The sequence below is a fragment of the Cornus florida genome, unplaced genomic scaffold (assembly GCF_030987335.1).
Source record: "Cornus florida cultivar Cherokee Brave unplaced genomic scaffold, ASM3098733v1 CherokeeBrave_3.0.0_Hap2_Chr05, whole genome shotgun sequence".
In the NCBI taxonomy this organism is placed as follows: domain Eukaryota; kingdom Viridiplantae; phylum Streptophyta; class Magnoliopsida; order Cornales; family Cornaceae; genus Cornus; species Cornus florida.
This window is the reverse complement of record NW_026775575.1, coordinates 99410180-99482268: the sequence shown is the minus strand read 5'-3', so window position 1 is coordinate 99482268 and position 72089 is coordinate 99410180. Positions and strand designations below refer to the sequence as shown.

Sequence of the window (72089 nt, the reverse complement as noted above, 5' to 3'; positions counted from 1 at the left end):
CTTAGAATAAGGGAATCTGCATTGAGCCCCTCCATTACTGTGAAGACTGACAGCAAATCTTCAGATTGGCTGGACTTTAGATAGTCATTTAGTAGAAGATTAACCAATACATTGTCTACTCCTCGCTTCCAAAAATAATCATGATGTTGGCCAGGCCATCGAACGATTAGGGCCAAGCGACATGCCTCCACTAACAGATCTTTAGCCACCTTTCCAGATTGGGTACGGCTCATTCCGCGGATTATTGCTTTTATGATGGGCTTGCAGCAAAGCTTCATCAATTGAAAGCAACATTGTTCATCCATCTGAGAAATTGGTAATAATCAATACGTGGAAAAGAGTACAAATATCTAAAAAAGACTGAAATGTACAAGTTTTTACCGATAAAATACGAGCTAACTTAAAGCCCTCAATCTGAACGACTTGAGAATCTGAACAGTTCATGCTATGAACCATCATATTTATTAGCTCTCCATTTTTAAGTAGTTTCTGCCTCCCATTACCACATAAAGCTGCCACAAGTTCAAGAATACAAGCTAATAAACTTAACTTTGAAAAGATTATATATATATGCACACACACACATATGTATTGCTATAAAACAATAATTACCTATAGAAGAATATAACCGCAAAAGTGCAACTTTAACCGGATTAGTTTTCAGACTGATGCCCTTTAAGACTTCCAGAAATTCAACATCATTCCACACACGAAATCTGGAAGGCGGCCACCGCCACAATATATCACTTAAAAGGGAAGCTGTATTTTCGAAATACCGTGCTGGCTTATTCCCACTAGAACAATCTCGAATATTATTGACAAGTTGAACAATTGTGTTTGTTTTGTCCAATATGTTCCATATTTCAGTCTCCTCATCTGTTCTTCCACTCGAAAGTATCATCTTCAACGTATCACTTGCAAGAGAGGCTGCTTCCCATTGAGTATAGGACACTAATGAAGTTAAAGGATGAATAAGTTTCAACGCAAAAGATGGCAATTTTATAGCCATCTTTTGTGCCACTTTTAATGCCGATATCAGCACATTTTCATTCTTCAGTTGAAAAATTATTGTTAGTGCCTCCACCATATCTGAAATCGTACTCTGAAAAAGGAATATGGACATAAGTATGGGATATGTGACCAGCACACAATGTGCACCTAACAAATATTTCCAATAATCCAAGTTTATTATATAATTGTAAATCAAAAATTGTTACTATGTTCTATGAAATATGTACAAGTCGGTATTAACTTGTAGGGTCCGGCGGGTAGCCGGTCAATCCTTATGGTCAAAATGAAGTACTTCAACAACCATAAAGATAATAAAAAGGGAGGTAAAGAGCTAAAGCTCCAAATCGAAACCTAAAGATTACAAAAACTTTCCCATGCCAATCTAAATTCATTTAATTGCTAATACTAAACAATACAAACATGCTTTACAAAATAAATTCATTTTTCTTAAATTGCTTCAAAGAGTTCAATAATTGAGAGTTTTAAATACCTTCAAAAATGTGTTTTTAGATGTGTCGGTATTCAGATAATCGAGATATGCATCAGTTGCGTATACTAATTCCTGTGTCATGATATCTGGAAGATCCCGTATCCTTCCCGAGTCATCACTGCATATGTTATTGGACAAGTAGATTTAGGGAGTACAGTAAAAAGCCAACAATTAACAATCATAAAAGCCGACTTCACAAGATATGCAATACAACAATATCTTCACAAGTTGTATTGTTAGGCTTAATGATAATTGGCATTGAAATTGCAGGGTTGCCAATATCCTCACAGTGTATTACTGCAAACAACAGTCGCATGATCCTAAAACTAGCTTCAAAGCATAAGCATTTTGTATGGACTATATAAACAGTAATATTAAAAATATGCAAGTTAATACTTAAGTGTTTTGCATAAGTGATGCATTATATTCGCTTCTGGGTGTTTCAAGAAATGGGGAAGGGGTGTTGTATCAACTATCAACGCCCAGTGCGGTGAAAAGTGGTAAGGGTTCCTGCATTTTTCTGAAGCAGAATGTGTAAGGAAATTAGTCCAGAATACCAATACTATAGCCAACATTACTTTCTCTCTCTTTATCTCAATCACACACACGCACAGAATTTGTGCATGCACGTATAAGACTGGCACTCAATTTGTTATACACACACAAATGCACAAAACATGCATGTATCCACCTAAAACACCTGCAAACACACCTAACTATCAAACACCCCTTTTCCAAAACAACTGCACACACAAACACTGAGACACGCATCCTTGTGCACGAACGAGATGACCTGAGTGCTTTACCGTACTCCTTCACCTACTCCCAGGATTAATATCCACATTGTCACCATTGATAACCTGAGTGCTTTACCAATGCATTAAGCAATGCTCAACTCAATATAAAGCGTTATTTTTAATTCTTTTTACTCTCCAAGTCAGGCGTATAATTGTTTACCTCCATCTCTATTCTCATTCTCACTGCACTTGCCCCTCTCTCTCTCTGCAACTCCAAACTACAAAATCTACAAGAATCAGAAGTTCAAAACCCATATATTTCAGTATATCTATCTGTCTGCGTCTACAAGAATCAAAAGTTCAAAACCTATTACCTATTACCTATTATCAAAACCCATATCTTTTAGATTGTTCAAAAAATCAAAACCCATATCTTTCAGTTTCCATCGCCCGCTGTCTCTCAACTCTCAAGCTTGCCCCCCTCTCTTTCTTTATACAACTGCTAACTTTTATGTATGGGTTTTGTTTTAAATTTTTTTCTAAATCAACTAATCAAGGTCTGTAATTCTTGTTTTGCAAACTAAATCCTAAAATCAAGTGTAATCTTGATTTTGTGTTAGGGTAAATTTGGCATCAGAAATTATACATCAAGCCTTTCCTTCCATTTCCTTCCATTTTTGAGAGGATAAGAAAGTTACAGTGCAAGTCTTGTGATTTCCTTCAAAACCATCCCTGCCTTTTCCTTTCCTTCCAACCATTTATGCCAAACACAAATTTTTAATCACCCTCCATCACCTTTCCTATCCTTTCCTTTCCTTTTCCACAAATCTAAGTCGCTATTTTTCAACAAAGAAACACGGATATAAAAGTATTCAAGAACACTGACACACACACACACAACAAAAAAAAAAAAATTGTAGATAAGATCAACAATAAACTGTTATACCTGAATGGAAGAAAACGATTGTAGAATTTCCTTCGGAATAAAGCCGCATTGACATTATTGTTATCTGTGCTCTGTTTTGATGATGATCTCATCCTTTCGTTGCTAAATGTTGGGTTTAATTAACAAACAACAAGTAGAAATCAAAATTGATCATCAATTAAAGAGGGGGTTTGATCTCATACCTGATTAGAAAATTAAACTTGAGATACCTTTTTGAGAATTCTTTATCGCCCTTTGAGAGATCTGAAAAATAGAGCGCTTTACCCCCTTCTGAAAGTTGTGATACGATAGAACTGAATAAAGGTTTTAAAAACCCTATATATAACAACAACAGGGGGGGACGGCTTCTTTACAAATAAGCATATCTAAGTCTCCCTTCCTATCATGGAAACTTAGATATTAATGATTAGAATTAAATCACACCAAATAAGTTGGAAAACCACAATCCAACGGTATAAAAACCATACTCCCAATTAGATCACCAAATTGGAAAGTACAACCCAATCCATCAAGTATCAATAATCACATTGCAATCCTAATTTAGAAAACGTAATACGTAGGACCATAAAATAATTTTATAATTTAAATATATATATATAATTCCAATATTCTCCCACTTGGTCCATGGACTCTAAGTTTTATAAAATGACACTATGAATTGCAACACACTTTATAAAAGTCGAGTGGCCACTCATTTTTATTTAGAAAACACAATTATCGAAATTGATGGATTGAAACTTTAGAACACTCTCCTCCATAAACTTCCTCAATAGTGGATCATGAATGTGTAGACAAGTAATATATTAGTCTAAACAGTTCCATGGTCTCAAAACCAATTCCATCTAGGATCAAGCAAATATAGTGGTTTTACTGTATTTCATGAGATATGCAAACTGTATGTGGTCTAAACGCACACCTCACTATCCGTCCTGCTTCATACCATCGTGGTATGTCACCTGAACATATTACAGCAAACTGCCAACCTTCTGTTCAGTGTGAGGGTTTACCGATATGGAGCCAATCTTATATCTAGCCCAAGCTATCCTCATAGAGCGTTAACACTCCCACAGGCAAACTTTAGTAGTTATGTTTGGATTTACCAATGTGGTGCCAATCTCACATCTAGCCTAAACAACTTCATGAGTGCAATATCACTCTCAGGCAACAAGAATAATATGTGCACATATCATATACAATAATGTAATAATAATAATAATGATGATGCATCATAACTTTATTTTCATGCAAACAACTGTCACCATAAGGTGTAAATAAACTGAAAGAAAAACAACTGCAATGTAACATGATGTAATAGAGAAATCAGACATCATAACACAATGACTCTTGAATACCCATCCGAATCACGTGCTCTTTAAATATTTTTGGCTGAAGACCTTTAGTGAGAGGATCTGCAATCATCCTTGTTGTATCTATATGGGGAACCTCAATAATACCTTGTTTAACCTTCTCGCACACGTAAAGGTACTTCACATCTATGTGCATATTACGTTTAGTCAATTTTTCATTATTCACATATTTTGTGACAGCTTCATTATCACAGAAAATTATCAAAGGCTTGTGTATGGAGTCTACAACCTTTAAATCTGCAATAAACTGTTTCAACCACATAGCACGTTTGGTCGCTTCATAACAACTGATCAACTCTGCATACATAGTTGAATCTGCGATAATAGATTGCTTAGAGCTTTTCCATAATACAGCTCCCTGAGCCAACATAAAAATATATCCAGAAGTAGATTTTCTACTAATCGAACAACCTGCATAGTCCGAATCAGAATAACCAACTATCTCCAAACAATCTAATTTTCTGTACACCAAGACAAACTCTTTTGTTCTCTGAAGATACCTCAAAACTTTCTTCACCGCCCTCCAATGAGCAATACCTGGATTTTGCTGAAACCTTCCAAGCATCCCAACCACATAACTAATATCTGGTCTAATGCATGTCATAGCATACATCAGACTTCGAACTGTAAACGCATATGCGTTGACATCAATTTTACTTCTTTCAATCTCATTCTTAGGACATTGTTCTTCTGAAAAAATATCCCCTTTTACAACTGGAACCTCACCAGGTGCATAATTTTTCATCCCAAAAGTTTTTAAAATTTTATTAATATATGCCTTTTGAGATAAACCAAGTGTGCCTGAAGTGCGATCTCCATGGATCCTAATACCCAAGACAAACTCAGCATTACCCATATCCTTCATATCAAAATGACTTGATAAAAAATTCTTCGTATCATGTATCGCATGAATGTCATTGCTAGCTAGTAAGATATCATCAACATATAAAACAAGAATAATAAAACGACTCCCACTGACCTTGAGATATTTGCATTTGTCTCCAACATTCTCCTTAAACCCATAGCTAGTAATCACTTTATCAAATTTCAAGTACCACTGTCGTGAAGCTTGTTTAAGCCCATAAATTGATTTCTTTAACTTACACACTTGATGTTCATGTCCTTTAACCACAAAACCTTCAGGTTGAGACATGTATATCTTTTCTTCAAGGTCTCCATTAAGGAATGCTGTTTTCACATCCATCTGATGTAACTTAAGATCATAATGTGCAACAATAGTAAGAATGACTCTTAAAGAATTCTTTGATGAAACTGGAGAGAAAGTCTCAGAGAAATCAACACATGGCTTCTGCTTAAAACCTTTAGCCACCAATCTACCTTTATATCTATCAACATTTCCAAGTGAATCCCTCTTGGTCTTAAAGACCCATTTGCACTCCACCGCATTGCGATCTGTAAGTAAATCAGCAAGCTCCCACACCCCATTTACATCCATAGAGTGCATTTTATCTTTCATAGCATCTATCCAACTAGAAAATTCATGACTCTCTATGGCTTCATTAAATGAAGTTGGATCCTCATGCTCGCCAATGTCAACCTCACTAACATACACCTCAAAGTCATCAGGTATAGCGGATCTCCGAGTTCTAGAAGATCTTCTAAGTTGATCAGGCTCAGAAAGTGGATTAAAAGGTGAAGTAAGAGGCTGCATATGAGGAATAACTGAATGGGTGGGATTATGAACTTTGAATGGAATCACTGAAGTTGGAATTAAATATGTAGTAAATGGAATAGACATAGAAGATTGCTCCTCTGTAAAAGAGAAAATACGATGATCAAAACTCCCACTGGATTCGTCATTCTCAATAAATTTTGCATGACTGGTCTCAACAATCTCCATAAGTCTAGAGGGACAATAAAATTTGTAACCAAATGATCTCTCAGGATACCCAATGAAATGACAAGTAACAGTGCGAGGATCAAGCTTCTTAATATTAGAATTGTACAACTTTGCCTCTGCAAGACATCCCCACACATGCAAATGTCGAAGACTAGGTCTACGACCAGTCCAAAGCTTATAAGGTATTTCAGGAGCTGCTTTACATGGCACCCTATTAAGAATATAAACTGCCGTTTTAAGAGCTTCTCCCCAAAAATTCTCAGGTAGTGAAGAATGGCTCATCATACTGCGAACAGCATCTTGATAGGTGCGGTTTCTCCTTTCTGCAACTCCATTTTGTTCAGGAGAACCAGGTGTGGTATACTGTGGCACTATACCTTGCTCCTTGAGGTACGTGACGAAAGGACCATGATTCACACCCTCTTGGTCCATTCTCCCATAATACTCACCACCTCGGTCTGATCTTACAATTTTAATCTTTTTGCCTAACTATTTTTCAATTTCAGTCTGATAGATCTTAAACATATTCAGTACATCGGACTTTTGATGTATTAGGTACAAATAAGCATACCTTGAGAAATCATCTATAAAGGTAATAAAATACCTTTGTCCTCCTCGATAAGAAGTAGGAAACGGACCACAAATATCTGTGTGAATAAGGCCTAAAAGACTAGATGACCGACTAGCCTCAAAATTACGTTTCTTCTGCATCTTCCCCTTGACATAGTCAACACATAAATCAAAATCTAAAAAATCTAGTGGTCTTATAATCTCATCCTTGACCAAGCGTTCAAGTCTCTTTCGAGAGACATGCCCCAATCTCCTAAGCCACAACATAGATGAATCCTCTCTAATAAAAGCACGTTTTGATCCGGAAGGTATCGAATCCACAAAAAAACAAGAAGCAGGTATATGAGAATCATCCAACAATAACTGATATAAACCATCAATTAAACAACCATGTCCAACTATATTATTACCATAATGAATAGTAACTGATCCATCACCAAAAGAAAACCGAAAACCCAAAGCATTAAGTCTTGAAACTGAAAGTAAATTACGCCTAATAGTAGGAACATAAAAAACATCCTGAAGTTCTAAGGAAAAACCAGTATGTAACACTAGCAAAATCGTCCCAACAGCTGCAACATGAACTGCATCAGCATTACCCAACACCAATTTCTCCTCAGCCCTAGGTTTTCTCTGGCTTCAAAGTCCCTGTGATGAACAAGAGATATGAACAGATGCACCCATATCAATCCACCATGTATGATTAGGCACATTTACTAAGTTGGATTCAAATATTACCATAGCAATTCCCATACCTGCTTTGTTTTTCTTTAACCAATTTTTGTAGCTGTAGCAGTCTTTCCTTTGATGTCCTTTCTTCTTACAGAACCAACATTCATCATTCGCATTTGCATACTCAATGCCTTTTCCTTTGTTGTCCTGCTTTCCATTTTTTTGAATTGTCTGATTCCCTTTCTTGCTTAATTCCTTTCAACTTGAAGTTATTCCTACTTTTACTGCTTATGGCAAGATGAGCCGACTCAAATTTAGCACCCTTGAGCCGCTCTTCCTCGGTCACACAAAGTGCCAATAGCTGATTAATGTCCCATTTTATCTCTTGTGAATTATAATTTACCCTGAAAGTATCAAAAGATCTAGGCAGAGAATAAATCACCATGTGGACCAATAACTTATCATCAAATGTGATTCCCTGCTCTCTGAGACCATTAACCAGCTTGCATATCTTATAGATATGTTCCCTCACTGAACCACTGCCATCATAACTGGTTGACATAAGTTGTGTCAAATAATAATACTGAAGTTGCTTCTTGATACCTATGAATTGCTTCTTAAGTAAATCAAGAAGCGCCTTGGCAGTATCAAATACAGGAATACCACCACAAATAGTCTCACCAATAGAAGCACGGATCAACCTGATGGCCATGGTATTAGCCTTAGTCCACTTAGCATGCAACAACTTTACTATTTCAGAATCCTCTTCAGTGATTGCAGCGGGTTTCTCCTCATAAAGTACAAACTCATAGTCCAAGAAACCCAACATAATATCAACACTTGTCCTCCAAGTAGTATAGTTCGAACTATTCAATGGTTCAATCCCTGTGAGCTGTCTTTGAATAGCGGAAGCGTCCATAACTTTAATACATGTTATATCAAATAACATAAAAATGAACATATAATATGTTACAGCTTTAGGGATTATTTCTTTAATTCGTGCTTGGGGTTTTAAGCCGAATTATCAGAGTGTTTTACTATATGCAAAATTGTCCACCCTGCAAGAACATATAAAATGCCATCTAAAAAACACCTTTTGGCAGAATTTTAGATTTTATTTTATCCCAAACTTGCGATCAAATCACACATAGACCTATTTGATTATACTTGAATTGTTACTAAACACTTCCACTACCTTTTGGCAAGAAGGTTATTTAGTTATAATCCAAGCACTCTCAAATATTCTACTCACTTATCCCACACTAAGACATTGATCACCTTTTTGCAGAACAAATATCCTCATGTAGGTAAGTTCACTTTGAGACCTCAATAAGACCAATGCCTTAAAATTTAAAAATAATAACCTCCATGAGCGTGTCACTTTTAAGCAGACATCACTCACTTTGACTATTATTTTTAAAACGGTCACTTTACCGGACCTCATAAACGCCAATGAAAGACCTTATCTTTATAAATTCCATTTAATCAAGTATAGCACACTCATGAGGTCATGTAATTTCATCACCATTATATGAGATTAGTCAGTAAGCAATTTAATAAATAATACATGAAATTACTACCTCACATATATAAAATAATTTAAAGAATTAATTAAATATTTAAACATATATCCCTCTCTATATATTATACACAGTATAATTTTTACAGTCAAATTCATTGATTTTATTTCTTGTTTGGCGTGCATACTGATTAACGGAAACAAATTCTAAATCACATAACAAATTAATTCCTTAAAATCATGACAATAATCAATTTATTAAAAACAGACAGTATAAAATCATAACAAATTGATTACTTAAACTTTAACAAAAAAATTAATTCATGCTAACACTCGTCAGGCGTGCATGTAAAACTAATTAAAACAAACTGATTTATACACACATATACAACAAATTCATTAATTTTGGTTTTCGTCTTGTTTGACGTGTACAACAATTTGCATTCCTGGCTACCAAATTGCGTGCATGTAAAACTATTAAAACAAATTGATATATACACACATATACAACAAATTCATTAATCTTGGTTTCTGTCTTATTCGGCGTGTACAACAATACAAAACTCGTACTGTTGCATTCCTAGTTACCAAATTGCTTAAAACTTGTTGATATTTAAAACAATCAAATATTCTCTCGGTCGGCGTGCATTAAATATCAAACAGAAACTTACTGATTATATGAATCAATTACATATCAATACGCAAGTACAAATATCCAGATGATTAAATACCCACAAAATCGAGACACACAAAATTAATAATTTCAAATACATCGATTTAAGTATGTTACATCATAAATTAATCTTCATTATTTTGAGTTCTACAAACCCTAACCTTGCTCTGATACGAATTGTTGGGTTTAATTAACAAACAACAAGTAAAAATCAAAATTGATCATCAATTAAAGAGAGGGTTTGATCTCATACCTGATTAGAAAATTAAACTTGAGATACCTTTTTGAGAATTCTTTATCGCCCTTTGAGAGATCTGAAAAATAGAGCACTTTACCCCCTTCTGAAAGTTGTGATACGATAGGACTGAATAAGGGTTTTAAAACCCCTATATATAACAACAACAGGGGGGACGGCTTCTCTACAAATAAGCATATCTAAGTCTCCCTTCTTATCATGGAAATTTAGATATTAATGGTTAAAATTAAATCACACCAAATAAGTTGAAAAACCACAATCTAAAGGTATAAAAACCATACTCCCAATTATACCACCAAATTGGAAAGTACAACCCAATCCATCAAGTATCAATAATCACATTGCAATCCTAATTTAGAAAACGTAGTACATAGGACCATAAAATAATTTTATAATTTAAATATATATATATAATTCCAACAATAATCTTGAATTTCAAGATTTAAGAGAGCAGTTGAGTGGATTACTGCGACTTAAAGAAAATTATATTAGTGATTGCGTCAAAAAACCCAAAATTATAGAAACCGCCAAAATCACATCCTAGTTTTATAAAATCTCAAATTAAAATCAATCTAAAAACATGAACAAAAAAATTTAGCAATCCAGACCTCTGCAAACCCTAGGATCAAAGGGTTTTGTTGATTTCTGATTCTGTCTTTTTTTCGTCACCTACAAACCCTATGATAAAAGGGTGTTCTGCATTCTTCTGAATAGTCTTGTTTTCGTTACCTACAAACCCTCTGGGATCAAAGGGTGTCTTTGATTCTTCAGACTCCGGTGTTTAGGAGAGAGCGATGATGATAGAGCGGGAAGAAAATAAGCCGTTGGATTTTGCGTTATACCTTTTTTGGTTTAATATAAGTGTTACGTGGCATTAAACCCATAATTTATTTTCTCTTTTTAAAAAACCTCCTTGAGCCCCTGACTTAATATTGCTGCCCCAGCCGGATTCAGTTAAAATGTGTTTGTTTGATAAAATTAAAAATTGATAATTTTAAGCACATAATCTAATTAAACAATTAACACATAGACAAATACAAATAATACATAGACACATAATCAAATAATCAAGTAATACCTAATTCAATTAAACATATAAGCAATTAGTCAAATAATCAATTAAATAATTAAAAAAATATAATTAAAACAAATAAATAAATACCGAGACTATCCTTTTAAAATTAGGGGTATTACACATTTGTATCGAGAAGTTTCTTGGGTAGACTTAGTGACATAATAGGTACCTTCATTGGGAACTCGAGTAAGTTAAAATCAAAACCCTCATTTTTTTTTTTCAAAAATTCATTCTTTATACATTAAAAAGGTCTAGTGATACAATACGTACATTGATTGAGGTAATTTCACTGAAAGATTCAATCTACACTCAATGAAACACGCATCGTGACGTCATCGTCTTTTTTACTTCTTTCATGGGAATGAATGTTCCATTAATTATGGAAAGCCAAATTCTATAGTCTATAGATTAAAGAAAGTCTATCATTATACTTTTGCAATAGCTATAGTTGGTTCTATAAAAAATTGGAGGTTTATCAATACATTGTCCTTCTAGGTGTGTGAATATGCCATTGTTGGCCATGATCGTACTCTAAGACGGTTAAGTCTTTGCGGTAGGAAAAATTTCGTTCAAATGGTCAAAACAAGAGAAAGATCGGTTTTTCTCCCAAGTCAAAAATTTCTTTTGGGAAGATCCAGAATTATTCAAGCATTGCCCAGACCAAATTATCCGGCGGTGCATTCCCGAAACTGAATTCTCAAGTGTCCTAAATTTTTGCCAGACTCTTGCATGTGGAGGACACTTCAGTGCCAAGAAAACTGCTATCATTCAAAGCGGATTTTATTGGCCCTCTTTGTTTCGAGATGCTAACAATTTCTATAAGTCGTGTGAGCATTGCCAAAAGCTCGGATCCATGTCCAGAAGAGACATGATGCCCCTTACCCCCATCTTAATCGTTATAAAGCATACAAAACATTAAAGAACATAACTTAGAACACCCCCTACCTCACAAGAGGATTGTTTCTCTTGAATCCAAAGAAAGCAAAGGAATTTTAAGTTTTCCTTCTAGGGTTATGAAGATGATGATGAGAGGAACAAAAGTGTTTCAAGCTCAAAGGTCTAAGGTGAGAGGAAGGGCCTCAAAATCCATATATGTATCTAAAAAACATATATGTAAAAGTGGCTCATAATCTTTATATAGGTAGCTCAAATGTCATACCCAATGGTCTAGGCTCGTACACAAGGGCTCCTCCAATGATTGCACCATGAGACAACTTTTAATGAGCTGGAAATTGATTAAATTCACACTTGAGAGGGTTCGATCGATTGAACCTATGCTGAGATCGATCAAACTTGGCTGAGAGCTATCAAACTTTGGCTGGATCGATCCTCCCATGGCGGCGCCTTTTTGGACAAAGACAAATCTGAGATATTTTTGAGATATTTTGGGAAAGAGAAAAATGTGGTGGGTGGGGTGGTACATCAGGATAAGATGGAATCTTTTCGATCGATCTGATAAATGTTGGATCGATCGAACATTGTGGGATCTTTAGATAAGGACAAAAGAGCTTGGATCCATCTTGGAGTGCAGAGATCAATCTATGTCAGATCGATCGAAAAAATTATGTGATTGATCAAACTTTGCTAAACTTCCACCACTTGCTTTGTTTTGCTTCCACTTTGCTCCTTTCTTTCATTCATCTCAAGATTGCTTCAATTATGCTCTTATTTGGCTGAATTAGCTTATTTTGGGGATAAGTACCTGAAAATGGAAATAACATGAAATCAATCCAAAGGGAAAAAATAAGATAGATAAAGGTCCTAGAATACCTAAGCTTAACGGGTTTAAATGCGCACTTTTTAGCGCTCATCACACCCCCAAACTTAAATATTATTAGTTCCTAGCAATGAATTAGAAAATAAATAAATGAAAGCAATAAATGGATAACGCCACTTTCGTAGGAAACACGATTGCATTTAGCATATGCAACAAGCCTTTTAAACCACTAGGTTACTCCTAGTGGAAGAGTGAAGTCTCGTGAGGGTTATTGTAATTTTTGAAACTTTAGGGGTATTTCTGTAATTAGGCCTAACCTTAAGGAAGGTAAGTGAAATTATCCCAATAAAAAATTAAGTATCGAAAATTTAAGAGCTGAAATAATTATGGGAAAAAAAAAATTAAAAACTAAATTTTAAGTACTGAAATTTTTAAGTTGTAATAAAAATTTAAAATTTTTAACTTTCACCATTTAGTGATAAATGATGTCCTTATCATTTAAAATTTTAATATATTTTAAGTGGTGCTTACCGTTTTCAATGATATTCAAATTGTGTTATCAAACGCACTTTAAATACTTAATTTGTTCAGAATTAAGCGTTGAATTTGAACTGCTAGTTGATGTCACCCAACAAAAAAGTGACACGTATCTTAAAAAATTCTTTGAAAAAAAATTAATTAGACCCGTTTGTAAATCAAATCGAGTAGACCCATCTAAAAAAAAAAAAAAATCTCTGCATAGTAAACCCTATTCCCGATGCCCCCACACTCTCCATCTCTATCTCCACCATTGCTCCACTCTCTCCTCACCACCCTTTTTTCTTCTCTCTATCTAGATTTCTATTCTTCTTCAAATTCAATCAAAATACAACACAATTGAAACTCTGGTTGGTGATATGGTTTTTCGTCAAAATCAGAAGCAAATGAAATTGGTAGAGGTGCAAGTTAGGCAACCCAACCCAACATCAAACTGAATTGGAATGGGATGGACCGGGCCACGACGACTTAGATTCGGGTTCTATCACTAACCAAAACCCGACCCCCTTTCTAAAAAATAAGAAACATATGTGCAAAATCACATTTTTTTGTTATAAATATAATAATAATTGTATATCGGCATAAACAAAGAGTATCAATGTCCAAAGTAGAGAGAAAGAAAATTGCAAAACGTATAAAGAGAAAGGAAATTTCATTCACTTCTTGTAATACCCCTAATTTTAAAAGGATAGTCTCGGTATTTATTTATTTGTTTTAATTGTATTTTTAATGGATTATTTGACTAATTGCTTATGTGTTTAATTGAATTAGGTATTACTTAATTATTTGATTATGTATCTATGTATTATTTGTATTTGTCTATGTGTTAATTATTTAATTAGATTATGTGATTAAATGGTGTTTTGATTAACTGTAAATTAAATATTTTCTTTTCTTTTATTATTATTATTATTTTTTCTTTAATGGTTATGGTTAGTAGTAATGGGCCAACCAATTGGGTCCCATTGATTATTTGGATAAGAGGTTGGATGTGTATGAATTATTACCCATGGATAGTTGTGTATGTATATATATAAATATATATTATATACATATATAAAAAGGAAAGTAATTTATCAATTATTTTTATGGTAACTTGGGTAGTAATATTTAATCTGATATATATGTTTTATATTTAAATAATAAAAATATACGTAGATTTTATACGTGTTATGTTTTAAGTTACTTTATAATATTATGGTAACTTAAGTATTATTGGATAATCTATTAATAAATAATGGAATGCGTATAATTTATTTATTTAATAAACATATATATAAATTATATACGTAACATATTTTACTTACCTTTCTAATATATATAAAAGGGAAAGTAATTTATTAATTACTTTTATGATAACTTGGTTAGTAATATTTAATCTGATGTATATGTTTTATATTTAAATAATAAACATATACATAATTTTGATACGTGTTATGTTTTAAGTTACTTTATAATATTACGGTAACTTAAGTATTATTAGTTAATCCATTGATAAATAATGGGATATGTATAATTTATTTATTTAATAAATATATACATAAATTATATACGTATCATATTTTACTTACCTTTTTAGTATATATAAAAGGGAAAGTAATTTATTAATTACTTTTATGGTAACTTGGATAGTAATATTTAATTTGATGTATATGTTTTATATTTAAATAATAAAAATATACGTAGATTTGATACGGGTTATGTTTTAAGTTACTTTATAATATTATGGTAACTTAAGTATTATTAGATAATCCATTAATAAATAATGGGATGTGTATAATTTGTTTATTTAATAAAAATATACATAAATTATATACGTAACATATTTTACTTACCTTTTTAATATTTTATATTTTATTTTTTTTAAGTTGACTTGGATTGGGAAAACGGTTAGAGTTATTTTATTTAACCTATAAATATATAGCTATAGGTTGTAAAAGGGGGTGAGAAATATTCACGTGATATATTCTAGAGAGAGAGAGAGAGAGAGTTAGAGAGGGAAAGAGGAAAAACAACCTTGTAGAGAGAAGATCAAGGAAGAAGAAGTTTAACTTTCGATCCGAAAGTTTAAGGCAAGTTCTTCTTCTATCTCTTTCCCTTTGATTCGTGTTTCTGTACATGCCTAGGAAATTCCAGAATTTATTAAACACATAAAATTAAATAATTATGCATGTTTAATTGGATTAGAACATAGGTTTTATGAATTTTGTTCATATCTGTTCTCGTGTTATGAATTGATAAATACATGATTTTGATTTGATTTCCGGTGTAAATTTTTACACGTTTAAATTATGTATTTTTCATATCTGTGGAATGATGGAACGTAGAAACATGCCTAGGATTCCTGAACATTAAATAGAAACTAGGTTTGGGTTTAAATAAATTTAAATAGACTCAATCATAATGATGCTTGCTATTTGAATGTTTTAAACAAACGAATGAATTTAATCTTTTAATATGTTTTAGCAATTGAGATTAAATGTGTAGGATGAATTGGATATGGAGAATGCTTATTTGACTGTATAATAAAATATCATCATGTATATAAGATTCAGTTTATGTAGGACATATGATATAGGAAGCTTAAATAAATAATAAGTCATTTCTATTTTGTGATAACTTGATATCATATTATCATAGTTATTTCTGGATTGTTTGATGTATTTCCTTAATCGTTACATCAATTGTTGGATTTAACTAAAATGTTAAGTCCTACTTATATTCAAGTCAGGTCAGCTGAACAAGTTGAATGACTTATGAAGGATTAATTTATACTGAATAGGATGGTTACTAGATTTTATATATATAAGTATGGTGCCATGATATGAGCTTGAGTCTCAGGATCAGTAGTTAGGGTGTGTATATCGTCGGGGATGTGTAGCTAGATATAGTGTAGTTGTGTACTGTAACGACCCGCTCCACCATATGGTATGATATTGTCTGCTTTGGGCCTCAGCCCGCACGGTTTTGCTCTTGAATTTTACCCCAAAAGGCCTCATACCAATTGGAGATGACACATTTACATATAAGCACTTCATCTTTCCTCTACCCCGGCGATGTGGGACTGTGCACCGGTAGCTCGCCAGTGTGGTAGCCTGTCAGTGTCTCTCGCACCCGCCCACAACACACCCGCCCACAAGGTCATCACAATCCACCCCCCTTGGAGGCCCGACGTCCATGTCGGCACACTTCCGGCTGGGTCAGGCTCTGATACCATTTGTAACGACCCGCTCCACCATATGGTATGATATTGTCCGCTTTGGGCCTCAGCCCGCACGGTTTTGCTCTTGGGTTTTACCCCAAAAGGCCTCATACCAATTAGAGATGACACATTTACATATAAGCACTTCACCTTTCCTCTACCCAGGCGATGTGGGACTGTGCACCGGTAGCTCGTCAGTGTGGTAGCCTGTCAGTGTCCGGAAGTGTGCCGACGGGGACGTCGGGCCTCCAAGGGGGTGGATTGTGATGACCCTGTGGGCGGATACGAGAGATACTGTCAAGCTACCATATTGGCGAGCTACGGGTGCACAAGTCCCACATCGCCTGGGTAGAGAAAATGTGAAGTGCTTATATGTAAGTGCATCATCTCCAATTGATATGAGGCCTTTTGGGGTGAAGCCCAAGAGCAAAACCGTGCAGGCTCAGGCCCAAAGCAGACAATATCATACAATGTGGTGGAGTGGGTCGTTACAAATGGTATCAGAGCCTGACTCAGTCGGAAGTGTGCCGACGGGGACGTCGGGCCTCCAAGGGGGGTGGATTGTGATGACCTTGTGGGCGGATGCGAGAGACACTGTCAGGCTACCACATTGGCGAGCTACGGGTGCACAAGTCCCACATCGTCTGAGTAGAGGAAAGGTGAAGTGCTTATATGTAAGTGTGTCACCTCCAATTGGTATGAGGCCTTTTGGGGTGAAGCCCAAGAGCCAAATCGTGCGGGCTCAGGCCCAAAGCGGACAATATCATACCATGTAGTGGAGTGGGTCGTAATGTAATACCCCTAATTTTAAAAGGATAATCTCGGTATTTATTTATTTATTTTTATTGTATTTTTTTAATTATTTAATTAATTATTTGACTAATTGTTTATGTATTTAATTGAATTAAGTGTTACTTGATTAATTAGCTATTTATCTATGTGTTATTTGTATTTTGTCTAGGTGTTATTTGTATTATTTGTTTAATTAGATTGTGTGCTTAAATAATGTATTTGATTAATTGTAATTAATTGTAAATTAAATGATTAAATATTTTATTTTATTTTATTTTATGGTTATGGTTAGTGGTAATGGGCTAACTAATTGGGTCCCATGGACTACTTGGATAGGAGGTTGGATGGGTATGGATAATTACCCATGGATAGTTGTATATGTATATACATATATATAAAAAGGAAAGTAATTTATTAATATTATAGTAACTTTAGTATTAACAAATAATCTGATGTATATATAGATGTTTTAAGTTACCTTTTTAATATTATGGTAACTTTAGTATAAATAAATAATCTGATGTATATATTTTATTTATTTAATGAGGATACAGATAGATTATATACGTAACATGTTTTAAGTTACTTTTTAATATTATGGTAACTTTAGTATAAATAAATAATCTGATGTATATATTTTATTTATTTAATGAGAATATAGATAGATTATATACGTAACATGTTTTAAGTTACCTTTTAATATTATAGTAACTTTAGTATTACTAAATAATCTAATGCATATATTTTATTTAATTAATAAGGATATAAATAGATTATATACGTAACATATTTTAAGTTACCTTTTTAATATACATATTTTTTTTCTTTATTAAGTTGACTTGGATTAGGAAAAGGAATATGGTTATTATTTAGCCTATATATACACAACTATAGGTTGAAAAAGGAGTGAAAATATATCACGTAATATATTCTAGAGAGAGAGAGAGAAAGAGAAATAGGAAGGAAGGAGGAGAAAACCCTTTAGAGAGAAGATCAAGGAAGAAAAAGTTTAACTTTCAATCCGAAAGTTTAAGGCAAGTTCTTCTTCTATCTCTTTCCCTTTAATTCGTGTTTCTGTACATGCCTAGGAAATTCCAGGATTTATTAAACACATAAAATTAAATAATTATGCATGTTTAATTGGATTAAAATATAGGTTTTTATAAAATTGGTTCATATCTGTTCTTGTGTTATGAATTGATAAAATGCATGATTTTGATTTGATTTCTTATGTGAATTTTTACATATTTAAATTATGTATTTTTCATATTTGTGGAATGATGGAACGTAGAAACATGCCTAAGATTCCTGAACATTAAATAGGGATTAGGTTTGGGTTTTAATAAATTTAAATAGACTCAATCATAATGATGCTTGCTATTTGAATGTTTTAAACAAACGAATGGATTTAATCTTTTAAAATATTTTAGCAATTGAGATTAAATGTATAGGATTAATTAGATATGGAGAATCTTTATTTAACGGTATAATAAAATATCATCATGTATAAGATTCAGTTTGTGTAGGACATATGATATAGGAAGTTTAAAGAAATAATAAGTCATTCCTATTATGTGATAACTTGATATCATATTTATCATAGTTATTTATGGAATGTTTGATGTATTTCCTTAATTGTTACATCAATTGTTGGATTGTGTGGTTTAATGCACCGGTATGGGACGGTGGCATTTTAGGGATGTATTAACTTATTAGTTAAGTCCTACTTATTTTATATAAGGGAATGGATTAACTAAAATGTTAAGTCCTACTCATATTTAAGTCAGGTCAGCTGAACAAGTTGAATGACTTATGGATGATTAATTTATTATATAAGGGAATGGATTAACTAAAATGTTAAGTCCTACTTATATTCAAGTCAGGTCAGCTGAACAAGTTGAATGACTTATGGAGGATTAATTTATACTGGATAGGATGGTTACTAGATTTTATATATATAAGTATGGTGTCATGATATGAGCTTGAGTCTCAGGATCAGTGGTTAGGGCGCGTATATCGCCAGAGATGTGTAGCTAGATACAGTGTAGTTGTGTACCCTGGTAAGTCTAGATACTCATGCCCACTATATGTGCGTTTTGCATGTTGCCTACTATTCAGGTTGAGACAACCCTATAGTCTAGTGAGGTTCCTTTAGTGTGTATATATATATATACGGATTACTATTTACTGTTAGATTGACTAGGATGTAACGTGTATCGGATCTCTGCTTGGACTGTAGTAGAGTAGAACTTGTTTGTGGGCCTGACCCACCATTATTTTTCAGGTGTTCGTTACGAGTAGAGGTTGTTCGTGCTGAGCGAGGATTAGTTTACTTCATTCTTCCGATGCTACATAGGAGTTCCTTTATGATTCAGTTTCCTGTTTTAGATTACTGTCATTTGTTTAGTTTGGATTTTCTAGGGGTCCACATAGTATGGATTCCCAAGTTGTATTTTGGAGGATCAGTTGTATCAGAAGAGTTTATTAATTAATGAAAATATATTATGAGGTTTATTATTATATTATCATTTTAGTTTCTTGTCAGCATTTTATTTATTCTTCTTTATTCTTTTGTACTCTGTGTTCGGTTTTTATCAATTTGTTTTGATATCCTCGGGTATTCGGGCGTGGGCCTGGCCAACCCGCATTCGAAAATTCGGGGGTATCACAGTTGGTATCAGAGCACTCCAGGTTCAAGTGTCCTTAGGAGTGTCTTTCGTTATGTGACTTCCGCGTTGCGTCTCTTAAAACTTAGAGCCCATATTAGGATTCGTTGTACTTTATTTACGGTTTGTTAGGAGGAGCTGATGTCAATTATATTCTGTAGTCATAGAATGGTTGGCACTAAAAAAATGATGGGTTCAAGGCGAAAGCAATAAAGACCCAAAGGAGTAGAGGAATATGTTATCGATTTCGTTGCCAGAAGGCAGAGTTAAGGATTGACGGTTTAGGTTCGTTTGGCGTTACTTTAAAAGTATAAACCAAGGAAGGATTTAGGTGTACGTGATAGGTCACCACATATCGGGACCAACACGACTTCAGTTGATCTCAAAAAGGAGACAAGCAAGGAGTAGGAGCCGAAGATGATCCTAATGAAGGAGATTTATGTGTATCTAATAGAGAGGGTACTAAATCTTGAAGAAGGATGATTGCGCGAGGTGATCTAAATTGCTAGTAGTATAGCGAATGTTATTAGTAGAATTGGGGTTGATCAATCTACAAATAATTAAATCTTTCTTATCATCTCTAAAAGAGGTATATAAGAAGTATTGTTCAGGAGTTTGGGGATCGGATGTATTCTTATCAGAACGAAATACATAATTTTTAAATCATATACAAAAAGGCATTGGTATTATGTTGTGACGTTCTAATTAGATTTATAAAGTCAAGTAAGACAGTTTACATTCCGCATATAAGGAGGATGAGGGTTAAGCCCTTGGTATTTGCTTAGGAAAACATTTGTGTTTTTAAGCGATGTTTTAAAGGATATGTTTCGAGGTTGAATGATTATTTACGAAACTATAAAAGGAAATTTTGAAACAATCTAGTAAGGTTGATTTCAAATGAGACTTTCTTTTCTAGAAAGAACGATGTCCTAAGTAGGAGTATATTTTGTTCTATTGTGTTTATCATACGTGTTTTATTTTTTATTTTTTGTTAATTACTCGGGATTTGGTATGTGGTTTAGTTGGGGACATAAGTGTGTGATCAACCAATTATTGTTTTAATAACATGGAGTCATAGCGCTATTTACGCTAAATTTGTGAGCATACGGTCATAGGATTTGGTAGATACACATAAATCTAACCAATCTATTGGACCTGGACATGTGTCATTATGGTGTATTTTGGGATGGGATAATTAAACCATCACTACGAGTCTAACAATCTAGAACGATTAATTTGATATACTTTACGTTAGGTATGGATTCGTATCATAGTACAACGTCATGATATTGGTGATTGTTAATGTTTCGGTATGCGTGAGGTAGTGGTAAATAAAGATCACTAAAATGCCATGATGATATATCAGAGGTGCTGGATTTGCTGAACATCTTCTTGAAAATTTCAGAAGTTGTTACCAAGTCAGAAGGAGGATTTAGTACTGGATTAAGTACTTATTGGAATGACACCGAGTGAGGATAGGAGACTGAATAAATATTCATCAGTAAATTCTTAATCAAGAATTTATTCAAGAGGTGTCATTGGGAGGAATTTGCCGGTGTTGCACATGGAGGAGGAAACTAAGTCTCTTCATTTCCATAAATAAAATGGAATTATTTTTTTTAGTCACAATTTGCAACAATTAGCTGTTGCAAGGAAATTGATGATTTATGTAGAGGATGGGAAGATTTCATATTCTTTTGAAGTTAGACAAAGAAGTCGAATTGTCATTAACTTACCTTAAAGAAGCAGGGTGTGTCAAAGACAAGATGGTGAGACCAAATACTTATATAAAGATGAGGTGCATGGTATGTATGGAAAGGTCGTAGCTTGTTGACTTTTGTTGAGTTAAAGTCATAGTTGACTATTGATAAATGGAATTACCGATTGATTTTCAATATCGGCAAGTTTATCACAAATCAGTGGTGGATAGATTTAGTTACAGAATTCGCTTTTGAAGATACTCCAATTTAAAAGTTGAGTACATACGAAAGCTGGTGGTACCAGACTAACAGTACTTTCTATAGACAAATTGGATGGAGGATGCACGGACTGAGTTTCACAACTTTTAGTTCTTCATCCTGGTGGAAACATGATGCTTCACGATAGGCAGGAGAATGGACATAGTGATTTATCTCCAAGTCTAATATTTATTAGATAGTAAAGATGGATCATCAAAGATCACTAGATCCTTTGCAGCCATTTCCTATACTAAAGTGGAAATGAGAGAGCATTTTACGGATTTAGTTGCGGGATTTTTGATTTTACACAAGGGTTAGGATTCTAGATGGGATATTGGTTGACTGATAAAATTAAATCAGTTTCATTTTGTGTATTTTGATCGAGCTGGTAAGATATCAGTTCATACGAATATAACGGATCACGAGACGGCTTAGATGGATGCACAGTGTGAATAATAACACTTGTTATTACCAAGGTAGTTCAGGAGGTCAATTTTGAATATCGGAGCTGACCCTAGAGAAGGTGTTACCTTACTTAGATGGAGTTTAAGGTACTGAAGGAGGAGTTCGTAGTTTCTATAAATAGTGATATGACTGTCGGGCGACTGAGATGGAAATTTATAATTTTTCTTGGTACACCCAGACGGTTAGAAGGTACATCACGACATCAAATGTCAGTTTTGGTGAACAGGTACGGATAGGGACGTGTATATAATTGCCCTAAGTGTAAAACCTGCTACAAAGGTGGAAAGTTGATCATTAGATATCATAGGAATCTTTAGCCACTTCCTATAACAAATATGGAAGTTGAACTAAACAGGAGTGATAGTTGGTGGGAAGGATTGACATTGATTTGGAATTTCAATTTTTCATATGGAATCCGAGTGGTGGATTGAGAAAGATCGCTTGAGGACATAAATTTGAGTGATACTTATTTTAGAATTTTATAGTAATTATATAGTTCAGTGATAGTGGTGTTATAGCATGTGGATGTCCATATTAGTGGATGCAAAGTGCTATTTCGAAGGAGCTTTATGAAGATTTTTAAGCAGCAGCTCTACTTCATATATATAGACGGAAGAATTAATTGAGAGATTAAATTAGACCATAAATGATATGTTTGAGGCGTATATCCTAGATTTTCATGGACTGTTGGAAGTGTTCACTTCACTTTTCGGAATTTTGTCTGTGATATTGTTGGCACATGGAGGTTAGTGTGACAACTTTGGAGGTTTTGTATCTTTCACAATGCATACCTCTCATTTGTTGGTTGGAAATGGAAGTAAGGGTTGTACAATCAGACCTCAACTTCATTTAAAAATATATCGGAAATAGATACTTCCCTTTATATTGAACTGCGCGCGGTTGGGAGGCAACAGTAGGATGTTGTAAATAGTTGAACTCGTATACTAGAGTTTTTCTATCAGGGAGTAGTTTGCTCGTTTTGTTTTCTATGTAGGAAGAAAGGCAATTTTTGGAGAAAAGTCAATTTTACTTATTACATTGACTTTTAGAAGATTGTGTTTCGCAATTGAGGCAGTCGCCTCTGAATTAGCGTTACCAAATTATTAGCGTTGGGTGCATAGGAGTTTGTGCATATATTCTATAGCACTTGGAGGTATGTAGATCATTCCCTTGTCGACATGAGAGGATTACGTTGTTATTTGATACAACTTACGCATCGTATGATTATTGTGTTTCTTAAAATATAGGAACCCTGTCTACCACTTGATATATTGGAGTTAAGTGGAGCCCTTATAGTGAGGTTGCGTCTACTTGAGAATAGGAGGATGTTTTTCGCTCACAGTTTCCAAGCATAATGGAAGAATAATGGAAGGAAGTAAGGGCGAATTCCGAGGACGGAATTCCTTTTGTTAGGGGGGAAGAATGTAATACCCCTAATTTTAAAAGGATAGTCTCGGTATTTATTTATTTATTTTTATTGTATTTTTTTTAATTATTTAATTGATTATTTGACTAATTGTTTATGTGTTTAATTGAATTAAGTGTTACTTGATTAATTGGCTACTTATCTATGTGTTATTTGTATTTTGTTTAGGTGTTATTTGTATTATTTGTTTAATTAGATTGTGTGCTTAAATAATATATTTGATTAATTGTAATTAATTGTAAATTAAATGATTAAATATTTTATTTTATGGTTATGGTTAGTGGTAATGGGCTAACTAATTGAGTCCCATGGACTACTTGGATAGGAGGTTGGATGGGTATGTAAAAATAAATAATCTGATGTATATATTTTATTTATTTAATGAGGATACAGATAGATTATATACATAACATGTTTTAAGTTACTTTTTAATATTATGGTAACTTTAGTATAAATAAATAATCTGATGTATATATTTTATTTATTTAATGAGAATATAGATAGATTATATACGTAACATGTTTTAAGTTACCTTTTAATATTATAGTAACTTTAGTATTACTAAATAATCTAATGTATATATTTTATTTAATTAATAAGGATATACATAGATTATATACGTAACATATTTTAAGTTACCTTTTAATATATATATATATATATATTTTTTTTTTCTTTATTAAGTTGACTTGGATTGGGAAAAGGAATATAGTTATTATTTAGCCTATAAATACACAACTATAGGTTGAAAAAGGAGTGAAAATATATCACGTAATATATTCTAGAGAGAGAGAGAGTTAGAGAGAGAAAGAGAAATAGGAAGGAAGAAGAAGAAAACCCTTTAGAGAGAAGATCAAGGAAGAAGAAGTTTAACTTTCAATCCGAAAGTTTAAGGTAAGTTCTTCTTCTATCTCTTTCCCTTTGATTCGTGTTTCTGTACATGCCTAGGAAATTCCAGGATTTATTAAACACATAAAATTAAATAATTATGCATGTTTAATTGGATTAAAATATAGGTTTTTATAAAATTGGTTCATATCTGTTCTTGTGTTATGAATTGATAAAATGCATGATTTTGATTTGATTTCTTATGTGAATTTTTACATGTTTAAATTATGTATTTTTCATATCTGTGGAATGATGGAACGTAGAAACATGCCTAAGATTCCTGAACATTAAATAGGGATTAGGTTAGGGTTTTAATAAATTTAAATAGACTCAATCATAATGATGCTTGCTATTTGAATGTTTTAAACAAACGAATGGATTTAATCTTTTAAAATATTTAGCAATTGAGATTAAATGTGTAGGATGAATTGGATATGGAGAATCCTTATTTAACGGTATAATAAAATATCATCATGTATAAGATTCAGTTTGTGTAGGACATATGATATAGAAAGTTTAAAGAAATAATAAGTCATTCCTATTATGTGATAACTTGATATCATATTTATCATAGTTATTTATGGAATGTTTGATGTATTTCCTTAATTGTTACATCAATTATTGGATTGTGTGGTTTAATGCACCGGTATGGGACGGTGGCATTCTAGGGATGGATTAACTTATTAGTTAAGTCCTACTTATTTTATATAAGGGAATGGATTAACTAAAATGTTAAGTCCTACTTATATTTAAGTCAGGTCAGCTGAACAAATTGAATGACTTATGGATGATTAATTTATTATATAAGGGAATGGATTAACTAAAATGTTAAGTCCTACTTATATTCAAGTCAGGTCAGCTGAACAAGTTGAATGACTTATGGAGGATTAATTTATACTGGATAGGATGGTTACTAGATTATATATATATAAGTATGGTGTCATGATATGAGCTTGAGTCTCAGGATCAGTGGTTAGGGCGCGTATATCGCCAGAGATGTATAGCTAGATATAGTGTAGTTGTGTACCCTGGTAGGTCTAGGTACTCATGCCCACCATATGTGGGTTTTGCATGTTGCCTACTATTCAGGTTGAGACAACCCTATAGTCTAGTGAGGTTCCTTTAGTATGTATATATATATATACGGACTACTAGTTACTGTTGGATTGACTAGGATGTATACGTGTATCGGATCTCTGCTTGGATTGTAGTAGAGTAGAACTTGTTTGTGGGCCTGACCCACTATTATTTTTCAGGTGTTCGTCACGAGTAGAGGTTGTTCGTGCTGAGCGGGGATTAGTCTACTTCATTCTTCCGATGCTACATAGGAGTTCCTTTATGATTCAGTTTCCTGTTTTAGATTACTGTCATTTGTTTAGATTGGATTTTCTAGGGGTCCACACAGTATGGATTCCCGAGTTATATTTTGGAGGATCAGTTGTATCAGAAGAGTTTATTAATTAATGGAAATATATTATGAGGTTTATTATTAGATTATCATTTTAGTTTCTTGTCAGCATTTTATTTATTCTTCTTTATTCTTTTGTACTCTGTGTTCGTTTATTATCAATTTGTTTTGATATCCTCGGGTATTCGGGCTTGGGCCTGGCCAACCCGCATTCGGAAATTCGGGGGTATCACATGTACCCTGGTAGGTCCAGGTACTCATGCCCACTATATGTGCGTTTTGCATGTTGCCTACTATTCAGGTTGAGACAACCCTATAGTCTAGTGAGGTTCTTTTAGTGTGTATATATATATATACGGACTACTAGTTACTGTTGGATTGACTAGGATGTATACGTGTATCGGATCTCTATTTGGACTGTAATAGAGTAGAACTTGTTTGTGAGCCTGACCCACCATTATTTTTCAGGTGTTCGTCAGGAGTAGATGTAATACCCCTAGATTTAAAAGGATATTCCTGGTATTTAATGTATTGTTTAAATAGTATTTTAATTTAATTAATTGTTTAAATTGTGTTTTTATTTGATTAATTGATTGATTGCTGTTAATTTAAATTATTTGTGTGCATTTTTATTAAATTAATTGTTTAATTCCTTATTTTGTTTGATTTATTTGACCTAATTGGATTTTGTTATTTTAGTTGATTTATTTGGTAAATTATTTTTTTTTATGATATGTATTTTCTGTCTTTAATTATTTAGTTGTATTTTTATTTGGCTTTTATTTATTTAAGGAAGTTAAGCTAAAGATTTTAGTTATTAAATTAGGGTATAGTTTTAATTGTATAATGGAATTCACGTATGTCGCCGACACTGTTTTAAAACGTAGGTGTTGTTATGTGCCGACTACATTAGGGCTCTGTCTATAATTATACACGGATTAGGGTTTTAATGGTAAGCCTATAAATACTCTGTTGTGTCTTAGCCTAGGGTTTTAAAAATTACCAAAAGCTCTATCACATCTCAAAGTTACAGAGTGAAAACAGAGAGGGATTTTGTAAGGACAGAGCATTGTAAGGTTTGTCAAGGGAAGAATAGGGAGGACCAAGGAGGTGTAGTGGTGGTGGACTACCTAGAACCAGAAGAAGGTTGGATAGAGGGTTGTGTTGCCGGAACAAGCAGGGCTGAACAGGCAAGTTCTTCTCTTTCTCTTTCCCTTTTGGCTTATGTTCTGTGCACCTAGATAGTCTCTAGGGTTTAATCAATTAATAATTGGAAGTTATGTGATTAATATATGTTATTGACGATCTGTTTGTTTTAAAATCAAATCTATTTAAAATTCGTGCATGTCTGTTTCCAGTTTTGTTCCTTTTAAGCATGATGAGTTCTGTTGTAATTTAGTTTACTGTACTGGCTTTTAGTAACTGTAAACAAATCATAGGGATGTTAATGGGATGTTCTAAGACCTTAGGTACAGTATTGAAGAGGAACAGAGGGGATGGAATAGAACTGGGGTTACAGATTAGTTTCAGTGTTGTTCTTCAACAATGCTAGTTTAAATGGCTTTGTTTAATCTCTGTAATTGATTTTAAATTGTTGTGAACAAGTCATGGAGATGATATTAGGTGTAAATAGGACTCTTAAACTCTGTATTAAAGATGAACAAAAAGGTTGGAAGAGGCCGGAGACGGAAAAGACAAAGCAGAAGGCAGTTCAGGGCTCTCAAGAGGGAGAGAGCCGGCTCCATGAAAGAGGGAGCCGGCTCTAGGAGTAAAGAGCTAGCTCTAACCCTTTTGAGCCGGCTCCATGTTGTAATGGAGCCGGCTCCATGTGAGTTTTAGAGCCTACTCAGTGTTTTGAAAGAGCAGGCTTTCTAATTTTGGTGAAATTCGGATTTTTCAGCTACTATGTGAACACTTGGGGTTCTAGAATAATTTTGAAACTTTAATGAGGGTTTAAATAATTAGTTTAACATGTAATCAAAGTCTTGAATTGTATAAAATACACTCTTTATATTAATGAAATTAACAGTGCGCTAATTAACAACTTTGCGTGTAGTTATCGGCTGGAAGGTAATAAATTGTCTAGTTTTAATTTGACAATTTAGGATGCTAAAACATGATTCTAAATTAAGTTTTAGATGCATGGAGAAGTCTTTTAGTTAATAAATCAGACTTATGGATTAGTGTACGGCCCTGTGTTGAAAGGAATAAAACAGAGTACAAGTACGCAACTTAGTACGCTGTTACCGGATGGAAGGAACTAAATTGTTTAGAATAATTTTAACAATTTATTGGACTATAATATGATTATGGAATGGATTTTAAATGCATGATAGAGTCAATGATATATTAGATTTGATCTATGCATGTCTGGATGTTAGTTGTTGAATTATGAAATCATTCCTTACAACTATATGGTTTAAATGCTTGGATTTAATTGCAAATACTTGGATATTGGTTTTAGATTATAAATCGCTAAACGATTATATATATATGTGGAATTTTAATTGCTGAATTAATAGATTCTGTCAATTACATGGTTGTGGAGGATGGTATGAACCGGTATGGGACGGTGTCATACTAGGGATGGTTTAGCTCAAAACGCATAAACCTAACCTATTGGATTTAAGGGAAGGATTGTAAAATATTGAATCCTAAACCTTGTTTAGTCAGATCGACTGATTAAGTTGAAAGACTATCTGGATTAATTGTGTCTGTGTGTAGTCGGATCGACTGATTAAGTTGAATGACTACCTGGATTAAATGTTGGTTGTGTTTAAGTCAGATTGACTGATTAAGTTGAATGACTAAACTGGATTAAAATTCTTATGTTAATTCAATAAACAATAAAATGGCATACCTTGGGTTAGACGGACTTTATATATATGTTTTGGCACCACGATATGGGCATGAGTCTCAGAGTCGTTGGTTAGGGAGCGTATATGCATTGGGATGCATAGCTGGATATGATGGTTGAGGTGTACCCTGTTAGGTCTAGGTATTCATGCCCACCTTTGGGTGCGTTTTTGCATGTTGCCTTCTACTCAGGTTGAGACCCCATTATAGTCCAGTGAAGGTCCTCTAGTGTGGATATATTTATTTATGGACTAGATAGATATTGTGAGGTATTTAGGTGTATCTGCGTATCGGGTCACTGTATGGATTGCAATTAGATTAGAACTTGTTCGTGGGCCTGACCCACTCTTATTTTTCAGGTATCGGGCGGTTCCAGTCTTAGGCTTGATCGTGCTGTGCAGGGATTATCATTTATTCCACTGACGACGTAGGATGTCCTTCCATATTTTAGTATTTGGTTTTATGTCAGTTGTTTACGTTTCAGTTGAGATTTTTATTTAGGGGTCCATTAGATGGATTCCCGAGTTGTAATTCATGGAAGTTTTGGAAGTTGGATTTTATTAAGTTTTATCAGGCTATTGAGAATTTTATATTAGTATTCTGTTCAGCTTTTAATAGTTATTCTTATTTCTTTTTTTTCATCTGTGTTCGTTTTAAAATACTTTAATTGTTTGATTTCCCTCGGATTTGGGCCTGGGCCTGATCAACCCATGTCTCGGATCCGAGGGGTATCACAGTAGAGGTTGTTCGTGCTGAGCGGGGATCAGTCTACTTCATTCTTCCGATGCTATATAGGAGTTCTTTTATGATTCAGTTTCCTGATTTAGACAGTTATTGCTGTCATTTGTTTAGTTTAGATTTTCTAGGGGTCCACACAGTATGGATTCCCAAGTTGTATTTTGGAGGATCAGTTGTATCAGAAGAGTTTATTAATTAATGGAAATATATTCTGAGGTTTATTATTAGATTATCATTTTAGTTTCTTGTCAACATTTTATTTATTCTTCTTTATTCTTTTGTACTCTGTGTTCGTTTATCATCAATTTGTTTTGATATCCTCGGGTATTCGGGCGTGGGCCTGGCCAACCCGCATTTGAAAATCCGGGGGGTATCACACTTCTATTCTTTTTCTTACCTTTTGCATATGCAATGACAACATATATATAGCCACCAGCCACATCTTGCTCATTAAGTTAATGAAACAACTTGTGTAGCAAGTCGCAAGGTTACTTGTAAGGCCACATGTATACTTACTCCATTGTGGACCCAATATAATTATATATAACATTCCCCTTTAGGTTCACTGTACTACATTAAGAATATGTCTCGTTAAAATCTTGCTAAGAAATACCCAGTGGGACAAAACCTTAGCGAAGGAAAAAAAGTACAATATTCGTGTGTATCTGAAAATGGTATTGCATAGATTCAAACTGCCTTGTTAAAACCTTATCAGGAAAACCCAGTGGGATAAAAGCTGGACAAAGAAAAAAGAGTACAGTATGCTAATACCTCTTTGATGAATTGTTCTGTGATACCCCTCGAATCCGAGACACGGGTTGATTAGGCCCAGGCCCAAACCCGAGGAAAATATCAAACAATTAAAGTATTTTAAAGCAAACACATAATGTAAAGATTTAAGAATTAAAATTACAAAGCTGAAAGAATTAAGAAATATAAACTCCTCCAAATAAAACTGAATAATAATACTCCAAATCCAAAACCTCCATGAGTACAACTTGGGAATCCATCTAGTGGTCCCCTAAATAAAAATGTCAACTAAACTGGAAAATAAAACTAAGCTAGATCATAAAGAGAAGTCCTACGTAATTCGATGAATGAGAAACTGTCCTCAACCAACACGATTAAGCTCTAAGGCTGGAACCGTCCTGTACCTGAAAAGAATGAAGGAGTGGGTCAGGCCCACGAACAAGTTCTAATCTAACTGCAATCCATACAGTGACCTGATACACAGATACACCCTAGATATCCTCACAATAGTTATGTAATCCATACATATATATATATATATATATATATAAATATCCACATAGGGACATTCACTAGACTATAATAGGGGTCTCAACCTGAATAGAAGACAACATGCGAAAACACACCCAAAGGTGAGCATGAGTATCTAGACCTAACAAGGTACACTTACCTACTATATCCAACTACGCATCCACTACATATACGCACCCTAACCAACGAACCTGAGACTCAAGGTCATCTCGTGGTACCATAATCATATATCTAAAATCTGTCTAAATCCAGAGTATGTCATTCAATTATTCATTGGGGAGACATACAAAACACAGTCCAGATAGTCACTCAACTTATTCAGCTGATTTGACTTGACCAAAACCAATTAATCCAGGAAGTCATTCAACTTAGTCAGTTGATCTGACTTATACACAATTTAGGATTCAACAGTTTACAATCCATTCCATTAATCCGATAAGTTAGGTCTTCGCATTTTGAAGCCAAGCCGTCCCTAGTGTGCCACCGTCCCATACCGGTGCACACAATCCTCCATATCCATGTAAATTACAACAAATAAATCATACTGAGTAATTTACAATCCAAGCTAACATCTAAATAATTGCAGAGATAATAATTAAAATTCTAGTGATTAAAATCCAATGGTAATCCAATCAATTGTAGAAAAGTTTAATATTTCGACAATTAATCATCCCAATGCATGTATAGATCAAAGTAAATTCGTAGATGGTAATTTATAGTTCAAACTAATATCCAAATAATTACATAGATGATTATTAATATCCTAGCAATTAAAATCCAACGATAGTCCAATTAACTGCAGAAAAAGTTTAATAATTCGACAATTAACATCCTAATGCATGTATAGATCAAAATAAATATACAGAGGACCCTACCATGCATTTAAAATAGGTTTTATAAACATCCTACATCCCATTATATTACTAAAATTTAATTAAACAATTAATCCATCTTTCATCCGTTAACAGTGTGCATATTTACACTAATTTGATACTGTTTATTCTAAGTCACTAGAACTGAGTTCTAATTAATTTTAGGTCTTTGTAATACCCAAAACCATCTTCCTAATCACCCTGTACAGTCCCAGATTTATCAGAATAGTCTCCATGCTCCAACAGTATCAAAACAGTTCGTAAAAAACAATAAAAAAAACAAAAATTAGTATGTAAAAATGGAGGAGAGAGCCTGCTCCAAACCTTGGGAGCAGGCTCTTATAGCCTGGAACCGTCTCCTAGGTCCTTGGAGCCGGCTCTACATAGGTGGGAGCCGGCTCCCACTTTATGGAGCCGGCTCTCACTTCCTTTGAGAGCGTCTGGCTTCCTTCTGCTCCGTTTCAGCTCATCCTCTCCTTTTTCGGCCACTCCAACCTTACCGTGCTTCCTCTATATTGAACTTACAGACCCTAAATTCCATTTAGAATTAATTTAGACCTTGGTTTGATGCAGTAAGATTCAAAATAATATTAAAACAGTGGCCCGTTTTATGCAAAAATAGAAACGATACAAACTATACATGTCAGAATGATTTCAAATTAAATTTCACCAATAACAGATAATTAAGTATAACATATAATGGTCATGCATAGTTCAATTAATGTCTAATAAATCTCCTAGAGGCTATCTAGGTGCACAGAACACAAGCCAATGGGAAGGAGAAAGAAAAGAACTTGCCTTTAAGTTTCAGATTTGAAACTCTAATTCCACAGTTTTTGTATGATATGTTTGCGTCCTAAACTGCAAGTCTACTCCTCCAGTGCTTTGGTTCCAACCCAGAAACAACCCCGTGCCTTCCTTTTTGAACTGTTTTATTAATCACCCAAGGTTACTTTGTGTTTCTCTCCAATCCTTCTCTCTGTTTCTCTCTGCCTTTCACTCCGGGAACAAGGTTTTGTTTTCAACCCTAGGCAGAATGTATACATGCGTATATATAGACTTATAAATCCTCAACCCTAATTCCAATTCTAGTCCAAGAATGAAACTGATTAAATCATAAGTCGGCTACACCTTGAAACTTAAAATCCTAAGGCACACTAAAGAAAATAAATACACAATGAATTAATTAAATAAATTAATTAAATAAGTACGGTAATTAAAACAGGTAAGTAATCCAAGTTACACATTATTCAGCACTTAATGTAATTCAATAATTAATTAAATCCAATTAAAACAATTAACTCAATCAATTGCGTCAAGTAAGTAATTAAATCAAATAACAAACCAATTAATTAAAATTAAAAACAAAATGCAATTAAATACTCAATTAAATACCAGAAATATCTTTTTAAAATTAGGGGTATTACATTCCCCCTCATTGTTGTATTATATCAACCCTGATGATCTTTTAGTTGACGCCAATGTTATACACCAGCTTCTTAAATGTTGTTGTTGGAAGCGTTTTAGTGAATAAATATGCTAGATTTTCACCTGAACAAATTTGCTAAATATTAATATCACCATTTTTCTGGTGTTCATGTGCATAAAAGAATTTTTGTCAGATGTGCTTAGTCTTGTCGCTTTTAATATACCTTTCTTTCATTTGTGCAACACATGCTGCATTATCCTCATATAGTACTGTTGGGCTATCTTTTATTAATCAGAGACCGCGTGTTGTTCGAATATGTTGGATCATATATCTCAACCAAATGCATGCATTTTCTACTTGCTTCGTGAATTGTAAGTATCTCGGACCGATTTAAAGAAATTGCAATCATTGTCTATTTCATAGATCGCGATGATATAGCAGTGCTGCCATAAGTAAATACATGTCTTATTTGTGAATGAGTTTTATGTGAGCCAGAGAGATGGCCAGTATCTGCATATCCAATTAATTGAGAATTTAGCTCTTTTGAATAAAACAATCCCATATCAATTGTACTAACGAAGATATCGCAATATGTGTTTGATTCCATTCCAAAGTCCACGGGTTGGTACAAAACTGTACCTTGCTAATAAAGTGATTGAAAATACTATGTCAGGCCGTGTGTGTAATGCCTCTAATTTTAAAAAGGATAGTCTTGGTATTTTTTATTAATTTTTTTAATTGTGTTTTAATTTTTATTTGATTTCTTGGTTATTTGAATTAATTATATGTTTAATTGAAATACTTGTTTAGTAGATAATTGTTTATTTAAATTACTTATGTAGTTATTTGAAATACTTGTTTAGATGAATTATGTGTTAGTTAATGTGTATTGGTGTTCTTAAATGTTAGTTGTTTTCTTGTAATAAAATGGTTAGGAATTAAATGTTTTAAATGGTTGTTTATTTTATTTTATTTTCTTTCATTTCATTTCATTTTATTTTAAGGGCTATGGATAGTAGTCATGGGCTAACCAGTTGGGTTCCATGGACTACTTGGATAAAGAGTTTAATGGGTACGGGTAATTACTCATGGATAGTATATAAGTATATACATATAATTAAATAATATATGTATATATTTAAGAAAAGTCCTTTGGAGATAATCTAATATATTTATTTTATTTAGATAAAATAATATGCATAGATTATTCGTAACTTATATTTTAGTTAGTTTTTTAGTGTTTTAATTTTATTTTCTCTTTATTAATTGGATGTGGATTGGGAAAAGGAATAGGGTTAATATGTAACCTATAAATATATACCTATAGGGTTGAAAAAATGGGCTAGAATTATATCACGTATATTTTATAGAGAGAGAAAGAAAGAAGGAGGAAGGAGGAAAAGGAAGAAGAAGAAGGAGGCTAGGATTTTATCAAATCCTAAAGGCAAGTTCTTTGTTCTACACTTCTTTCTTAGATCTGTAATCTATATATCTCTAGTATAATTTTAGGGATGTTTTAAGGATAATTAAAATTTGAATCCATGTTTTAATTAAAAATAGAACTAGGTTTCATAAATTAGTTTGTTAATGTTGTTTCTGTGTTTAAATTGATAAATTTATGAATTTGATTGGATTACATTATGTTTTGTACATGTTGTATATAATGTTTTTCAAATCTGTATATTGATGGAACGTAGAAACATGTCTAGGATTCCTGAAACAAATAAAGAATGAATGCACAGTGATATTCTGGGTTGATTCGCGTAACAGTGTTCGGACCGCTATTACAGTGCTCGAGTCTTGGGGGCAAAGCTTAAGCCTTGGGATGAAAAGTTCGAGCTTGCAAGGAAAAGCTCGAGTAATTAGATGTAAAGCTTGAGCCTGAGAAGGAAAGCTTGAGTAATTGGGATAAAAAGCTCGAGCCTGAAGTAGGATGTTCGAGTCTTGGACTGGGTGCTCGAACATTTAGGACAAAAGCTCGAGCAACGGATAAGGATACTCGAGCCTGAAGCAGGGTGCTCGAGCATTACCTAGTGAAGTCTAGGAAACAGCGTTGTATTATTTCTATATTGGATTTAGGGAGTCCTAAACATCAAATAAGGACTAAAAATGATTTAAATAAATTTTAAACAAATTTAAATATGACAATGCATGCTATTCAAATTCTTTGTTGAATGAATGGACTTAGTCTTTAATTTGTTTTAACAATTAAGATTAAATGTATAGCATGAATGGTATGGAGAATGCTTAAGTGATTGTATAGTAAAATATCAATCTGTTTAAGATTCAATATGTGTAGGATATGTGATATAGAAAATTTAAATAAATTATAAGTTGTTCCTATTTTGTGTTAGCATAATATAATATTATTACGTTTAACTTTGGATTATTTGATGTACTTTTGAAATTATTACATCAATTGTTAGATTGTGTAAATTTGGTGCACTAGTATAGGATGGTGGCACTCTAGGGATGGATTAACTTATCAGTTAAGTCCTACCTATTCTATAAGGGAACGGATTAACTAAAGTGTTAAGTCTTACCTATAGTTGTGTCAGGTCAACTAAACAAGTTGGGTGATACGTAGTGGATTAATTTAGTTTGGATATATATATATAGATATATGCCATGATATAAGCTTGAGTCTCAGGATCAATGGATATGGTGCGTATATTTTCAGGGATGTGTAGTTAGATATAGTGCGGTTGTGTGCCCTGGTAGATCTAGGTACTCATGCCTACTACAATTGCATTTTGCATGTTGCCTACTATTTAGGTTGAGGCAACCCTATAGTCTAGTAAGGTTCCTTTAGTGTGTATATGTATGTATGGACTATATAATTATTGCATGGGAGAACTATGGATGTATAGTTCTCCGATCTCTATTTGGGTTGTCATAGAAAGAACTTGTTCGTGGACCTGACCTACTATTATTATTTTTCAGGTATTCGTCAGTTCCAGACATAGAGTTTGTTTGTGCTGTGCAGAGACAGTTTACATCATTCTTCCGGTTCTAAGTAAGACTCTATTTATGTTTTAGTTTCCGATTATGGTTATTTTCAGATTGATTCAATTGGATTATCATTAGGGGTCTACTAGATTGATTCCCTAGTTGCAATGATGATTTAAGGTTTTGGATAATTTATTTGGAGAATTTATTATTAAGTTTTCTTTTCTGCTATTTTTATTTATTCTTTGTTATTTCTTTTGTATTCTGTGTTCATTTACATACTTAATTGTTTAGTATCTCTTGAATCTGTTCTCGGACTTGATCACCCGTGACTCTAGAATCGAGGGGTATCACAGTTGGTATTAGAGCACTCCAGGTTCAAGTGTCTCTAGGGATTTATCATTTTAAGACTTCCGCGTAACGTATTCTTTTGTTTAGAGCCTAAGTTTAGGATTCATTGTATTCCTTTACGGTCCACTTAAATGGTACTAATGTTGGTTTTTCTATGTTAACAGAATGGTTAATACTAGAAGAAGACGAGACAATCAGAGAAACATACAGCAAAGAGGAGCGGCACGTAGGCAGCAGGATTTCCTACTGCGTTAGCAAATGGAGGAAGAGCAATAACTGCCTGGGTTTAAGGAGGAAGATGGTAGTTGCACAATGAGCAGGAGGAAGTACAACAGACTACTCAAAAGTCTCAAGATCAGGGCTACAATTAGGGCAGGGATCTAGAGTTTCTTCCTCATGTAAATGACCTCATTGCTCGGGCTATAGAAGTAGGAGTAACAATTGCACTTCAAAATCAACCACAGATTCAGCAGGCACCTATACCAGCACCAGTGGTTCAGACTGATTCTTAGGAAAAGGCTAGGAGTTTTTTCACAAAGGGGAGCCCACCTGAGTTTATAGGCTCCACCGATGCGAAAGTAGCTCACCAGTGGAAGAAGGATATCGAGCGATATATTCGCATGGTTCAGTGCACAGAGGTTCAGAAGCAGATGTTTGCTACCTTTAAGCTTGTCGGAGATGCACTCCAGCGGTGGGAGTTGGTTACCAATGCGGAAAAGAGGACTACATTGACCTATGAGCAGTTCAATATTCGCTTCAATGAGAAGTACTTTCCATATGCAGTTAGGACAGCTATAAAGACAGGGTTCCTTTAACTACAATAGGGGAACATGACAGTAGCAGAGTATGAGCAGTAGTTTACGCAGAGTATGAGCAGTAGTTTACGCGTTTATCTCTTTTTGCTCCAGAGGAGGTGGATACAGAAGAGAATAAACGTAATAGTTTTGTTAAGGGACTTATGTGGTCTATTAAGTGATCCATTACAGGTAGTCTAACCTACACTACTTATGCTCAGGTGGTAGATGTTGCTCTACAGCAGTATTAGTTTACTGTGGATTTCAGACAGGCTAGGGGTGAGAAGCGGGGTGACAGAGACTCTGCTAATCAGCAAGCTGAGAAAGGGAACGACAATGGACACTGACACAATGATAAAGGCAAATTCCAGTGACAACAGTCTTGAAAAAAGTATAAGGGTGGTTCAGATACTTACAGGAATAGAGCACCTATTTAGAGGCAGTAGGATGGGGGACCACAGGCAGGACTGGGTCAGCCATAGGCTAACCAACAGAGGAGGAAATTTTACACTTTCTAGGGGAGTTGCTACACTTGTGGAGAGTTTGATCATACTTCCAGGCAGTGTCCTAAAGCAGGACAGGGACAGCATGTGCAAAAAAGGACAAAGGGTACCATTACTTTTACCTGCTCCACAGATTCCACAGATTCAGGGACAGACGTATCCGGCTTTACCAGTACTGCCACAGCCTCAGGGACAAGCACCACAGCAGTTGCATTATGGCAGAGTGTATAACCCCATGCCACAGGATATTCAGGCGCCTCAGGCTGTTGAGGGTATGTTTCCTATTCATAGTAGATCTGGTCATATTTTATTTGACACAGGTGCTACACATTCATTCGTGTCTTGTACTTTTGTTACATTATCTGGGATGACGACGCGAGTGTACGATAAACCTCATAGTATTTCTACACTTATGGGCAATACAGCTATTCTATATGAGAGTGATAGGCCTGTGACATTATATGTTGGTAGACTTCGATTTTTAGCCAATCTATTGGTCTTGGACATGCACACTTATGATGTGATACTCGGGATGGATTGGTTATCTCATTACCATGCCCAAGTTAATTGTTATGATAGGTCAATTATTTTCATTATACCTGGTCAGGATATATATGTCGTTGCTATGCACTTATTTGTTTCACATGGATGAGGAGACCAATGAGGGTATTACTATGTCACTGGATAACATACCAGTTGTACAGGAATTTTCAGATATTTTTCAAGAGATTCCAAGGTTGCCACCTAGTCGAGAGATAGACTTTATTATTGATTTAGCTCCTGGCACTACGCCTATTGTTAGGGCATCATACAGGATAGCACCAGTGGAGATGCATGAACTGAGAGATCAGATTCAGCAATTGCTCAGTCAGTTTATTCGCAGGAGTACTTCACCTTGGGGAGCACCAGTTTTGTTTGTGAAGAAGAAGGATGGTTCACTTCGCGTGTATATAGATCACAGGGAGTTGAATAAGGTTACTATTCGTAACAAGTATCCTTTACCTAGGATTGATGATCTTTTTGATCAGTTGAAGTGAGCTACATACTTCTCTAAGATTGATTTGCGTTTTGGATATCATCAACTTCGGGTTAGGGAACAGGATGTTCCTAGGACAACGTTTCTCACTAGATATGGCTCTTATGAGTTTCATGTCATGCCTTTCGGATTGACTAACGCACCAACAGTCTTCATGGATTTAATGAACAGAGTCTTCAGGGCTTACTTAGATCAGTTTGTCATCGTGTTCATTGATGATATTTTGGTCTGTTCTAAGACAGAGGACGATCATGCTAGACATCTTCGTACAATGTTACAGACGCTTCATGAACACCATTTATATGTCAAATTCGATAAGTGTGAATTTTGGCAGCGAGAAGTGAAATTTCTGGGTCATGTAGTGTCAGAGAAGGGGATAGCGGTGGATCCAGCCAAGGTTTCAGCAATAGTAGAGTGGGGACAACCTACCTCACCTACAGAGATACGAAGTATTCTGGGACTGGTAGGATACTATCGTCGATTCATTCAGGGGTTCTTGAAAATAGCGGGACCACTTACTCATTTGACTAAGAAGGGTGTACGGTTCGTATGGGATATGAACACTGTTAGAAAGTTTTTGAAGAGCTAAAGAATAAGTTGACTTTTGCATCAGTTCTGTCTACTCCACAGAGCGGGATAGAGTATCTTGTCTACACAGATGCTTTTTTGCAAGGTCTTGGGTGTGTTTTGATGCAGGAGGAACGACCAATTTCGTATGGATCTCGTAAGCTTAAGCCTCACGAGCTTAATTATCCAACACATGATTTGGAGTTGGCAGCTGTGGTCTTTACTTTACATATTTGGAGGCATTATCTGCTGGGAGAATCTTTCAGATTATTTAGTGATCATAAAAGTTTGCAGTATTTGTTCACTCAGCGGGAGTTGAATATGAGACAGCGCAGATGGTTAAAGTTTGTGAAAGACTACCATTTCTCTATATAGTACCATCCAGGGAAAACGAATGTAGTGGCAGATGCACTCAGTTGCCAACCTTCTGGGAGTCTTTCTGTTTTATTCACTATTGAATGGAATACGTTGAAGACTGTTGATGAGTTGTTGGATGTTTTTATGGCATGCATGGTAGTTATACCTTCGATCATTCATAAGGTTTTAAAGGCACAACTCACATATCAGCAATGCATCGATAAAGTTGCAGAGATAACTCTGGGGATGTTCCATTTTACTATGTTAGGACTGATGGAGGTTTGAAGTACAAGGTGCGGTTGGTAGTACCTTCTGCAGACGATTTGAGGAAGGATGTGATGACTGAAACTCATCACTCTGAGTTTTTTGTTCATCCAGGTGGAGACAAAATATATCAGGATATGAAGCGGCAGTTTTGGTATGTAGGTATGAAGAAGGACATTGCTATTTTTGTTTCTCGGTGTAGTACTTGTCAGATGGTCAAGATTGATCATTAGCGGCTGCCAGGTTCTCTATAACCACTACCCATACCAGAGTGAAAACGGAAGAGCATTTTCTATGGATTTTGTTGAGGGATTGCCTAATTCATTTAAGGATCACAATTCCATTTGGGTCATCGTTGATATGTTGACCAAATCAGCTCATTTATTGCCTATTCACACTGATTACACTTCAGAATAGTTGGCGAGACTTTACATTACAGAGATTGTGAATTTGCATGGCATACCGTTGTCTATTATATTGGATAGGGATTCGAGCTTTGTATCAGGATTTTGGAAGAGTTTTCAACAGGCTTTGGGTACTGAATTGCATTTTAGTACTGCTTATCATCCTCAGACTAATAGACAGACTGAGAGGGTTAATCAGATCATGGAGGATATGCTTTGTTCTTGTGTCCTTGACTTTAAGGGTCACTGGGAGGATTATTTGCCACTTGTGGAATTTGCATATAACAATAGCTTTTAGAAGATTATTGGTATGGCACCATTTGAGGCTTTATATGGCCGACCTTGTCGATCTCCTATTTGTTGGATGGAGGTTGGTGAGAGCAGATTTTTGGGTCTTAAGTTCATTAAGGATACCTCTGAAAAAATTGCTCTTATTGAGGATCGTATGCACACTGCCCAGAGAAAGCAGAAGAGTTATGTGGATCGTCGTACTCATGCATTGGAGTTTCAGGTGAGAGATCAGGTTTTACTCAAGGTGTCTCCTATGAAAGGGGTAATGTGTTTTGGGAGGAAAGGGAAGTTGTCACCACGTTTTGTCAGTCCTTTTATGATTACAGATCGAATTGGAATGGTAGCTTATCGCTTAGCACTTCCGGACTATTTAGATCATGTTCACAACGTGTTCCATGTTTCCATGTTGAGGAAATTTCTTCGCGATAAAGATCGTTATCAGCATATTGATGTTGGTGAGATTGAGTTGCAGTTGTATGCAACCTATGTGGAACCACCGTATCGTATTAGTGACCGTTGGGATCAAATTCTTCGTAATAAGGTCATTCCTTTGGTACGTGTCCAGTGGAGTCATCACAATGAGGCTGAATCCACTTGGGAACGAGAAGACGTCATTCACTCAACCTTTCCTGACATAATGGATGAAGGTAGAAGCGAATTCCGAGGACGAAATTCCTTTTGTTATAGGGGAATAATGTAATACCCCTAATTTTAAAAAGGATAGTCTCGGTATTTTTTATTAATTGTTTTAATTGTGTTTTAATTTTTATTTGATTTCTTGGTTATTTGAATTAATTATATGTTTAATTGAAATATTTGTTTAGTTGATAATTGTTTATTTGAATTACTTATGTGTTTATTTGAAATACTTGTTTAGATGAATTATTTGTTAGTTAATGTGTATTGGTGTTCTTAAATATTAGTTGTTTTCTTGTAATAAAATGATTAAGAATTAAATATTTTAAATGGTTGTTTATTTTATTTTATTTTATTTTAAGGGTTATGGATAGTAGTCATGGGCCAATCAATTGGATTCCATGGACTACTTGGATAAGGGGTTTAATGGGTACGGATAATTACCCATGGATAGTGTATATATATATATATATATAATTAATTAAATAATATATGTATATATTTAAGGAAAGTCCTTTGGAGATAATATAATATATTTATTTTATTTAGATAAAATAGTATGCATAGATTATACGTAACTTATATTTTTAGTTAGTTTTTTAGTGTTTTAATTTTATTTTCTCTTTATTAATTGGATGTGGATTGGGAAAAGGAATAAGATTAATATGTAGCCTATAAATAGTATGCATAGATTATACGTAACTTATATTTTTAGTTAGTTTTTTAGTATTTTAATTTTATTTTCTCTTTATTAATTGGATGTGGATTGGGAAAAGGAATATGATTAATATGTAGCCTATAAATATATACCTATAGGGTTGGAAAAAGGGACTAGAATTATATCACGTATATTTTAGAGAGAGAGAAAAAGAAGGAGGAAGGAGGAAAAGGAAGAAGAAGAAGGAGGCTGGGGTTTTATCAAATCCTAAAGGCAAGTTCTTTGTTCTACACTTCTCTCTTAAATCTGTAATCTATATATTTCTAGTATAACTTTAGGTATGTTTTAAGGATAATTAAAATTGGAATCCATGTTTTAATTAAATGTAGAACTAGGTTTATAAATTAGTTTGTTCATGTTGTTCTTGTGTTTAAATTGATAAATTTATGAATTTGATTAGATTAAATTATGTTTTGTACATGTTGTATATAATGTTTTTTAAATCTGTATATTGATGGAACGTATAAACATGCCTAGGATTCCTGAAACAAATAAAGAATGAATGCACAGTGATATTCTGGGTTGATTCGCGTAACAGTGTTCGGACCGCTGTTACAGTGCTCGAGCCTTGGGGGTAAAGCTCGAGCCTTGGGATAAAAAGCTTGAGCTTGTAAGGAAAAGCTCGAGTAATTAGTTGTAAAGCTCGAGCAATTAGATGTAAAGTTTGAGCAATTGGATGTAAAGCTCGAGCCTGAGAAAGAAAACTAGAGCAACTGAGATAAAAAGCTCGAGCTTGAAGTAGGATGCTCGAGCCTTGGACAGGGTGCTCGAGCATTTAGGACAAAAGCTTGAGCAATGGATAAGGGTGCTCGAGCATTACCTGGTGAAGTCTCGGAAACAACGTTGTATTATTTCTATATTGGATTTAGGGAGTCTTAAACATCAAATAAGAATAATGAATGATTTAAATAAATTTTAAACAAATTTAAATATGACAATGCATGCTATTCAAATTCTTTATGGAATGAATGGACTTAGTCTTTAATTTGTTTTAACAATTAAGATTAAATGTATAGCATGAATGGTGTGGAGAATGCTTAAGTGATTGTATAGTAAAATATCAATCTGTTTAAAATTCATTATATGTAGGATATGTGATATATGAAGTTTAAATAAATTATAAGTTGTTCCTATTTTGTGTTAGCATGATATAATATTATTATGTTTAACTTTGGATTATTTGATGTACTTTTGAAATTGTTACATCAATTGTTAAATTGTGTGGATTTGGTGCACCAGTATAGGATAGTGGCACTCTAGGGATGGATTAACTTATTAATTAAGTCCTACATATTCTATAAGGGAATGGATTAACTAAAATGCTAAGTCCTATTTATATTTGTGTCAGGTCAACTAAACAATTTGGATGATACGTAATGAATTAATTTAGTTTGGATATATACATAGACATATGCCATGATATGAGCTTGAGTCTCAAGATCAGTGGATAGGGTGCATATATTGCCAGGGATGTACAGCTAGATATAGTGTTGTTGTGTGCCTTGGTGGATCTAGATACTCATGTCCACTACATGTGCGTTTTGCATGTTGCCTATTATTCAGATTGAGGCAATCCTATAGTTTAGTGAGGTTCCTTTAGTGTTTATATGTATGTATGGACTATATGGTTATTGCATGGGTTAGCTATAGATGTATAGTTCTCTGGTCTCTGTTTGGGTTGTCGTAGAAAGAACTTGTTCGTGGGCCTGACCCACTATTATTATTTTTCAGGTACTCGTCAATTCCAGACATAGAGTTTGTTCGTGCTATGCAGAGATAGTTCACATTATTCTTTCGGTTCTACGTAGGACTTTATTTATGTTTTAGTTTATGATTATGATTATTTTCAAAATGATTCAGTTGGATTATCATTAGGGGTCCACTAGATGGATTCTCGATTTGTAATGATGATTTAAGGTTTTGGATAATTTATTTAGAGAATTGATTATTTAGTTTTCTTTTCTGCTATTTTTATTTATTCTTTGTTATTTCTTTTGTATTTTGTGTTCATTTACATATTTAATTGTTTGGTATCCCTCGGATTTGTACTCAGGCTTAATCACTCGTGGCTCTAGAATCGAGGGGTATCACAGTGTGCAATTTGCAAAATATATACATAAGAGCACTAATCGCACTGAGGTATGGCACTTCAGGACCAATAAGTTCTTCATTATCCTCTCAATGATGAAAATGATCTTTTTTAACGTCAAATGATCGGACAACCATTAGAGAACTCAATGGATGGGTTTTATCCATATAAAAACGTTTCAGAACCTTTTCTTTATATGTTGATTGGCGGATAAGAATACCGCTCAAAAAATGTTCAACCTGCAGTCCAAGACTGAGTTTTGTCTTTCCGAGATCTTTCATTTTGAATTCTTTCTTTAAATAAGTAGTAGTTTTTTCGATCTCGTGATTCCCTTTGATTACAGAGCACAAGTTGATTAGATTCGCGCACGACACCGAGGGATAATCAAACAATTAAGATAATAAACAAACACGAATTACAAAAGATAAATAAATTATAAATAATAAAGCTGAAAGAAAACTAATATTAAATTAAATAAATCCTCCAAAATAAAATCCAAGTGAAATAAATACTCTTATACCAATAATCCTCTAGATACCAATTTTAAGTTCATTAAATTCTCGCTTATTTTTAATGATGTAAAAAAAGGCTAACATTAAAAATGAGCAAGAATTTAGCAAATAATTGGAAAAACATGGCCAAACAAAGTTGTCTAAGACGTATTTATTATTACAAATACATTTTATCAAGTTAATTCAGTTATTTTTTGAAAAATTTACAAAAAGGTCCATTGATTTATAAATATATATGTACAAATATAAACACAAAAATTAGTCCCTATGGCTATATCTAGTAGGCATGAATTGAAATGAGTAGCACTCATACCGAATACTTGCAGGGAATTGCTTAATCGAATAATTTTTAATTAGCTATTTATACTAAATACAATTAAGTGGAGGACTCTATTTTTTTATTTATTGCATAATTGACCAATTAAAATAATAAGTCTAGTAATTCATTATAATTATTCGTTATAAGAATTACTTTTTAATTAAAATTGGTAGAATAGGAGAAAGTGTTTTTCTTTAATTTCAATTTTAAAATTTCAATTTCAATTTTAAAATTTTAATTTCATGTGGCCAAACTCAACGCAGCCCAAGTAAAATTGTATATAAATGCGGGAGGTTTGTACCCTCAGCTTGTAGTTACCTTTGGCCGACAAATCATTTCTCATTAGAGACACTGATGGTCTAACATCATTGGCGGTGAGATCAAGAAGCAAGTCAATCTAGTTTTTTAAGGAACAAATGATGGGTCAAACCACTAACTAAACTTTTGTCAAAGTAATGGGGAGGACCCCACTGGGTGACTTTCCACGAAATGAGTAGTTACCACTTGCCGCCTTGTTTGGCACACAAACCAGGCACAATCTTGCCGCTTGTCGATTACCATGCAAAGTGGAAGACGTCTGTGTATATATATATATACACATACGTGTGTATATATATCATGTTGAAATTCCATACAGACAAGTAATTGAAAATGTGCTAAAACTCCTAAAAGTCATAACGTGCCTAAATTAGGTTTCATGCTTATCTTCATCACTGGTTGAGGACTTGATCGGCCACTTTAATGCCCTTAATTTGAATACACTATAAGAAAAAGTTAGCACAAAATCATGAAAGTCTATCAGGAGAAGATATGTATTGTAACCTAATTCATGCTTCACAAACTCTGGATGTGTTCAATCATTCGTAATCTACATATGTCATTTAATTCAAATATTTTTGCACTTTGTGAGAATTAAACTCAGAACGTCTGAGTTTATGATTTTTCACAAAATACCTTTATTCACTGAACCACCTATGCAGATTAATAATTGAAGCTTTGGATTTAGTTTTAAATGGAGGAATGCAATAATTTGAAATCACAATAACCATTAAAGATGAATTAAGCAATCAATTTGAGAGAACTGAACTTGTGTTTCTGTAGCAGCACATTAATACAAGTTGACGCATAAGGTGAAATGAGTAGAAACTAGGCCTTTTATGCTTAAGCTTATAATGTAAATAACATTAATCCTTTCATTTTCAATTTTTCTTTTTTTCTTTTTTGGTTTTATTATTATAGTTTAATTTTCTACTCCACTTCTTTTTACAATGTGACATATATTTTGAGACATCCAAAATATAAATGTGGACAAATTTTTTGTAACAAATAAAGTATTATTCTTTTAATGGGACTCACGTGCATATAGTAGGGTTACAACAAAAAAATCCAGTGAAACTTTCGTCTTTATACAAGTGTCGAGAGCTTAGGTATAAGATGATAATAAAATTCGAGTTTGTTTCGTTACCAATCTTTTTTGAATTGAACTCAATTTAAAGTTGACTAAATTGATTTTTTTTTTATATAGCCTTATATATATAACTTATTAGTTCGCTGTATGAAGTTGGAACTAAGCTAAATGTAATCAATTTGACTTTCCTCATCATCTAATGATATGTGAAGTTGATACTATTTATTTGGGACGCAAATGAACTAGGTTGTTCAAAGAAATCAGTAACAAATGAACTCCAAATAATTATTGATTTGAGTTTTTAAATTAACAAATATATTAATAAACAAAATGCTTTGGATTCTTGAAATATGCATGACTATTGTTAGGTGTCGAATGTTATACATTTTAACCTATTTACTTGCATGTTTTATTCTCTTAATAATATTTTATTTGTGATTTTACATTATTTTATTATTTTTATTTATTTCAGGACTTTAATTATAAAATCAGTTAAGACCAGTGATTCTGAGCTTTAACAGATGACATTCCATGAGACCGAGTAATGTTGAAGATCCAAGTCTAATTATACTTATAAAATATTCCAAAAGAAGCCACATGTTGATGAGAATGAAAAGAAGAATAAAAGGAAAACTCCTTCCCAAAAAGGAAACTTTCGCCGAAGTTGGTAACTTGAATCCATTTTGGTAATCTGGTTATATCTCTCTCTTCGAGTGTCAAAACAACTAAATTCTCGCGAAGGTTGAAAGGAAATTCGAAGAGCTACAATTTTGTATTTCACGAGGATTCCCTAAAACAACTGTTTACTTTGTCAAAATTGGACTGGAAGTCTGTATGAATTTTGGAGTCCTTATTTGACAGAATTTCTATGTATGTCTTCTATATGAACTTTAGGGCTGATATTTTATTATTTAAAGGGAGTCCTCTACAACATTGAATCATCATACAGAGGAGCTTGAGGCTGAAATCATAAAAGGAGCATTCAGAAAAAGGAAGGGATCAATCCATGGCGGTGAAGATGTCTCCAGTCATGCTTGGCTAAACACTTTGCTAGGGTTGTGATGTAGCCCTAACTTAGAACACTAGTTTGATTATATTTAATTATTGGAGAATAATTTTTATCATGCATGATTGTGTAATTTATAGGATTTTTAATTCATTTTTCAATAAGAATCGGTTTTAAAGTTTTAATTCAATTACAAATATTTTTCTATCTTGTCTTAGATATTTTAATCTTGTAATTGAACACAACTCATTCAATTCTTGTAATTGTGAATGAGATAATTACACAATGGTTTTTATCTAAATATAATGTTAGAGATTTGATGGATTATGCTTATAAAAAATAGACCATGCTACATCCTAGCATGTTATATGATTATTTTATTGATACAATCGAAGATAGTCCATGCTTATTGATACAATTAACTGGTGGTGCGACGTTAGTGGTGAAGTCATTCCCCTAGTTATCTCTCTGTTTTCTACATTCTATTTAATCATTATTCTTTAGTTTATTTTATTTTTCTACTCAGTTAATTTAGAATTAATCATCATAATTCGATTATCCTATTTTTAAGTTAATTTGAAATTTAAAAAATTTATTGATAAACTTAATTTACACAAGTTCTTTGGGTACGATACCTTTACAAGTAAGTCATATATGTAAAGATTTTTACACTTTCGAGTAATTGATATAAATCTCATAACAACAAAAATTTAAATATGAGTAGAAAAAGAAAACCATTAATGAGTGTGATTGGGTCTCTGTGGTATTAATTAAAAAGAGCAAAGCACATCAAATTCAAATTCTTTTCCTTCACACACACACACTCGATCTTAATGAGATTTTTTTTTTTTTGGTTCTTCTTTCAATTTTCCAATCAATCATCCCCACAAGGACATGTGGTGTGCCCAGTAGGACCATGACCACATTAAAAGCCACCCCTAAACCTAGTGCTTCATGTGTGAATTATCCTGTTGTAGCATGTTCTTGTGGACCCAACTTCTAATGTTTTAGTCATGACTCAGCCTTTTGGTGCATAAAATAAAGAAACTATAAAGTAAAAATCTTCATTAACCTTTGTGAATCCTCGTGAAAGATATGAAATAAAAAGGATAATAAAAGTAAAAAAGTTAGTTCTCTTCTAAAAGGCCTTTTTAACTGTGTGTCTGTGTGTGTGTGAGAGAGAGAGAGAGAGAGAGAGAGAGTAGCCTTTCTGATTTCTCTTCGCAAAGGCCCTTTTAACTGTGTGTGAGAGATATATGGTATGCATCATTTTTTGTAAAAGTTTAATTAAAGTGTAATTGAGTTTGTCTTTTAGAAAAGGTCATTTGAGAGACGAACCAACCGCGCAAGTTAGTTCAAGTGGCGGGTAAAAGAATTTTCAGAGTGGGCCCAATATTACGAAGGGGGTGCGTATTAAGAAGGGGATGGGCACACGTGCACACAATACACATTGACAAAAAACAGAGGCTTTCTCGGTAAAACAATAATTAAAAGCATAACTAATACCATCACAAAAATAAAGAAAAGAAAAACATGTATATCACCTCCCACTATTTGGACAAAACTACCCTCAGCAGCTACAAGAATTCCAGCACCCATCACCCTCGCTGCAATAACGTATTAAAATAAAATAAAAAATTTCTAAACTAATTACTCCAACTCCGTCACCAATCCTTAAATAGATTATGAAATGTTAAACTCTTTAAATGCACAAAAATATTAAATACAGTTGTGACTATTGTAACTGTACATTATGAAAGTTACAAAATATGCAGTTGTAATTATTATGGAACTTACAAAATTTAATAACCTGATCACAATAAACACAACTCTTAGATGAAAAGAGTAATTTCAAATAAATAAAGCACAACTCTTAGATGAAAAGAGTAATTTCAAATAAATAAATAAAAATACTTCATCTAAATTTCTCTTATTTTTATATAAGTATCTTATGTATAATACCATTCATGTATACATATATATACACGTGTATACGGTGTATATAAAAGTTCCTGCCAAGTACCATCATAACAAGAATTAAAGGGAATGGCTGTTTGGTGTGAAGCTTTAGAAGAAAGAAGGTATGTCATTGAATGTGCAAGTAATTTTCAGGTGAATGAATAGCAAGTAACTAACCGATTGCCAAATGGCATTCAATTCAAAACAAGGCTATTCATGTAATTTTGGATATCACTACTACTTAATGCCATATATTACTCCGTATACGCTCTGCAAAACCTTATAGTAGTTCATAGAGCTCTCGGGGTTTCGATAATCACATAGTAATATATATATATATAAGTCCACTGCCGTGTTTGACCTCAAAAGCGATAGTTACATACAGCACAATATATATATAGAGAGAGGGAGCAAGAGAGAAGGGGGCATAGATTTGCTCTGATTATATATAAATCACTGAATCTTCATTTTCTTCTTCTCCAATCTTGTTTAGTTGTTCTGGTAATTTCTATCCTTTCCGAATAGAATTCGGATTTCCCGTAACTGATTTTCTCGAGAAAGTTGCAATCTTTTGAATTCGGCGAGATTTGATCGGAAACAGTCGGAATCGCCGATGATACAAAGTGTTTGTCGGAAAAATTAGGTTAATTTTTGGATCAAGAAGAGATGAGAGGAGTGAATGGAGATATGAGAGGTGTGAACAACACTTTCGAGACTATTAACGCTGCAGCGAATGCGATCGCCTCAGCTGAGAATCGTATGCCTCAAGCTTCGGTTCAGGTAAATTCATATGATTTGATTCGTTCATTTCTCAATCTATTTTCATCATAATTGTGTTGTTTTGATTGTGTTAATTGAGCATTTTGAATTGAAAATGTTATGTTTTGCGAAAGCTGCTTATACGTAATACGATTCAAGATCTGTTGATCTTATTAGTATGTGATCGCTCGTTGATTCGTTTTTAATTTTTCTTTATGATGGAAGAGAATATGATTCTGTTAGTTCTTGTTTAATTTTGTTTCATTGTGAATTGTGATGTTATTTCGCTGTATTCTTTCTAGTCTTGGAAGGTGGACTTGTGTTCTTGAGGTACAGAATTTAGCTTGGAAATGTGAAGTTTTATGGTTTTCTTTATTAAGATGAGGTTTACATACTTTGAGGATTGTTTACATTGTGTTACTGTATGGAAATCTATAGCCTTTTACTTTTAGGAGTGTAATGGTGTTTAATTGTGGATGGATGAAGCTTCTTGAACTTTTTGAGTTTTATTTGAAAGCTGTTGACTTTAAGACACAAAGGTGTAATAATTTGTTTTCAGTTTCTCATTATTGAATCGTATCGTTACACAAGTCTGCTAGTATCAGTATGTGTTTTTTCCATCATTAAGTTTGAAATTGAGGCGGCTTTGCCGGTCAAAAATTGCCGGGATAACTATGGGTAGGATTGGATTTTCTTGGAGTTAGAGAACCCTGCTTTTCACTGCCACCAGTATGTTTGAAGTTAGAAAGAAAGGCATAACTTTTATTAGTATCATGCAGCATCTGGATATTTGCAGCTAACTCCTACTCACGTAATATTTTTGTACTCTGTTTCCTTCTGAGGTGTCCTGAATAAGATTTGTTTCTTGTTTGGTGCCAACCCAATCCAAATTGATCTATGTGCATCCTTGAATCTAACTAATATTTAAATGATAAGTCCAGATAGTTTTGCTGGTCAGAATTATCAAAGAACAGAAATATATTTCGATTTGAAATATTGTGTTGTTTTGGAGAAGTGGATACTTGTGGTCATTTCCTTTACTCATCAAGGTTGAGTATTTCGTTATATGTTTTTTGAATGCTTATTTACGGTTGTAGATAATGGGTCTAAACTAGATATCTCATTAAAAGTAAGTAATATGGGGATGATTTTTTAGTAGAACTTGAAAAATTGATGTATAGGTAGGTATTCATTGCATCATACACATTTCAACTCTTTCGTGGAGCCCATGGACAAGAGAAACCTGTTGCATTCTCCATAAAAAAAAAAGGTGCTCAAAGAATCAGCACCTTACTTCCTTATATCAGTCTTGAGTTTTTTTTTTTTTGGATGGTTTTCTTACACTGTGATATCCAATGGCTTCTAAAAAATATGCTTTTTTAGATTCATTTCAAAATTGTGTTAGGTTCTTAAGTAAAGCGGCATTGTATTTTTTACAGCATGGACGATGTAATTTATGTCAACTCCAAGGCAACTCTCTACAAGTGTTCCATTTATCGTAAATAGTAAATGCGTGTACACAATATATGCTCTATATTAAAGTATCCAAACATGGAGATCAGAACAACACTTGAGTGTTGATTTTAATCAATTGCCATGTTTAACTCTCATCTATCTGAATCTCAATCTTTGAGTCCTTTGTACACAAATTATTGAGTAAAAGGATGATTATATGTAAATATTATATTTACATTATGCGTATGACAGTGTCTTTGATTCAGTTTAGCCAAAGTGTCTTTCTATTTTGAATATGAACATGGATGTAGCGCACTAGTATTGATGAAGAACCTTCAAGTAACTCAATCCATTTTTAAAATATTTATTTAATTAATGTTTACTGATTAATCAGTAATCAATATGTTATAAACTTATCATTAGAATTAAGGCGGTAATCATTTGGCTTGACTTTGAATTCTGCTACTTTTGTTGGCCATTTTTTGTGTGGGTGTTTTTTCCCCTCTTCTATTTTTTTTCCCCCCTATCTGTTGCTATTGTTTCAGGTAAGTGGCTTATGTTGTCAGGCTTCTATTTTGGTTCCTTTTTTTCTCTTTTGCTGGTTGGGTTGGGGGTGGAGTTGGGGATGTATAGGAGATCTGGATTCCTCCTCTTGCATCCATTGTTGCACACTTTTGTGCCTGGGAAGGTAGAAAACAGTATGCAGAAATTTAGCGCAGAGGATTTGTAATCTGAAGCAAGAAAATTTGGGACTTTCTGGATTGAGAACAACTTAAATTGGATGTAGCTTTGGCAATTTTCACGTGCGGAATGTTTGTTGAATTTAAAAATAGTAAATGAATAATCATATATCACGAGTTTAAAACAAAGAGAGATTATTTGATGCATAAGTTGCAGAAAATATCAATTTCCTTTAGGGGTTGCACGCGAGATTTTCTCTGTTTGTTGATGCATACTTTCATCTGCCAAAAAAGGGGGATACTGAAATTTTGCTGTATCAGTGTATACCTATAGTCTCTTGTCTTGATGACTTCAGGCTGACACTAGAGTTGTGCTTAACAACTTTTCCCATTCTCTACATGCTAAATTTTTGTTTATATTCCTAGGGTTTTATATTTGCTTACAGAATAAGAGCTTGGTCATTTGTGAGGTAAAGAAAAATAATACAGAATAAGAGCTAGGTCTCACCACATTTATATCTGTCAAATACATTTTCTTCTCTATTCAACAACTAAAACTTGACTTTTCTGTTTGTGCCATTTTCTTTCACCTCTTAACTTGCTCAGGGAAGCTAAGTAATGATATTGGAAGTTAAATGAAGTAATGTTTTTCAGATTATTTTTCAGTTGTATCAAACAACCATCTTGGTTTGACCTCTTAAATTCTCTGATTGTGTTCTTTTGTGCAACTTCGCTCTCATGCTCTCTGTTGTTTTCAATATGCAAAGGCATTTTCGAAAGTGGGGATTGCTCTTTTAGCTTTTTTACGGGAGGATGGATTAGAGTTGTTCGTACTTAACCCATTCTAAATTTTAGTTCACAATGCTTAGCTTATTGATTGGGCAGCTATATGGCTAAAGAGATGGCATGTCTAAAACAAAGATTTTCTTTATTTTTTTTGGGTTGGGGGAAACTAGGAACACTATAGAGCTCTACAATTCTATTTCCGTAGTCAATCAGTCAAAGCAAAGCCTTGGCTGGGGCATAACCCAGGACTTTACAAGAAAGTAATTCTAAGCAAAAAGAAATTAGATACAGCAGCAAGCAAAAATGGTTAGCAAAAAAAAAAAACAAAAGAGACAGTTATTTGGTTGCATAATATGAAACATAATTATCTCAGGATCAGCATTGTTTCATTTTCTAGTATCAAGCATGATGAATCTGAGGCCTGATGAAATTTCTTTGAAAGCCTTAATACTTGGAGTTACTCATACTTGCCCTTTCAATCTGCTGTCTTCTAGTCTCATGTTAAATTAAGAAATTTTTTTGTCAGAGTTACCTATTATAAGTTTAATGTTATTGATAGAGTCTTTGGTTACATGCAGAAAAGAAGATGGGGAAGTTGCTGGAGTATATATTGGTGTTTTGGATATCAGAAAACCAACAAGCGAATTGGGCAAGTTCCTGAAACAACAGCCCGAGGAGCAGAGGTTCCAGCAGCTGAAAATCCAACCCAAGCACCTTCTCTAGTACTTCCCTTTGTTGCACCTCCTTCCTCTCCCGCTTCTTTCCTTCAATCAGAACCTCCCTCTGCTACCCAATCACCCGCTGGTTTGCTGTCCTTCACCTCAATGTCAGCCAGTATGTGCTCCCCAGGTGGCCCTGCCTCCATTTTTGCTATTGGCCCTTATGCCCATGAGACACAGTTGGTCTCACCCCCTGTTTTCTCTACGTTCACCACAGAACCATCGACTGCACCCTTTACTCCTCCTCCTGAGTCTGTCCAACTGACTACACCTTCCTCACCCGAGGTGCCATTTGCTCGGCTTCTTGATCCCAACCACCAGAATGGTGAAGCTGGTCAGAAATTTCCTTTATCCCACTACGAGTTCCAATCTTATCAACTTTACCCAGGAAGCCCGGTCAGCCATTTGATCTCTCCAAGTTCGGGCATCTCTGGTTCTGGCACCTCATCACCTTTTCCTGACCGTGAGTTGGCTCCTGGTGGTTCCCATTTCCTTGAGTTCTGCACTGGTGTCCCTCCGAAGCTCTTGAATCTTGACAAGTTCTCCCCCCATGAATGGGGTTCGCGGCAAGGATCTGGTTCCTTGACCCCGGATGCTGTGGTACCTAGATCTCGGGATAGTTTTCTTCTGGATCGTCAGAATTCTGATATCGCACCACTCCCAAATATATTCAATGGAGGTCAAAATGATGAACATGTTGATCATAGAGTTTCATTTGAAATAACTGCGGAAGAAGTTGTTAGATGTGTAGAAAAGAAGCCAGCAGCTTTGGCCAAGGCTGTATCAGCATCTCTAGAGAATGCAAAACGCGCTGGTGAAAGAGATGAAAATTCAAGTGAATTGCAAATGCCCAATGGTCATGAGTGCGTTGCTGGTGAAACATCCCACAACTTACCAGAGAGAGCTTCAGCAGATGGGGAGGATGGACGGCGTCATCAGAAGCACCGAACACTCACTCTCGGATCTCTTAAGGAATTTAACTTTGATAACGCAGATGGAGGAGATTCTGACGAGCCTACTATTGGCTCTGACTGGTGGGCCAACGAGAAAGTTCTCGGGGAGGAGGCTGCCCCAACCAAGAACTGGACCTTCTTTCCAATGATTCAGCCAGGTGTCAGCTAAGTGGTAGGACCCGACTTCCGCTTTAATGGATCAAGTTGTAGAGATTTAATGGGTTCTGGATTAAAAATGATGGGTGTTGCAGAACTGACCAATACATGAAGGCTGTTTTTTGAGCACTTCCTGACCTGAAGAAAGCCCTGAGATGGGAATGTTTTGTTAGGGTTAGTATGGGCAGTAGCTTTTTTTTTTTTTGTTCCCCCTATACCTAGGCTGAAGCATAGAAAAACTTACAGTACTATCAATTCTCAAATAGTTGTCTTTTATCCTTTTGCTTTTGTATTATAAATAATTCATAGAACAGAGTTCACGGTGATACTGATAATGAAATGAATATTTGGGCGATCTTTTTGTACAATTTTGAGTAACGACCATGGCTTGTATCATCACTTTTGATCCAGTGGAAATGAAAAAAGGAGTTGAGAACAACTTTGAATCAGAGACTTTATAAGCTGTGTCTGAACTTGTGACATTGGCATTCTTTACCGGACTTCGAAAATAATGCAGGGTTTTTGTTTTTAACATCGAAGGGTTTCTGAATGGCTCTGCCTAAGCTTCTTGATCCAGGAAGTGAAGTAGAATTACCGGACCGATTAAAGACGGTTAACTTCTCAATTTGACTCAAACACATCCACTCGATTTGAAAAATTGAAAATTGACTCAACCTTTTACAAAAGTGTATCAAGTGATTGTGATTAAGTCCGTTTGAAAAATCGGGTCTATTTAGTTCGTTCAAACAAAATGAATTTTCCTTTTGGTGAATGCCAAAGAAGAAAGGCAAATACCATTACTATTACAACTAGGGTAATGTTTGTTTTAGTTATACGTTGATTAATATTCAAAATTTTATTGAGATAATTGGTAAATAGTCCTAATGTTTAGTTGAAAGTTGAAACTTCCTTTGTACACTAGATATAAAAATAAGAGAGAAGTGTCAATAAGTTTTACTTTTGTTCTTCAAAAAAACAAGTCAAAATGTTCGAGAAGACCGATTTTGAGGCCCAAAGACCGTAAATTCAACGCACGCCACCTTAACAATAAGGCTATTTTTCAACCTACTATAAGTCAATTCAAGGAATAATATATTTACCGAAAAAAAAATTCAAGGAATAATAATAACGTTTTTCATGAATATTTTTTTCCCTTCTATTCTTTCTGTAGTTTGGCTTAAATTGAAAAAAAAAAAAAAAAAAAAAAAAAAAAAAAAAAACCTTAAAAGGCAGGAGAGCACAACGTTTGGAGTGATTCGGGTTGTAAGGAAGCCTTTTGGTCCTCCTTTTTTGCCCTTTGGGCCTGTGGCAGTTTCGCTTGTAGGCCCATTGGGTTTGCCCAAAAGTTATGCTTGAATATATGGAATTGGGCCTTTGTACAATCCTACTTAACGTGATCTGTTTCTCGCGTACTTTCACTTCATGTGATTTATAGGTCTTGTAATTGAAAATTTAGAAAAGTCTTTTTTTTTTTTTTTTTTTAAATTATAAGACACGGAATTCTGTGTTCCAAACACAACATGAGAGTAAATGGGGTTTTTATCAATGGAAAGAAAAGAAGGGTATGAGGTGCAAGATTTGAAGTCATGGAAATCAAGTGTTTTTACAAAAATGGTGTTGGTGTTTTAGAGTTGTTCTCTCTTTTTTGGGTTGAGTTGTGATCAGCTGATAGATTCTTTGAGGCATGGCGAAGAATGAAGATGGGTTAAGAGAACAAGGTCTTGAATTTTGGAGGGAGCAAAATGTTCAAGTAAGGATCATTTATTCGTTAATTATGGTTTGACTGACTTCACTAATAGAAAGATCAATAATTGATGTTTTCAACATTTTATTTTCTCTCTTTCAACATCAATAAGTGTGAAAATGCACAAATATGTTAGATTCTGGCTTATATGTACTACTTGCATTTCATAAACAGATTGCTTTACTCATTTATTGTATTGATGATTTCTCTCTATTTTCTTTCAGAGCTCTCAATGTGTAAGATTACTCCTCCTTGTCGTCAAACGACTATGGGTTATATGGGTTTCTCTGTATTAGAATCAGGGGTTGCAATATCAAAAAAATCTCTCTACTTTTAAATTGAAAAGACACTAAAGAATCCTTGCTGTGAGTGGATTTTGAGTGGGATAGCACTTAATTCCATGAATAAATGTAGTAGTTGATGTCAATGTGGAATTGCTTGCTTACCTGTGGGCAGACAGAATAAGACGGCGTGAAACCGGTGAGATTATTATAGGATTTTCACTCACCAATAGTAAATGATTTCAAAAGAGCACGTGATTTGATTGATTAAAAAAAAAGTTGGCACACATTACACACATTTTAGAGAATGAAAACCTAAAATTGTGCCAATTATTATTATTATTTTTTTTAAAAAAATTGGGAATTAGTGTTATCAAGTTGTCGCGAGGACACTAAACTGATTTTTAGACTATCCTGCTTCATTTTATTGTGAGGTTCAGATCTAACAGATTGACACTATAATTCTGAAACCAAAGTATTGGTTTTGCAATGCTGAATGCTATATTATGAACGAACCCTTTCTTCTTCTTTTTTGAATGTTTTTTGGTGACAACAAAGGATAAGCACTCTGTTGAAAGTTCAAAGAGTTTGTCAAGGGGATTCTGATCTTGGTTTATCAGTTTATACATATAAAAGGAGGAAATGATAGACAACAGGTCCTGTCTTGTTGAAAAATCATTAATTTTTGTTTACTTCTCACAAGGAAAGTTGCTTAGAAGTCGTTATGATTTCAATAACACAAACACTGACATTATTTTAGCATCTAATCTGTTAAATTCTCCTCTTTGGTGCCTTTGTCTGAATGGGATTTGCTTGTATTTTGGAAATTCTTGTTCCAATTCAAGGTTTCAATGAGTTCTTTAGCACTTAGCCTGACATTACTATTTTTCTATCCAATCTCTGTTAATGGACACTTTAAATGCAAAATATTTGTTGGACTTAACTCTGGTATGAGTATGGTATATGAGTCTTGACATTTTATTCAATAATTCAAGTTTACTATATATTTATACACAAATATCTCTTATGGTGTTCCCTGTGTTACATTGTTATTTCAAATTGAGTGACATACTCGTGTTGAACATCCAATGTCATATCTTTTTATCTCAGAACATAAAATAATAATAATAAAAGTATGGTGACAACTATGAAGAATTACACGTGTCTGCTTGTCCTTGGATTTGGAGATCTTATAAATCCAACAGGGACGCATACACACACCCAACATACTCACCTGAGTCCATGTAACAAAGTCAGAACTTGGGGTAGTTTCATTTCCTTCAGAAGCAAGGTTCAAGGTTGTAGAGTTGCAAATATGGTCTTGGCTCCTACTGTTAAAGTGGTTTTAGGTTCGGTTGCTTTTGCAGTCTCATGGGTTTTGGCTGTTTTTCCGGCAGTTCCTATTCTTCCCATTGGTAGGACGGCAGGGTCCCTCCTAGGAGCCATGCTTATAGTCATCTTCAGGATTATAACACCGGACGAAGCATATGCTGCAATAGACCTCTATGAAAAATTCGGAAGATGCAGCTCCAATAGAATCTATGGAAGAAAAGAAGCGTTGGTCGAAGTTATGGAAGAGATTGGTCTGGAAGTCGTGTGTTTATCTTGTTAGTGGAGGAATGCTGATTGTTTTGCTTACAGGTTTAAATATGTCTTGGACTGCGGTTACTGCGGCACTTATTCTTGTTGGTAAAATATATGCTTCATGTGACATTTAAGATATAACAAATCTTATACTAATATGTCATGAGATAATTAACAATATGCTAAGAAATCATTAATTAAATATGCAACTCTATATTTAATTAAATATACAAGATAAATTAATAAAATAATAATAATAAATAAAGAACCTGGGCCGAGGCTAGTATTGGATACTATGTCCTTAAGACAGATTCGCCCCGCTATGGTGCTAACGGACTCAGTGACGTCTATCTCACAGGATACAACGGTCTACATCCACCAGTAGCAGCACTACAAACTCGTGGATACGGCGAACCTTCTCCGTGTAATACTCTCTCTGACTCAAAAATGCATCTATACTATATAAATACTGAATTTGGTGCAATCCGAACCAAATGGTTCGGACTAATCTTAATATGGTTCGATAAAATTGGATTAGGGTCTAAGTGGTTCGGACCACTTAACATATGGTTTGAACCCACTTGGGTTGGGTTCAAGTTTAGAGAGGGAGAAAGAAGAAAATGAAAATTGAACCACTTGCAAATGATCCAAAGGGGGGTATTTATAGAAACAGAAATGCCTTTTCAGATTGGGTGTATCTCTTCATTATTGGACACAACCATTGCAATAGGTTACAATGCTTCACATGGTGTCTATTCACCACTAGACACATCTATTCCAATAAGTTGTAATGGTTTACATGGTGTCTGTTCACCAATAGATGCATCCATTACAATAGGTTGCAATGTGCCTTTTTGAGTGGGTGCAACCATGGGTTATGATGGTTCGAAAAAAGGTGTAACCCTTTGAAAAAACTAAAAAGTGGTTTTTTAATTTAAAAGGTGTAACCCTTTAGAAAAACTAAAATATGGTTTTTTAATTTAAAATGTGTAATTTTTTTTTTTTAATTCAAAAAACCAACTACCCAAAAAACCCACTCATTTGTGAAACCCATTTAAATAAGCCTAGCCCAAAATTAGACCTAATCCAAAATTCCAAAAAAGAATAATCTGAACTTTACAATTAAGCCCAAGCCCAAGCCTAAATCCTAAACTCAGCTTATTTAAATTTCAATTTGTTTCAACATTTTTTCTATATGGGACAAACACTTCCCACATTTTGCATACTCATTTAGGCTTATCAAAACACCACACTTTGAAGCTAATTTCTCATTCATCTGGAAACGGAAAGTAAATATACCACGTTCTTCTCCTTGCGGAGAGAAACGCGCTTGTCTAGAGATCCGTAAAAAATTATTAGCGAAATCTATTTCAAATCTCATCCAAAGTTTATGTTTTTAATGCCTCCGTTTCCAACAGTTCTTGTGATTGTTGATTTCAAGGATGCCCAGCCATGCCTAGAAAAGGTAAATTATGTGTATACAATAAGTTCATCAGTATTGAATTTTGTTGAAACAAATTATAGCTTGTAAATGTGCCTTATTCTCCCTTACTTCACCTTTTTGAATCAGGTTTCTTACCCTCTCTCCTGATATTCTTTTGTGGAATGTTTGTCACGATTGATGGCTTCAACAGAACGGGAATACCTAGCACTCTCTGGAGCCTCGCAGAGCCTCATGCACGGATCAATCATGTTAGCGGTGTTGCAGTGCTTGCTCTTGTAATACTTCTCCTTTCAAATGTTGCTTCAAATGTAACTACTGGTAAGTCGATGCTACTCTTCTTTTTATTTTTGTCATTTATGTTACGAAATATAAGTGAGGGTGAAAATCGTGGTATTCAATCAAGATTTTCTATGTTGAAGGTGCTATTTCGTGTTTGTCATCCAACCTCTCTTGGCCCTTATAAAATTTATTTCTCCATTTATTAATTTCAGTAAACTTCATTTGGTTGGCGTTTCAATACACTATTTCCTTTATGGCTATATTTTTTGTAAAAATAATTTCCTTAGAAAAAGGAATGATGCAAATTTACATGACTTTAAATAGTATCCCCTAGGAGGTTAAACATGCTTCTTGGCTTAGTGCTGGACAGAAGTTGCGGAAACAAACATGAAGGCACCGTTTGTTTGAGAGTAAAATATTTTTCGAAAAATATTTTATGTGTTTTTTGGTGTTTGGTTGTCTTAAAATATTTACTAAGAAAAAAAATGTTAAAATCTTAAAAAAATAACTTATTTATCAATTTTCGGCAGGCTATTTTACACGCTGCATCCGATGAACTCAACCTCAACCTTAATCTACACTTTTGCCAAACACCGAAAAATAAAAATAAAAGAAAATACTTTTCATGAAAAAAGAAGAAAATATTTCACGTCGAAACAAACGGAGCCAAAGTTCCTTTTCTTTTTCGCCATTGTCATTTCTTATTTTCATGCTCTATGGGCAGTGCAAGAAATGGAGAACTATTCTAAGAAGTTGGATAATATATATTTTTTAAATTGTATTCATGGTTGCTGCATTGTTAGCCACTTTTTTTATTAAGTTTAAAATATTCCATCTTAATTATCGATTTTTTTTTAACAGAGCCTCTGAAAAAAAATTAAAGTCAGATTTAACAAGAATAAAAGTTGGAGTTACACTATGTAATGACGATGGTATTATGTGCAGCATTTGTTATTGATAGACGCACTTTGTCTCTGTAGTTGTCAGTCTTTGGGATCATAGAATTTTATATATTGTCGAAACATTTTTTTATGATACTATTTCATGGATCATTTAATTTGATTCTTATTATTCTAACAATCTATTTTCACAAGAATTATTGACGTGAATGTAATTAAAAAAACTTATTTTGAAAAGTTGGATGGGGCATTTTTTTACTATGTTGCAACTTTGGTTTTGTGGAGATAGGCACTTTTATATCAAGATTTATATAGTCCATCTTTGGGTATTATTTTTATTGCAAAAGAACCTTGGGAAATTTGTTGAGGCATCGAATTGGAGTAATCTGCATGCTCTGTTACTTAAAGGTGAACTTCACTAAAAAGTTGGATGGCATTTTTTATATTGAATTGATGGCTTCTGTACTTGTGGACTTACACATTCTTATTAAGTTTTAAATATTCCATCTTGGATATTATTTTTTGTTGCAACCAAGCCTATGAAGATTTTTTGAAAAACTGTCGCATCTAGAAGACAAAACAAAGTTGGGAGTTATCTTCGTGCTCCATGTGAAGTAATGGAGAAACTTATCTTAACTTTTTTATTTTATTATATATGTTTGTTGTTTTGCAATGTTGTTGGCTTTTTTAAAGGTCACCACTATCATATTAAGTATTTGATCTTGGGAATCTTTTCCAATCTAATAGTAGAATCAATGACTTCGTGTAATGCAAATGTGATTATGTGTGGAAGCATTATATGTTAAACCAATTCTGTCATAGTAGTTGCTGGTACTTTATGATACTATCAGTTGATCATCTCACTTGCTTCACACAATAAAACAAGAGACAAGTTAGACAATTTGTCAAATAAAGGAATCAAAGTGAGAAATCACTCTGTATTGCAAATGTCATCATGTGCTTAAGCATCTGATATCGTTACGAATTCTGTCAGAGTAGTTCCCAGTCTCTGTCTTTGAGATCATAGAAGTTTATATAGTTAAAGGGTCATTACCCAGTGTGGTTACTGGTAATCGAGAGTGCTGGGAGAAATAGACCATATACAAACCTGACCTTGTGCTGCTCTCAGTATTCGAACTCGTATTCTGACATTTGACAGCTTGAGCTTTTTATTTAGATGAATGTAATAGTGACCTAAAAGATAAGGTCACTAATGAGACTCGGAGAAAAATTAGGTGTAGCAACTATTGGTGAAAAAATTAGAGAGAGGGAAAGACGAGAGGGCAACCAAAATTAACATAGGATGTGGTTATTAGAAATGACTTTAAAAAGTTAAATATGGTAGGTGAAATGGCATGTAATAGGAAAGATTTGAGATGGAGAAAATTCATTTGGCTTATCCCATTCATATAGGATTAAGGCAAGTATGATGATGATGATAATGATGACCGAAAAATTTGGATGGAAATTTTATATCAAAGTGGTGGTTTTTGTGTAAGGTAGCACTTTCGTAGTTCCATCTTGGATATTGTTTTTTGTTGCTACAGAACTTATAAATTGTTTTGGAAGTCTATCAGATCTAATAGAGAAATCAATGTGGGAGTCATCTTCTTGTTTCTAGTGAATGTAACGGAGAACTTACCTAAAAACTGGATATCATTTGTTATAATGCAGTGATAACTTTTGTAAAGGTAGCCACAACCGTGTGAATTTTTAAAACTGGATATCATTTGTTATAATGCATATTAAAATGAACCGAAGTGGGACTTTTATGTGTAATGTAAATGTGATAATCATCACAAAAATTGTCATAGTAAATTTCAATTTCCGGGAGCAGAAAATTTATTTATTTAGTTTTAATTGTGGCCCATATGATTTGGACATGTGACATATTACTTGGTGGCTAAGTAAATATATATCAATTAATATTATTTATTTTTGGTCAACTTATAATTACCTTTTTGGTAATTATTTATTGGAGAAGTGTTTTCCTTTCTTATTCCTTACTTTGATGGAAAGTAGAATTATGTTACTAAAAGGAAAACTGGTCCTCTCTTTATCTTTATAAAAGTGCATATACTCCATCAATTATGGACGATTAATGATACAACACTATAATGTTTATGTGTGCAAAAGGCCAAGAGAGAGAAACCAATTTTCACCTTTGCCTGTTGATTAGAGTTGCAGATTAGTTCGTGGTTAAATGATCTAGATGTTGGATTTAATCTCAACAAGTTTTGATATCATGAATCAAGGTATTTATATCTAACCATTTATTTATGCATTATAGATATGTGAAAATCATGAAGTTCTAAGATATGTGATTCATGTAAATTTGTGATTAATGGCTTAAAACAAATAATTATAGTTTACACGTGGTATCAGAGCCCGTTGTTTTGGAACTCATTATTTTTCATTATCATTGCATAAATAATATATGTAAGTTTAAATGAAAATTAAATAATTTAATTTATGAGATTTGGATTTATATAATCTATTGGATTAAGATACACTGTAATTGACCTCCACACATGTGTCAATAGTTATGACGCGATCCATTCATTTAAAACTGTTAAGTCTGCTGGTATATTATGTTGACTTTGGATTTATCAGTTTTGTTGACTTCATTAATTGTGTTTCTTGAATTCTAAATTTATAGTTGAAAGTTATATATATATATATATATATTACTGTCTAGAATCTATTTGTATATATAATGATCAGATTTGTTAGCTTCACACTTGATGTTATATGTTGTGCCTCATTTTATGTACTTATGTGTGTGTGTGTGTATATAATAAGACAAATCAAAGTACATAATGAAACTTTTGATTACATAATGAGACAAATCAAGATACATAATGAAAAAAATAAGTCAGAATGTTATTTTCGTGCATAATAAATTTACAGAATGAAATTTATTATTTTTATTCTGCTGCGCAAATCTGGCTGTTAATTGTAATGATGTTGTTTTGTACATAATTAAATAAAATAAATAAATAAATTATTAAATACATAAAGTACGTGTATTTATTTATTTTATTGAAAATCTGAATTTCTAGAATAATATGTGAGTCTAGAAATTTAATTTGACCGTATTGGACATACAAATAAATGATTGTTTTGTACCCAAACATATATACAAGATGGAGAATCAATTTTACATTGATTCAATTCTGATCTCCAAGTCCGAAAATAAAAATAATATGTTTTATTATATATATAAAATAAAAGGATTTTTTTTATTGAATTTTCGGACTATTAAGTTTCTGGGATCGAACATTTTTATACTAGGATCGATCAGTATAAGTATGTGTGTATAATGTTAAATGGATAAATGAATGATTAATTAGTTACTAGTTAATTTAATATTCATATTATGTGAGGGTTAGTAGCTACCAAAGTGGCCTAACCGTAATGGTCGATGAATATTAATTTTAGTAGTAAATATAACTTACTGATGAATTAATCTCTATCTAATTTAATATTCATATTATGTGAATATTGGTAGCTACCAAAGTGCCCAATCATAATGATTGATGAATATTAATTTTTGTAGTAGACATAATTGATCATAATTAATTACTATCTAATTTAATATTCATATTATGTAAATGTTGGTAGCTACCAAAGTGGCCTAACCATAATGGTTGATGAATATTAATTTTAGTAGTAAACATAATTGCAATATTTCATGAATTATGATCCTTATTATTTTTTGTGATATTCATGAATATTGAGTTTATTTAATTATGAGAAATAATTCATCAAAGGGAATTGATTTTCAAGTGATTAAATGAACATTAAGGTATTGTATGTATTTTTTAATTGGGTAGATATAGGATATCCAAAGGTAACTTATCTGTTTAATTAAAAAAAAATGCATCACCAATAAAGGTATACATATAAATACATATAAGTATCATTATTGGTATTTTATAGTTGCCACCCAAAGGAGTACTATAGTTATACATTGTATTTATATTTTTAAGTTATACATACGTGTTGTTAACTCAAAGCATTATTGTTGTGAGTATTTTATCTTATCATGTTTGTTTTATTATATCTCTTAATTCGCATGCTACATCTGTTATGATTCTTGATAGGACTAACTTCTTATAATGAAATGAGTAAGTTGGGTTTAAAATTTAGATGTGTTAAATCTTGATTTAACATTTTAAATTGAGAAACCTACTGTTATTACTAATAAAAACAGTGAGGAAGAAAAGATTCTCCATAAAGCTTGGGAGAGATCGAACAGATTAAGCATTATAGTTTTGCGAATAATTGTTCCCCATAGTGATAGTGCTAAGGAATATTTGATTATAAGAATGTTTTCGTATTGTAGATAAATATGTAAAACGAAAATTATTAATTGATATAACTACTATGCATTTTTTGTTGGTACTCGTACCATGTATGGTCGTATTTTTAGATAACTAATGTTGCTGCAAAATTGAGAACCTTATGGATGATTGTGAATGAGAATTTTCTTATTCAATTTATTCTCAATTTCTTGTCTATTCAGTATGGGTCATTTCGAATTAACACTATTAAGACAAGTGGAAAGTGATTTAATTGATCATTATGTTAATTTAGGAGGAGACAAGACTTAAGTAGCAAAGTAATCATTATATTCATCTGATAACTCAAGAAGTTATAAATAAATTTTAGGAATAAGCCTGAAAAGGTATTAAGTGAGCAACACCCAAAATTAAAAGATTTAGGTCAATCTACTAAAAGAAATGAATGTAATAATGAAAAAGTGGTATTGATGTATTGAACACTTTTAGAAAGATTACATAAAATATAAAAAATGATTCGAAAAAGAATGGTAAGCTTTTGGCTTTTGTATATTTTGAACTACTTATTGAAATTCTTTTTAATACATAATAGGTTGACTTAAATACTAATGTTTATGTTTCTAATAGATGCAAGAATTTCTTATGGTCTAAACCACAAATTCAAATAAAAATTTCTTATTTATGATAATTGGAAAAAAAAAAAAAAAGTTTTGTTGAAACCATTGCGACATTATGTTTAATGTTAGACAGTGGATTTTATTTAAATTATTTCAAACTTTTTAGGTTTATTCAATTTCCTATAATTTGATTTTATTTCAAAACTTTATGTTAATGGTTTTTCATTTAAATTTGATAATGATGTTTATTTTAGAAATTCTAATTTGTGAGTTATTGTATTATTGTAGATAATTTCAGTAAATTCAAACTTGATAGTTTATTTATTAAAAACTTTTTGATCTTGCATCATAATATTAGAATTAAGCGTAGCTAAATTAATAGAAAATTTATCTTTCTTGTGGCATAAAAGACTAGGTCAATATCTAGTAAAAGATTAGGAAAATTAGTAAAGGATGTGATTCTTCTGAATCTAAACTTTACTAATTTTGGTGTGTGTGTAGATTGTATTAAGGGTAAACAAACCAAACACACAAAGAAATGAGCCACATGAAGTACAGAGCTTCTTGAAATTATTCATACAGACATTTGTAAACCTTCTGATGTTCCATCTTTTGGAGGAGAAAAGTATTTTATCACATTTATAGTTGATTTTTCACGTTATGGATATATCTATTTGTTGCATGAAAAATCTCAAACAGTGGATATTCTTGAAGTATACATAAATGAGGTTGAAAAACAACTAGATAGAAAAGTGGAAATTATAAGGTCATATAGAGGTGGTGAATATTATGGAAAGTATGATGAAACGGAGTTAATACTCTAACCGTTTGCTAAACTCCTTGAAATGTATGACATTTGTGCTCAATACACTTTGCTATACATGCTACAACAGAAGCGTGTAGCTGTAAAGTATAATCGTACTCTTATGAAATTGATTAGGAGTATGTTAAGTAATTCCTCGTTACCCATAATGTTGTGGATATTAAGTAATCTAAAAGGGACAAGTTTTACTTTCCTAAACACAGTACGATAATTATTGAAACTAGTAATGTCAGATTCATTAAGAATGGTGAAGTCAGTGGAAATGATAAAAATAAGAATGTGATCATTTAAGAAGTTAAGATACAAATTTCTTTACCCATAACTTCTAAAGAAATAATTGTTCATTCAGTTATTGAACTGTATAACACCGAAAAATAATTGAATGATCAACAACTCCATGATGAGATTGTCATCAATGAATATATCGTAAAAAAATCATAAGGAATAACATTAAGATGATCTCAAAAAGGAGATCTGCTCTTCCGGATGACTATGTGGTATATCTGCAAGAATTTAATTTTGATTGATTTTCTGAATGGGAGTTTAGAAAGATGAAGTCTATATGGAACAACCTAAAGGCTTTACATTAAAGAGTAAAGAATACATGGTCTATAAACTTAAGATGTTAATACATGAACTTAAACAAGCTTCTTGACAATGGTATATTAAGTTCAATGATACCATTATTTCTTTTTGTTTTAAGTAAAACACTGTTGATCAGTGTATATATTATAAGCTTAGTGGGAGTAAGTTTATATTTCTGATTCTATATATATTGATGATATTTTGTTTGCTAGTAGTGATCTAATTTATTATAAGAAACTAAAAGTTATCCCTAAGAACTTTGAAATGAAATATATGGATAAGGCATTTTACGTAATAGGAATATAAATATTTCATAATAAATCACGTGAATTTTTTTTTAGAATTGTCTCATAAAGCATATATTAAAAGAGCTCTAGAAGATTTGGCTGGAGGAACAATATTATGAAAAGTGCAAAGTAATTTATTATTACTTTGTCTATTATGAATTTTTTAATTTGTAGTATGTTTTGAGGCTACAATTTATGATTGTAGAATTTATTTCAGGATTTGGAGTTATTGGTACAATTTTCAGATTGCTGAAAATTTATGCTGCAATTGTTGATTTTCTTGTATGAAAAATGATAGGTATTCTAAAGTTGAAATACTTTATCATTAAAGAAGATATTTAGAAATAACGAATGTCTATTGAATATATAAGTACACATCTTATGATTGTAATCCATTAACGAATGGACTACCACCCAAGACATTTATGGAACATGTTAAAAGAATGGGTCTTGAATGTAGTTAATGATGATTATTTTTTAATTGTGGATTGCTTAACCGTGCTTATATATATTTGACATTTTGCACTCATTAAATGTGTTTATAATATTTCCTATTAATTAATATACATGTACGTATTGCTTTAATAAATGGTAATAGGAATAGTCTTGAAAAAGACATTATTGTTAGATCATTATTGATACTTCTTATTTATAGACTATGTTGAATAGGTTACTAGTGTTGTGGTACGTGGAAGGGACTGTGTCATTTAGGTACATACAACCGCCATGACTCATATTGGTAGTTTGTTTACCATGGTATTTATGATGACCAACTTAATACCTTAATCTGATTTATGGTGCACACTAATGACTATTTTACTAAACCACTACAGAAATTATCATATTTGCCAAGTGGGAGAATGTAAGATTATTTATTTAATTGTGGCCCACATGATTTGGACATGTGACATATTACTTGGTGGCTAAGTAAATATATATCAATTAATATTATTTATTTTTGATCAACTTATAATTACCTTTTTGGTAATTATTTATTGTAGAAGTGTTTTCCTTTCTTATTCCTTATTTTGATGAAAAGTAGAATTATGTTACTAAAACTGGTCCTCTCTCTGTCTTTATAAAAGTGCATATACTCCATCAATTATGGACGATTAATGATACTACACTATAATGTTTATGTGTGCAAAAGGCCAAGAGAAAGAAACCAGTTTCCACCTTTGTCTGTTGATCAGAGTTGCAGATTAGTTCGTGGTTAAAGGATCTAGACGTTAGATTTAATCTCAACAAGGTTTGATATCATGAATCGAGGTATTTATATCTAACCATTTATTTATGCATTATAGATATGTGAAAATCATGAAGTTCTAAGATATGGGATTCATGTAAATTTGTGATTAATGGCTTAAAACGAATAGTTATAGTTTACATTAATCGTTAAGAAATTCTGCATCACACCATTTAGTTGATCACGTAACCTGCTTTTCATTAGCTGAAAATAAGTTCCTTTGAATTTTCATGATGATCAAGTTTGTTTCTTTAATATAGTTATGGATTTGCATTTAGAATATACATATAGTTTTTTATCACCTAACATCCCACATTGTGCATTATTTAACTAATAAAACAGTATACCATACTCAACCTCCGGAAAAAAAATAGAGGTAATAAGGGTAGCTACGAAACTTGCATTGCTTAAAAATTGTTGTCTTCTTGTAGTTCTTCTGCTTGGAGCAAGAGCTGCAGCATCTGCAGCAGCAATAGCTCCAAGCACAGAGAAGAAAGCATGGCTCATCTTGGCATGGGTGAGCACAGTTGCTGGGAACTGGTCACTGTTGGGTTCGGCTGCAAACCTGATTGTGTGTGACCAAGCTGGTCGTGCTGAGTCTTCTGGTTATAATCTTTCCTTCTGGACCCATCTCAAGTTTGGACTACCCTCAACGATCATTGTCACGGCTATTGGCTTGACACTGGTAAAGCTGTGAATTTCTTAACATCCCATCTGATAGCCAAGAGGTCGTGCTGCTTGACAAGCGTAAAGTACCACAATTAATTAGGAGAAAATACTGGTAGTTTCTCTAATAATTGGAAGAAGAAATGAAGTTTTATGTGTAATATATTGTGTTCAAACATGGAGTTCCACTGTCTTTGTTTAGAGCTTGAATAGATATGTCTTATGTGTGCAGCAGTTAGCGGATGATTATTATAGCTACTTGATTGAATTGTTTAGACGATGTTGATCATAACTGAGTGATCGATTTTATTGTGATATTATTTAAGTTCTGAATTGAATTATAATTTTGTACTCCTGTTGTATTTTGTCTGAAAATTAACATGGAGTTAAGACTCCATAAATAAATAAAAAGACCAAATAAAGACTAAGACATAAATATATATATATATATATATATATATATATATATGATGATGATGATGATGATGATGAATTGTGTGAATAAGAGATATGAAGTGCAGTAGTTTTCAACAACTTTAAAAATGAGAACTTTATTCAGACTTGCAAGAATTAAAAAGGGAAGAAATCACATAACCCCAGCTCGGTAACTTGATAGCATTTCTTTAATTCAGGAGGTGTTTAATTTTAGTGAGGAATTTTTTTGCATGAAAATGTTAGTAGAGGAGGGTTACATAATTTTTTCCCTCAAAATAACCATTCTTACTATTCATCATGCATTTCATCACAGATAAACTGCCCTCTTTGTAGTAGTAGGGTCACAAGTTAGAATCAAATTGTTCAATGTACTAGTTCGATTTTGATCAATATCATGATAAGTCAAACTCAAATCTTCACTTTAATAATGTTTATCAACAAGTCGAGTTTAAGCATGATATTTAATGTTTTTCTCTCTAGTTTAAATATATTTCCTTTAGTTGTAAAAATGTGTTATAAAAATATAATAACTATGGTAGAATATAATAAATTTTTAAAAAAATTAATATATAAGTTTCACCCAATTATAACTCGAGCAGAGTATGTTCGAATTCATTATCAAACTCCAATCGAGCCAAGTTGAATTCATAAGCAAATGGATGAAGCTCAAACCATTTGGAGTTCTGTTCAATATATTTATACAATTAATATTGAATATAACTTAAGCCCCGACAATATCATATGCTCGGTTTATTTGCAATCTTGAACTTGAGACATTCTTACAAAAATTCCTCACCACAAATAAACTGACCCATTTGCAGGCCACAAATTAAAATCAAATTGTTCAAGTATTTTAATCAATTTCATTTCATGTTAAGTCAAACTCTAACCTTTACATTAAATTTATTTGTTAACAAGTCGGGTTTAACACAAAATGCCTGATATATCTATCTATATATATATATAAGTTTCACTTAATCATAACTCAAGTTGAGCATTTTCAAATTCAATTTAAGACCAAATGAAAAACTTGCAATTGATCAATGGAGTGAAGACACCTTAGCAAAATGAAAGAAAACATGATTTCATAGTCCCAAACAAAATTAAGAAATGGGATGGACATTGACATGTGGGCCTGGATTCGTTCGACGACTAAGGGGAGGCCCTAAACACATGTGGGCCCGAATTACCTTTTTTAACAAGAGACAGACGAGTTTCTGACGTTCAAAGATAGTGGGCTGGATTCAACGGGTTTTCATATGTCCAGTGCATCAAATGGATGAAAGTCGTTTGGCTAGACAAATAGGTCTGAGAAGTTCGAGAAAATGAGCAGTGCGTGCTACTCTTTGATCTAGTAGTTTAGGAATCTATAGACCGAACGTCTATGAGCTGTCAAATGCCTTAATTTTGCTACTCACAAAATACCATTAATGGTTGAGAAACTTTCGATAGAAGAAATTGACAAGGCTGGGTTCATAAATCATTTCCCTTGAGAAATTGGTTTAAGCATCATTTTCGTATTATGTTTGTATATATGGATTTTGCTTGTGTTTGTACTTGCATATAAATTAAATGAGAGATTTCTTTTCTTTTTTATAAGTAAGAAAAAAAATTATTACAATAATGTTAATACTAGTACAATCGACCACACTCAATATATGCCCTTCATTATTCAACTTTTCTTCTCTTTGATATTTTCTTATTTTTAAGTTCTGAATTGAATTATAATTTTGTACTCTTGTTGTATTTTTTTTTTTTTTATAAAAAAAATCATCTAATCTTCGTCTGAAAAGTAACTTGGAGTTAAGACTC

General features: G+C 33.4%; 3 protein-coding genes and 1 pseudogene across 3 annotated transcripts in view; 2 read left to right on the top strand and 2 right to left on the bottom strand.

Annotated features, from left to right (window-relative positions):
- The window catches only part of LOC132309841 (BTB/POZ domain-containing protein At1g04390-like), a 16180-nt gene extending 12904 nt beyond the window's left edge, over nt 1-3276 (bottom strand). Inside the window, exons 1-5 of the mRNA XM_059808105.1 lie at nt 3185-3276; nt 1502-1619; nt 613-1102; nt 382-512; nt 1-305 (exon numbers count right to left, since the gene is read on the bottom strand). The exon at nt 1-305 is cut by the window's left edge and continues 111 nt beyond it. Of these exons, the coding sequence (XP_059664088.1) occupies nt 1-305; nt 382-512; nt 613-1102; nt 1502-1619; nt 3185-3276 (1136 nt within the window). The remainder of the gene's footprint in view (nt 306-381; nt 513-612; nt 1103-1501; nt 1620-3184) is intronic.
- A 4562-nt stretch (nt 3277-7838) lies between these two features.
- Nucleotides 7839-8573, bottom strand: LOC132309840 (uncharacterized). Its single transcript, XM_059808103.1, has one exon. The coding sequence runs from the start codon at nt 8571-8573 to the stop codon at nt 7839-7841; it is 735 nt and encodes a 244-aa protein (XP_059664086.1).
- Nucleotides 8574-49825: 41252 nt separating this feature from the next.
- LOC132307926 (uncharacterized protein At1g76660-like) lies at nt 49826-55451 on the top strand. Its single transcript, XM_059805826.1, has 2 exons — nt 49826-50355; nt 53834-55451. Exons 1-2 carry the CDS (start codon nt 50242-50244, stop codon nt 55094-55096), a joined length of 1377 nt encoding a protein of 458 aa, XP_059661809.1. The 5' UTR covers nt 49826-50241; the 3' UTR covers nt 55097-55451.
- A 1978-nt stretch (nt 55452-57429) lies between these two features.
- LOC132310404 (silicon efflux transporter LSI3-like) lies at nt 57430-70114 on the top strand (annotated as a pseudogene).
- Nucleotides 70115-72089: the final 1975 nt, after the last annotated feature.

Bases quoted from the DNA above. Each gene is read 5' to 3' on its own strand.
- LOC132307926 (XM_059805826.1), top strand. From the start codon at position 50,242: ATGAGAGGAGTGAATGGAGATATGAGAGGTGTGAACAACACTTTCGAG. The intron at 50,356-53,833 runs GTAAATTCATAT...GGTTACATGCAG, and splicing joins TGCCTCAAGCTTCGGTTCAG to AAAAGAAGATGGGGAAGTTG.
- LOC132309840 (XM_059808103.1), bottom strand. From the start codon at position 8,573: ATGGACGCTTCCGCTATTCAAAGACAGCTCACAGGGATTGAACCATTG.